The sequence below is a fragment of the Humulus lupulus genome, chromosome X, assembly GCF_963169125.1.
Source record: "Humulus lupulus chromosome X, drHumLupu1.1, whole genome shotgun sequence".
Lineage (NCBI taxonomy): Eukaryota > Viridiplantae > Streptophyta > Magnoliopsida > Rosales > Cannabaceae > Humulus > Humulus lupulus.
In genome coordinates, this window is record NC_084802.1 from 184,029,598 (window position 1) to 184,101,686 (window position 72,089).

Consider the following 72,089-nt stretch of genomic DNA (forward strand, 5'->3'; position numbering starts at 1 on the left):
ATTTTTGTTAATAGCCAAGCCTGAAGAAGTGCTAAACTCAGTAAAAGCCCCTTGCAGAATATGCATAGAATTAGTATTGCCTTTGCAAAAAAGAATAAGATCATCAGCAAAGCAAAGACTAACAAGATTAAGGAATTTACACATAGGATGAAATTTGAAAGATTTATCCTTAGAAGCTTTAAGCAATAGTCAAGTGAGATAATCCACCACAATAACAAAGAGCAAAGGAGAGATTGGATCTCCTTGTCTTAGCCCTTTTCCACCCTTAAATTTCCCTTGAATGCTACCATTCATCACCAATGAATAGGAGGTACCCCTCAAGTACACCAAAATCCATCTTATGAATCTACTAGGAAAATAAAGAGCATTTAATAAATTCTCCAAGAAATCTCAGTCAATAGTATCATATGCTTTACTAAGATCAATCTTCGTCGCACACAGAGGAGAACTGTTTTTCCTATTGTACCCCTTAATCAAGTCTTGAAATATAAGGACATTGTAAGCAAGCGATCTATGCTTTATAAAAGCACCTTGATTAAGATTAATCAGGGAAGGGAGAACTATAGCAAGGCGGCCACAAATCATTGTAGATATGCATTTATATATAGTGTTGCAACAAGCTATAGGTCTGAAATCAGAAGCATTAGTCGGTTGTTCCACCTTAGGTGTAAGTGAAATAATGGAATCATTCAGCGAATGAGGGATTCTACCTGTTTCAAAGATGTAATGTCCCAAAATTCCTAATGCGGCTTAATGGTTGGATAAGCAGGTCGGGAGGGCCATAATTGATATATTATTCCATTAAATGATTATGTGCATGTTTATGTGAATTATATTATAATATGATGTTAAATGCATGCATGTGGGTCCACATTTCATTATAGGGGCATTTTGGTAATTTAGACCGTTGAGGGCGTAATTGTGTATTTTCATGCATGTTGGTGAATCATTGTTGAGGCCACATAATAATAAATAAAAAATAATTTAAAATACAATTCATATTAAAAAAAGAAGTGCAAAACAACCAAATAAAATTTTAATATAAAAAAAACAAATAAGCTAAAAAAATTATAATCAAATTACAAACATACCCTTCCAAATTAATAAAATTTGATTAAGAGTAAAACTACAACTTTTATACAAAAATATGGGAAAATAAACCCATAAAAGTGAATATTCTTAAAAAAAAAGCCATAGATTAACTTTTTTTGAAAAAAAATCATATTTTTGCACATTCTATTAAAAATCTCATATAAAATATAATTTCTTCTATTTTAATATACAATATTTATTTATTAAGTTTATTTTTTTTATTATTATTTTAACAAGGTTAATTAATTTCAAAAAATAAATCATCATAAAAAACCAAATAATGGTGGGAAAATCGGTTAAAAAAAATTGATTATCAAAATTGATATGAAAGTACCAGTTTTAACAGATTCTCATAATTGAGTGTATCAAGTTAGTAATACTCGTAATAGAATGTACCAAAACAAAACTTTGTCAAAATTCAGGGTATTAAAGAAGCAAATTCCCTTAAAAAAAATAGAAAAATTAAGAAAATAAATAGATTAATTTTGAGAAATTTTAGAGGTGAGAAATTTATATTTATATAAATATAAATATAGAAAGATTTAATTGTCCATCAATTTCATATGTCTCAATCTTCTCCTTTATTTATTTTTTATATATTTTTTTTTTGTAGTATATGAAAAAAGAAAAAGAAAAGACTTGCGAGATATAAAATATTAGATTTTCCTTTCTCGATGGTTGACGCTATTAAACCGAAATTATTTGAAATTAAACTGGATTAGGCAATATATAAGGTGCTGCTTTTATTCGAACGTGCGTGATTTTCATGGTTGTGTCGCATCATAATTCAGAAGAATATATATATATATATATAGAGAGAGAGGTGTATACATGGGATCTTCGTCTTCCAATTCGCCGTGCGGGGCTTGTAAGCTCCTGCGGCGGAAGTGCCAGCCGGATTGCGTGTTTGCGCCGTACTTCCCGGCTGACCAACCCCAGAAATTCGCAAACGTCCACAAAGTGTTCGGAGCAAGCAACACCACCAAGCTTCTGAACGAGCTGCAGCCGAGCCAGCGGGAGGACGTCGTCAATTCTCTTGCCTACGAGGCCGACATTCGCCTCCGCGACCCCGTCTACGGCTGCGCCGGAGTCATCACCCTCCTCCAACACCAGCTCCGCCAGCTCCAGATGGACCTCAGTTGCACCATATCCGAGCTCTCCACGTACCAGAAGTACCTTGGAATCACCCAACACGGCCTCATCGTGAGCCCTCATTAGAATCTCATCTCGGGGGCTGCCGCCGCCCAGCAGATGGTCAACTACGCATACGACGCCAGCAGCCTTCAAGGGATGGACGTTTCCGCCACCGCCGGCATTGGGCAGCAATCTAGGGACGGCCAGGGATTGCCGCCGCACCATTGATCTCTCCTAGTATAATAAATCATCATCATTTATAATTAATTATTTGTTAAATAATTTGGAGATGATCATTTAATCTGATTTTATTAATTGATTGATTGATTGCTCTAATTAATTCAGGATTTTCCAAAACAAATATTTACTAACTTGTATACGTACTATTTAGTTTATTAATTTATTAATTAATTAATACGCTATGTAGAAATATATACTTTAATTTTTTTAGAAAATAAATAAATAAGGAATTACAAGATACAACATTTATTTTGTTTTGTTTTCATTTTACATAATTTTGGATAGTTTTTTTAAATATATATATCATTGCTTTTGTTGGTGTCTGTTCTCACTTATGAGTTAACTATTAAGAGTTTGACCTTTCTTTATATGACACTAATATTATCCATTAAAATATTATAGCTACGGACGACTTAATAATATTTTTTAAAATAATCACTTCCATTGTAACACATGACAAGAGTTTGGGAAAATATTTTAGTGCATATATCGCTATTCTATTTAAATATATATATATATATTTGAACAAAGTATATTTACTCAAAATATGTACCAAGTACTTTTTAAAAAAATAAGTCATAATTTAAATAAATATGATTTGTTAAAAAAAATTATCACGTTAATAAATAATATTTGGATATGAATATATTACTATTTATATATATATAAATATAAACAATTATAATCAAAATATATGATAAATAATTGAAATTTTAATTTTTCTATATATAAAAAGTTAGACGAAATAAAAAAAAAAAAAAGAATATGCTTAAGAAGTGACAAATCTAAAAAAACTATAATATACAAATAATTGAAATTAATTTTAAGACAAATAATGAGGAGTAAGTCCAACATTTGTAAATAATATCAAAGTTGTTGAAAAAAAAGACCTAGATTATGGATCTTATATACGTTACTTTTTTTTTTACAACTATTTTACTTATTTTGTTTTCAATTACAAATAATTTTATCTTCCTATATTTTTATTTCTTTTTACTATATCTCATTAACAAGAAGACCTACGTACATATATATGTTTTGTTTTGTGACAAATATTCAAGCAAAATTTATAATGTTATAAAGTGATTTTGGTAGAGTGTTGATGCATTGAAATCATTATATATATAGGACAATTTTTGTATAGGAGCTTTAGGATTTTCAGTATTTCTCGACTCGTGAATAATTTTCGGCGCGACTTTTTTTTTTATGACCGTGTATATTGTAGCTATTTAGAGTATCCTGCAAATTTTCATAAAATTTTGAATAGTTTACAGTATTGAAAATTAGGTTCAAACATGTTGTTTTCCACGCGTATAAAAAAAATTAGTCACGCATGCAATAATATGGTTGAACCTAATTTTCGGTATTGTAAACTATTTAGAATTTTCTGAAAATCGCGCTAATGTTCTAAATTGCTACTAATAGGACTCAAAATGAAGCTCCTATAAAGAAATTCTTCTCTATATATATACATGAATCAACCATTATTGATTGTGTATTATCCATTGCTTTTTTTTTTGGAGTCTAATAATACCATATCTCCCTAAAAAAAAGATATTTCGAGTTTGAATCCTTCTCCCTTATGTCAAGAAAAAAAAATCGAATTATTTTGGTGGTTACCAGTAGTAATCAGCCCCTTACATTAATAAAAAAAAAGTAAGAAAAAAAAAGAATGTCTTATTAGCACCAAAATAAAATATCTTTGATTCATAGATAAGCTGTTTAATTTTTATATTAATTTTCGAGTCAAATTCATTACTTAGTATGATGTATACAAATTCGTTATTAATTGTTTGATAAATAATCGAAATTGTTTCACATAATATAACTGAATTTTAAATTTCATATTGGTAGAATGAAAGAGCTTATCTATGAATTAATATAAAAATTAATATGTGCATATTATTATTATTATTATTATTATTATTATTATCCACAAGTCTCTACCTTCTTCTCTACGTATAGGAATATTAGGAAAAAGGACAGCTTTTGGAAGAAAAGTTTCAGAGAGTTTTCTTATCAACTTTTCTGTATAGTACGTACAAAAGAACAGCTCATATATAGCTGTAAAGAAAACAAACAAAACAGAGAACTGAAATAACCAATAGACCACAAAATGTGGTAACAATAAAACTAAAAAATAAAACCAACCGACTACAGGGCAATACACAACTTAATAAGGTATATAACAACCAACTTTTATGAGTTCTATAATCTAAATATCCATATCGATATCTCCAGAGATACACATAAGTTTTTTCTTTTTCTTTTTCTCATTGTATTTATATTTTTTTCCAGCACGTATGAGACGCAAAAAGTGTATAAATTTAACTGATCAACTAATTTATATTACTGAAGTCGCTGATAAATTTAAACCTCCAACAACATGTAAATATTGTAATGCGAAACTTTTTTTCCCATGAATTTCAAAATTTTTGTTGCTCAAATGGAGAAATATGATTACCATATCCCTGAACAATTATATGCTTTATATACTTCCACAACACCTGATCTTGAATTTCGAAAATATATTTGAACATATAACAATAATTTTGCTTTCACATCCTTTAGTACTAAATATGATAAATCTCTATGCAAAAATGAAAAAGGTATACTCTCATAATGAGCATGAATTTGATTGGATTATAAACAGAAATTCCTCACGCTGATGCAGCACAAGTGCAAATTAATCCACGTTACAATTTTCAGCAGCACATGGACTCCACAGACTCTATCAGTAAATCTAAATACCCCTTGTTTTTTTCTACCATTCTGCTCTATTGGATATATATAACATATACAATAAAGTATGATTAATTTCTTCTTATCAGATCTTGTTGGTGTTGTAACCTGTGTTCATCCCAAAAAACTTACACAAACAAGAAATGAATCAGTGCAACAAGTACAAGAAGCAATACTGATCTATCAATAAAGAGTAAGTAATTTAATTTTGTTTTTCTGATACAAAAATAAGACCACAATAACCCTCTCTTGTTGATAACATATTCCCAGGTTGAAGCCGATAATATTAACTTTTTGGGATCAATTTACCACAAGTGAATGCGCAGCTATTTTAGCATTGCTACAATCTTGGTAAACATCAAATCCTTCAGTTTGCATATATTTATGTCTAACTATATTTATTTACATATTTGTTTTATACAAATATTATTTACGTATATGTAATGAATATTTACTCTTATTATTTGTCTGCCAAAGTAGAATTTAAGATAATAGTTTATTACTAGAGAGACAAAGAGAAATTGGATATGACCAGTCAAAGTACCAAAAAACCAAAATAATAATAATAATAATAATAATAATAAAAAGGGTCTTACCTATCTGCATGGGAATGAGTTTATTATTCTCCAATACATTATTTTTGTTAGCATATTTAGTCAAGTGTATCCTTTATCACTGTGGTGCCTGAAAACACCAAACAAGAAACTGAAACTAAACAAGAACAAAGAAAAATGACAGCCAAAAACAGAGAAATCTTAAATGAAATGCAAGACAACAATTACGTGGTTCAGCACAATGATTGTGCCTACATCCACGGGAGAGAATAGCCAGATGGCTTTTGATCTTTATTAATGAAACTTAAGTACAGATTACACAAGATGAGAGAAACTTAGCTTTGGAACAACAATGGTATCATGCACCTTAAACAAACAGTAGACAGAAAAGTAGAAGAAAGATTTAGAACGTAGGTTCTCTTCACTGAACTTCCTTCTCTCCGAAACTCCTCTGAAATTCTCTTCTGTTCTCTTCAAAACTCTTGCTGTGTAAATCTCTCTGTACCCAGCCAAAAGTTTCAGCCCTCCTTTATAACTAAAGTAATGCTGACTTGGACCAATAGATGATAAACGGTATTAACTACCAAATAAAATAACTTTAAGTGAGCTAAACCCAACAAATTCCACCTGGTTTAGTTCACTTAAAGGGGTCTGATCAAGCAACTAGAAACTGAGCTGACTATTCTCTAAATCCAGTGAATAAGTCTCAGTAAGAGACTTAACAATTTTCAACACATAGTAAGTTTAGACAATGTCTAAACTTCTCTGTAGTGACACTTTTAGTAAAGATATCAGCTGGGTTGTCATGAGTGCTAATTTTCTTGACAAAAACTTGTTTGGACTGAATGATATCTCTAATAAAATGTAGTTTGATATCTATGTGTTTTGACGTCTCATGAAACATAGGATTCTTCATTAGATGTAAGGCACTCTAATTATCACAATGAACTGTGATATCATCTGATTTAAATCCTAGTTCTTCACTTAATCCTCTGAGCCAAATTGCCTCTTTGATTGCTTCTGTAGCTGCCATATATTCAGCCTCAGTAGATGACAGTGCAACAACCTTTTGTAAGTTCGACTTCCAGCTAATACAACTTCCAAGAGCTGTGAAAACATACCCTGTTAGAGACATTCGAGTGTCAATGTTTCCAGCAAAATCTTAGTCAACAAAACCTGTTATTTCTTCATTAAATTGACTTTTATTTCTGAACACCAGACCTGTATTCAATGTTCCCTTAATGTACCTCATAACCCATTTGACAGCATCCCAATGCTCAGCTCCTGGATTGGCAATATATCGGCTAACAACACTCATAGAGTGTGCTAGATCTGGTCTCGTGCAAACCATAGAGTACATTAAGCTACCAACACAACTAGCATAGGGAACCTTGTTCATGTATTCTCTCTCAGCATCTGTATTTGGTGACTGTTTCATTGACAGCTTGAAGTGTTGGGCAATGGGTGTAGAGACAGCTTTGGAATTGATCATTCCAAACTTCTCTAAAACTTTCTGTAAGTACCCCCTTTGAGACAAGGTAATGACATGTGGTTGAGGCCTCTTAATGTCAATACCAAGAATCTTCTTGGCTGTCCCGAGATCCTTCATCTCAAAATTCTGCTTAAGCTTTTCTTTAAGCTTGTTAATTCCTGTTCTTTCCTTTCCAATAATCAAGATATCATCAACATACAGCAACAAGTAAATCTGATTATTGGAGTATATACAAGGATCAAATTTACTCTTCTCATAACCAATCCTAGTCATATACTCATCAAATTTAAGATTCCATTGTCTTGGGGCTTGTCTAAGTCCATAGAGAGATTTCTTAAGTAGGCATACCTTATTTGGGTCTTTACTTTCAAATCCCTCGGGTTGATGCATGTATATTTCTTCATCTAGACTTCCATTTAGGAAAGCTGTTCTAACATCCATTTGGTCCACCTCTAGATTGTACTTTGCAGCCTTTGACATCATTATTCTAATTGAAGCTTGCTTGACCACTGGTGAGAATATCTCATTGAAATCTATGCCTTCTTGCTGTGTGAAACCCTTAGCCACTAATCTTGCTTTGAACCTTGTATTTTCAACTCCTGGAATACCCTCCTTTTTCTTGAAAATCCACTTGCAGCCTACTAGCCTTTTCTTTTCTGGTTTGTCTACTAACACCCAAGTGTTGTTCTTTTGTAAAGATAACATTTCTTCTTGTATGGCTTTAAGCCATTCTGCAGCATCTTTACAGTTAGTAGCTTCATGATATGTTGCTGGTTCTGCATTATCAATCTCTTCCGCAACAGACAAAGCAAAAGCAATAAATTCAGCATAGCCAATTCAATTTGGAGGTCTTGTCTCTCTTCCTTCTCTATCTCGAGCTAGCTGGTATGACCTTAGATCTTGATGTGTGGTGTCCATTTCATCTGTTTTATCTGTACTATCTTCATCAGCTTTATCCCTAAGATGTTGGTCCACCTCAAACTGTACACTGTCAGATTTTTCAGATTGACAAGCTGTCACTTGAGGCTTTGGTTTCATAGCCATTTCATACTCTCTAAATACCACATCTCGACTGATAATACACTTCTTGTGTCCTGGTTCTAAACACCATAGCTTGTAGCCTTTGACACCATCAGGATAGCCTAAGAACATGCACTTAAGTGCTCTTGAATCTAGTTTGTCTTGTTTGATATGCACATAGGCTGTGCAACCAAAAACCTTCAAGTGATCAAACTTTGGTGGCTGTCCTGTCCACAATTCTTGAGGAGTTTTGAAATTATTGGCAACTGAGGGGCATCTGTTAACAAGATAGCAGGCTGTTTTCATGGCTTCTCCCCATAAATGTTTCTCTAAACAGGCACTCTTCATCATACACCTAACCCTCTCAAGTAGTGTCCTGTTCATGCGCTCTGCTAAACCATTCTGTTGAGGTGTTCTTGCCACTGTAAGATGTCTTCTTATCCCTTCTCTGTTGCAGAATTCTTTGAATTCATTTGAGCAATATTCAAGGCCATTATCTGTCCTCAACACTTTGATTCTCTTACCAGTTTGGTTTTCAATCAGTTTCTTCCAATTAACAAAGGTTTCAAAAGCTTGATCCTTACTTTTCAACAAGAAAACCCATACCTTTCTACTGTAGTCATCAATGATGCTCATGAAGTAGCTTGCTCCACCTAAAGTCTGAACTCTTGAAGCACCCCAAAGATCCGAGTGTATGTATGCAAGCTTCTCAGTAGTTGTGTGCTCACCCTTAGCAAATTTGACTCAGCTACTCTTACCATAAACACACTCTTCACAGAACTCAAGTTTGTCTTTCAAACCTCCCTTAAATAGTCCCTGTTTATTGAGCTCGTGCATGCCTCTTTCACTCACATGTCCTAACCTCAAGTGCCATAATCTGGTTGTTTCTTCTGAGTTGTTGCTGATGACAGTAGCAACATTTCCAGTTACAGTTTTCCCATCCAAAAAATACAAGCCATTTGTCAACTTACCTTTCATAACCACCAATGAGCCCTTTGAAATCTTCAAAACTCCATTATCAATTTTAACTGTAAATCCATTATTGTCAAACATACCAATTGATAACAGATTTCTCTTTAAATCTGGGACATATCTCACATTCTGTATTGTTCTTGAAATGCCATCATGCATTTTTACCACTATTGATCCAATTCCTTTGACTTCACAAGCTTTATTGTTCCCAAGCAACACAGTTCCACCATGTTCTTCTATTATGGAGCTGAACAAATCTTTGCTTGGACTCATATGAAATGAGCAACCTGAATCCAAAATCCATTCTCCACCTGAAACAGAGTTAGAAACCACAAGCACATCTGCAGAATCATAACCATCAGTGGCTACACTTGCCTCACCATTATTTATGTTCTTGTGATTACCTTCCCTTTTCAGTTTAGCCTTCAAAGCCAAACATTCATCTCTGAAATGGCCTTCCCTTTTGCAATAATAGCATTGTTTTCCTGTTGCATTGTTTCTTGTCCTTGATTTGGATCTGTGATAACTTTGGCCTCAAGAAGATTTTCTTCCTCTGTACTCTTTCTTTTCTGACCTTCCTCTTACAAATAGCCCTTCTCCACCTGTTTCACTTCTGTCATCTCCTCGTTTCTGTATCTCCTTAGAACTCAAGGCAGACTTGACTTCTGACATAGTCAAGGTGTCTTTGCCATAGAGAATTGTATCCACAAAGTGTTCATACATCTTTGGTAATGAACTTAAGAGAATTATAGCCTGATCTTCTTCATCAAATTTGACCCCAAGATTGTTCAAATCAAGTATAATTCTGTTGAAATCATCCAAATGCTTCCTTAGTTCTTTAGATTCATCCATCCGAAGAGTGTATAATTTCTTCTTGAGATACAATTTGTTTGCTAACGATTTCTTCATGTAGATTGAACTCAGTTTGTTCCATAATCCAATAGCCGTATCTTCATTAGACACTTCCCTCAAAACTTCATCTCCAAAACTCAAAAGGATAGCACTATGAGCCTTTGATTCAGTGTCTTTCTTAACCTTCTCATCTTTTACATCCTTTAGTAAATCTGCATCTATAGCTTCAGATATGCCTTGATGCACTAAGAGTGCTTTCATCTTGATTCTCCACAAGCTGAAGTCATTGGCTCCAGTAAATTTGTCCACCTCGAACTTGGCTGTCCCCGTTTCTTGATAAGTTCTTGAACCCCAAACCAGTTTCTTGAAGCAACTTAATACAACCTGGGCTCTTGATACCAATTGTGGTGCTTGAAAACACCAAACAAGAAACTGAAACTAAACAAGAACAAAGAAAAATGACAGCCAAAAACAGAGAAATCTTAAATGAAATGCAAGACAACAATTACGTGGTTCAGCACAATGATTGTGCCTACATCCACGGGAGAGAATAGCCAGATGGCTTTTGATCTTTATTAATGAAACTTAAGTACAGATTACACAAGATGAGAGAAACTTAGCTTTGGAACAACAATGGTGTCATGCACCTTAAACAAACAGTAGACAGAAAAGTAGAAGAAAGATTTAGAACGTAGGTTCTCTTCACTGAACTTCCTTCTCTCCGAAACTCCTCTGAAATTCTCTTCTGTTCTCTTCAAAACTTTTGCTGTGTAAATCTCTCAATACCCAGCCAAAAGTTTCAGCCTTCCTTTATAACTAAAGTAATGCTGACTTGGACCAATAGATGATAAACGGTATTAACTACCAAATAAAATAACTTTAAGTGAGCTGAACCCAACAATCACTTTCTCTATTTATATATTAGGGTTATCTCAAGTTCCTTTATGATTAATCCCAACATGCCTGAAGTTGCACTGCTACAATCTTGGTAATTTCCAAATACCCATTACTGTGAATCTACTTTCTAAGCAAAAAAAAATTATTCTCTCACTCATTTCATTACTGTTGAACATAAATTACCTTGACCATATTGTTCTGACAAAACCATACTTGCCATACACTATCAACATGCCTCCTCCAAAAGATTTCTCTCTCTACTATAGTTGCTATTATACCCGAAGAGGTATTTTTTTTTATTTATGCGATACACATTTATTCACTTAACTCTCGTCAACAAGATAATTATGTATGTTTGACTATTAATTTCTTCAACATAAAACTTTCTGGATTAAAGGAACTATATCAATACCAAATCCACACCAAAAATTTTGTTACATGTCTTGAAACAAATGCCACAGACCTACTGGAGCAGACTTTCAACAGAAATTTACATGTTTCCGTTGTAAAAAAGAAGCAGAAGGCACACCGAGGTGCATATATTTTGTCTCTACTTATTACTTAGAAATTTAATACATATTATATATTCCTTATGCATGTGGTATATGATATATTCTCCACGTAAATGTTTGGAAAAAATGCTGAAAATTTACAGTTCTCATGGAAAATACATCTCAACTGGTAATAAATATTTCCACAGTTACAAATTTTTTGAAATAACCTTTACGATTTTGTACTTTACGTGCAGGAACAAATTCAAAATATTCTAAGTACCATTTCTTCAAAGAAGGAAGAATATGCAATTTATATTAAATGTACAAAATATGATACACTTCTGAAACTATCAACTACAATGACAGGTGAAGTGACCGGTCAAACTGTTCCACCTACTTCACCAAGTATTAAATGATATTTCAGTAGGGTTTCCTTTCTTATATGCAATTCTCTACTGAAAAAGTAGTGTGAACATCTTGCATGCAATAAATTCAACCTAACATGGAACAAAGTATATGATATAATGATAATTTACCCAACCTATGAGTGGTGGACAAGTGTGTGTAAAGTCTACGAATAGAAAAGATTACTGGGATTTTTTTGTTCTGATTTGGGTTTTGGAGTTTTAACATGTTTTCATAATGAGTAAAATGGTAGTGGTCTCAAATTTGAGGTTGGTTTTTAACATTAAATACAAGAAAATTATTATGTTCATTTAAAAGGGGTCCCTATGGCTTGGTTGGCTCAATCAATGCTCTTCTATTTATTTATTCAGTAAATAGTTAATGTAATTTAAAAAAAAAATTATATTAGTTAATTAATTAATTAATTGAACAGCAATAACTATTTATTAATCTTTTTATTTGGGTAAAGAATATATGAGATCTCTTCTATGAGATCTGATCTATAATAACAGCACCTACATATAATAATAGTATTTTTTTTTTAATTATTATTACAATACAAAATTATATTCTCATTTTTTTTATTATACACTTGCCAGTACATATATTATATAAATATATATACGTATCTGTGTATTTGTACGTAGAAAATGAAATTTGTAATAAGAAAGAGACTTTAGTGACTGTTTTATTTTATTTATAATATACGTAGAAGTTCTACCAACGTACATAGTAGTCTTTTGTGAAAACAAACTACTGTAATAAGTGTGTTAACAACTTAATGTAATAAATGTGTTAGTTTGCCTTTTTTTTATTAATTGCCTTTGTTTTAATTTTTTTTTACACCTGATTAGATTTCTTGACAATAACTATTTATTTATAATTCATTTATTTCTAATGTAGTTGTTATTATTTTCTTAATTAGAGAATGAGCTTTTTTATTTCTTCCAAATTCCTAAACTATTTTTAATTTCTTCAAAATTAATAAACTATTTATGAAGTTATAAATAACTTAATTAAATATTTACAAAATATTAGTTTACAATTAAATTACCTTTTTACGAATTATCAATTTATTAAATAAGGAAAAATTACCCTAAAATCAGCACAAAAAAACAAAATAATAATAACAACTTCAATTTAATAAGTAAAATATAAAGAGAGTAAAACGTATGAAAAAAGGAAACACTGAGCCACTCTCTATTCTCATATAAAATGGATATGATGCCTTGAACCGATACTCCTACTACTGTCATATGCTATGATTTTGTTTCAGAGATAATTGTAAGGAGTAGTCAGTTTTAGATAAAAACCCTTCCTTTCCTTTCCTTTTCACTGTGAGTAGTCAACTCAACTCAGTCTTTAAGTCAAGACTTTCTTCTTCGTTTTCATGTTCACCCTTTTCTTCAGTTTCGAGCAACACTCTTACTCTACTACTCACACACACACAGTTTGTAGAAATGGAGGGTTTCACCGAAGGTTCCACAGTCGAGGTCTGGAGCAAGGAAGATGGGTTTCAGAACGCCTGGTTCTCCGCCGTACGTCATTCTCGAACCACCAACCCATACTCTCACTCCTTCTCTCTCTCCCGTCAAGAAGAAGACGAAGCGTACCAAAAACGACAACTCAAAGGTCGTCATTCGATATCTACACATGCTCGCCGACGACGGCAAGGAGCTTCTTTTGAGAAGATCGACAGATTTTTCGTCAGGCCAACTCCTCCTCCTCCTGACACGGAGCCCGATAAGCCATTTGCGCAAAACGACGTCGTTGATGCCTTCCACCACGATATCTGGTGGACCGGAGTCATCATCAACGTCGAAAACGACAACTATACTGTTCGCTTCGCCATCCCATCTGATCTTCTCTACTGCAACCACTCTCAGCTCCAACCCCACTGGGATTGGGTCGATAAGAAATGGGTACGGTCTGGAAAACAGGTATTGTACTCCTCTCACAGCAAGAATGAATATGTTTCTGGTTTTCGTTCCAGGGTTTTCAAAGGCTTCAACTTTGTATTGAGCAATATATAATCTCTGCTATCTAGACATGCATTTTTCAAAGGCTTCAACTTTGTATTGAGCTATATATAATCTCTGCTATCTAGACATGCATTTTTCAAAGGCTTCAACTTTGTATTGAGCTATATATAATCTCTGCTATCTAGACATGCATTTTTCATAGGCTTCAACTTTGTATTGAGCTATATATAATCTCTGCTATCTAGACATGCATTTTTCAAAGGCTTCAACTTTGTATTGCGCTATATATAATCTCTGCTATCTAGACATGCATTTTTCATAGGCTTCAACTTTGTATTGAGCTATATATAATCTCTGCTATCTAGACATGCATTTTCCTTTAAAAAAAAAGTTTTTTCACTTCTGTATTTTCTGGGTAAAACGACTTGTTTGTGCCATAAGTGTATTTCCAGACTATCTTTTTGTTTCTTTCAACTTGTTCAAGGCTTTGTTTAAGTATATATAATAATGATAATGCTTTTTCTTCTTTGGAAAAAAAATGATTGTTTGCAGGAAATTAAGTATTCGAAATTCAGACCAGGAACAGGAGTAGAAGTGAAACTGAGTACTGAAAATGAGGGGCTCAACTTCTGTTCTGGTGAAGTATAAGACGACAAATAAAGATATGGTATGTCATTGCATTTTAAGTAAATTTTTGTAATGAGTTTATTATACTTAATTTTGAAAAATTATGTCATAGGCCAATGGAGAGATCTATAACCATAAAGAGTTGAGGAAGCATCTTCCCAGCCACAAGTTCCGGACTGGTAGTGACTGAAGTTATTTCACATTTGGTACGTGAAAAAAATTGTGAATACTAATTAGACTCCTTTCATGATTTATGTATGTATATATATATAAATATATATATGTATGGAGATTCTCTAGGTTCTCATAGATGGAGTGTGTTCATTTTTATCTGTTATTTTTTTTTTTTGGTGTAGTATGAGGTTCTCATCATAATCACCTTTTTAACTTTCTCATCAGAGTTCTTTTTCTCTTCGTTATGATTTTCTCCTTCGATTTTCTCTGGTTTTTATCCAGAAGATTAAACTTTAGCACAAAGAGGGGTAGCCAAAAAAGCTTGTTTTTCATCATCGGCCATAATGACCGAAAACTTCTCCTCGTAAACCTTAGCTCCTTTGTCGGAATCTATCTCTCCGGCGCCGGTACCGCTCCCCAAGTCTTTGACATCATCACGTTAGCTGTCATTATCGTCCATTTGGCTCTTAAGTCCCCAGTAAGAGCAAGCCAGTATCAAAAGAGACCATAACGTGTTAATTTATTTTTGGAAGTCAAATTGCTGGAAAAAGATAGTTTTCTTCTCTCTTCATCATATTCAAACATATTTAATTATAAATATCCCAAAACCCAAAAACATAAGAAGTAGAAGAAAATACAACAAAATGAGCCAAAGCCCTAATCAGTTCACTTGATCACGTAATCAAATAGGAGATGAAAAGACATAAATGCCTGAAAGAAAGAAGAAACTTTCTCACTCGTTTTCTCTGATCTCATCAAGCCATTCACTATTTCTTCATGGTATCAGAGCCACAAGGCAGCAGATGACTAAAAATTATGTAAGAGCTATACGTATAGATTTCCATGTTCTAAATGTGGCTTTTCTTAATGGTGATAATTATGTACCAGCGCATGCATAATGACCTGCGTGGGCTGTTTCCCTGCAAAACCAATAGTAATGCATTTTGAAAGATTTATACTTATAAATTACTCAAAAATATTATAGAATTATAAAATTATAGGAAAAATATTATTATAAGACCAATGAAATAAATAAACACATTTATTATGGGATTTACATATTTTCTACTTGGCTTATGTAATTCTCATTATTATGGGTTTCTTTTTTAGAACATATGGGAATAGTTAACCGTTTTATATTTTGTCTTGTGTATATTTATGAATTTGATCTGATTCATAATCATATGCAAGAATCAATGTTGAGGGAGATCCGAGAGATGTGGAAAGAAATAGGCAGGATGAAAAAGTAAGTTTTGTCAACTAATTTTGAAATATCACTTTCTATTTAGATGTCAATGTTTGATATTCTGGTATTAGGGGAACTGAGCTTGGATTCAAGAGATCAGAAGAGAATGTACAATTGGTTGATCAAGGAGGTTATTTTCTTCTACTAAAGGTGAGAAAATGAAAGAAAGAGAAAAAGACTTAAATTTGATGATAGCCATCTTTAAAACGTATTCCTTTAACCAGTATTGCATGTTTTTTTCATGGGCAGGAAACATTTGTTGAGTTGGTGACAAATATTGAGAAAGAGCTCATGGAAATTTATGATAAATTGAGCAAAATAGAGGTACAAAAGGTTAATGTATTTTCTCTCTTATCGTAGACTTTCAAATTGCCCAAGTCACTGTATCATTCTATATGAAATGAAACTGAGACATGTTTAATGCACGTGAATTAGGAAAATCAAGAATGATATAGTAGTGAACCCAAAGAGTTAATGCATCATTTGTAAATGTTCAGGAACAACTAATGAAAACAAAAAATGGAGTAGGTGTGTTGTCGGACTCTGAAAAATGGGAGACCACTATAGAAAAATGAGAAAAAAGCAAGTCAGAAACCAAATCCTGAAAGCACTCTTTGCTCTCTGTATCTTTGCCTGAAGGCACCAGCAGCCATGACAGTAGAGAACAAGGCAGAACAAGGCAGAACAAGGCAGAGACCAAAGAGTGCTTTCAGGATTTGCAAGCCACAAGGTACCTTCCTTTGGCCAAACTCGACTACTTTAAATCAGATTGCAGCTCCTCTTGTGGTCCGTCCGAACTCCACCCTCAGCTTCATCATCCACACTCTCCCCAGTACCCCACTTCTTCCTTGTACCTCAATCTCCATTCAGGCCCCAATTGCCTCCCCCTGTGAAGCCTGTGCCTGTCAAATATGCTCCTTTAAGCTCCATACCCGAAGGCCGTCCTCTTAATACTCCTGATCTCAAGGCTCCTAGTTCCTTTGTCATCAACCTATACGAGGTACCTATGGAAGAGAACAATATTAATGCATTTTGAAAGATTTATACTTATAGATTACTCAAAAATATTATAGAATTAAGATTTATACTTATAGATTACTCAAAAATATTATAGAATTATAAGATTATAGGAAAAATATTATTATAAGACTAATGAAATAAATAAACACAGTTATTATGGGATTTACATATTTTCTACTTGGTTTCTTCAGGAGGCATATACTTACCAAACCCTTTCCTATTAAGTCTACCAAATGGTCCATAACGCTAGTCCTCAGAAGCTGATGTTATCAAACATTATATCTACCAAAAACAATATATGGCAAATAATCATATCATATCGAATCAATAAAATTTATGATTTACCATGGGATGCAGCCACAACAGGGACTACAGTAGAAAATATGAAAGAGCGACCTCTTGATTGTATTAGTTGCTTCCATTTTTTGCTGTTTATATACAAACAAAAGACAAAAGACAAAATTAAAATTTGATATAATTTCTATGCTTGGAAACTGTGTAAGAATTATGCTTCATAAGTATTCTACTTCAATTCCATATGTAAGAAGAATGCTCTACCATTTTTCTAATTAAAACATAACCCTCAAACTATAAATGCACAAACACAAACTGTCCCAAGACAGGTACTATGTGAGTTGTAATTAAGGCAAAAGCTCATTAAACTGATAAGTTAAAAGGAGAAGAATATATTATAATTGCCTGCAAGCTATAAATCCTCCATGGCAAGGCAACCAACAGCTTTGCTCAGAGTGCCAACACAAATATCAATATCTTTCTCACAGTTAAACTCTTCAGCCACTCCACCTCCATTTTTCCCACAAACAAATGTTCCATGAGCCTGAAACAAAAAACTCAAATATAAATATATACACTTATATGTGTATGAATAAACTCAAAAGAAGACAGCCAAAAATGTTGCAGAAATTTGCAAGACATACAACAGTGTCTCTTAAGGTGAGTCATGTTGCAGTGTCTATAGATGAAAACCTCTACACTAGACTGTCGCTGGGCAAGACGAATACCATCATCAATTATTGAAGCATGGTTGAACGCATCAGAAAAAATGGCAACCCTTTCATGCTCCAAAGGCTTTGAGGCAGAGGCCAGGAGAGAGCCAACATTGCCCAACGTTACCATCAAGGCCATATTGATATTAGCAGCAAACCCTACCCCATAATAAAGTTCAAACAAGATCATCATCAGTTTGCAGTTGAAATACCAAATTGAGGAAATGTCAAATATGAAGGAAAAAAAAAGATCATACAAGAAACCATGGATATGATATTGAATCTAATTTGATTTCAACCCAACAATGTATCATGCATCTTTTCTTATTCAACAATAAGAAAAAAGCTGCATTGGTCAGGGGAGGGGGCACAGGCACAGGCACAGGATCATTTCCTTCTGCATCAGCTCAAAGCAGATATGTTTAAAAACAACCAAACACAAGTATCTCTAATGCACCTTATACATACCTCTTTCTTCTTTTTAAGTCTGCCAAGCATGACTCGAGTAGCCGATGGTAATTGGTATATCCACATATTAGAGCAGAACCTCGGGGGCCCATTCCATGTTTCAGCGCTGCCTGATTAATCATTACAAAAAGAATCTATTAGCTTGAGAAAACGCATAACTACGAAGCAAGACTAAACCATTCCTTCCACAAAAGATAAAATCATCAAACCTTTGCAGCAGCAGCTTTTCCAATAGTAGGATGTGAGCTCAACCCCAAGTAATCATTTCCAGAAAATAAAAGTAGCAGCTTCTTGAAACTCTGAGGACGCTCCCCTGTTTTAGGATTAGCTAAAACATCTCTACTATCGTCAGCCTCATCCCCTGGAGACCCCAAAAGCATAAAGGTAAAACATTTAAATTTCGAAATTATTAAGATAATAGAGCTACTATTGTTTGTTATCACGGATTACATGGTTTATCTTAACTTGGGACAGAGTTGAAAGAAGAAATGTGATGGACCCAATTCTGGAAGGTGGCATCTGAAATCTCAATCTCAACGGAGGAACGGTCCCATGTATGCAATTCGTCGAACACCTGGAATTCATCTTGAATGGATGATTTTGAGGAAGCAGTGTTGATGGGGTGTTCTGGTTCATTGCGGAGGTAAATGGGTCTGAGAGAACGGGGAAGTTGCAAAGAGTCGAGCTTTGAAAGAGCCTCTTCAATCCAGTAATCCCATAAGCTCATTGTGGTCGTTTGCAGAGAGAGAGAAGAGAGTTGAGTAGTTGGACTTGGACTTGGACTTGGACTTGGAGGTAGATGAAACTAATCAAAACTCGTAGTTTAGTAGTTGAGCCTCAAAGGTTTAAGGCAAAGCATTAAAATTTTATTTCGAGGCTGCATATTCAACCATTTTATTCCAAATTTAATTGAAATATTGTGAATACTTTTGTCAAAAATAATTTTAATGCATAATAATAATACTCTTTTTTATTTACTTAAAATAGTTTATATATTTTATAAAAATTCTTTCAAACAATTTTTTTAAATAAATAATAAAAATATCTACTTTACTTTTTAAAATAAATTTTTACTATAAAATGTGTTAAATGAATTATTTAATTGAAAAAAGTAACTCCTTAAAATTCTATTTTACATTATTAAAAACAATTAATTTATTTGTACATGTTTTTTTAGCAACGATATCTTCGTGGATAAATATCATAAAATGGTTACAACCTAAAAAGTCTAAATATCTAGAAAAAAATGAGAGATATTTTCTAACTAAACAAGTTGTCTTTACATCCTAAGAGCATGCGCAGCTAACCATGAAACTAGGAAATGACGAATCATGAATTAGGACACTTCTAGAAATCTGGATAACAAACTTGTTATAACATCTAACAAAGACCCAAGGTCAATGTAAAATGTAACTCACTTAGGAAAAGTAGTAGACACAACTTCTAAACAATATGTACCCACAAAATCCAACAGAAAGATCTAGCCAAAGAATCCAATCCAACGCCATCATTAGTGATGCACATGGGGTAGAGAATTGGCAGGGAGTGCTTCCTTATCTCCATTTATAATTTTTATCATCGTCCTCGCCCCATCCCCGCTTATTCCCCGTTGGGAATGTAGTGGGGAATTCCCTATTGGGGCGGGGAATCCCTAAGGGAACCCATTTATTTAAAAAATTAATTTTAAATTGAAATTTTAATATAAAAATAGTAAATTATATGTAAATTAAAATATTGCACAATAATTATGATTTAAAATACAAAACATGATCCCAAATAAAATTAAAAATATTTAAAAAATTACTAATATAATACAATAATGCATAAAGAAAGATATAAAATGCATATAAAATATTATAAAAATATATAATAATTTAAATGGTGCCCGTTGGGGCGGGGAGTGCCATCCTTGCCCCATTTGACATTCAGTGATTGAAAATTATCACTGTCCGTGCCCCGTTCCTATTTAGAAGGGGATTTCCCGCCCCATTAGGGTCGGGGCCCTGGGGAAAATGTGAATCCCTAGTCACCGTCCCCGCCCATTTCCCATTTAGACGGGGATTTCCAGCCCCATAAATTTGCATCCCTAGCCACCATCTACTCCACATATTTTGCTTGTATAAACTGATAAACAACCTACAAAATAAAATATCATAAATGGAGGAGCAAACGAGCACTATTCGACGGTAACAAGGAACTCAGGCCACCACCGAAAGATTACTCTGGTGATGATGTGTTGAAGCAATTAGAGAATGTGCAGATTAGACATCCTGGGAAACACAAAGAATTCGGTGGTGTGAAACGCAAAAGGGCTCCGATTGAACTTAATTGGTCGAAGAAGAGCATATTTTTCGAGCTTGATTATTGGAATGAATTATTGCTGAGGCATAACTTGGACGTAATGCACATTGAGAAGAATGTTTGCGACAGTGTCTTGGGAACTTTGTTGAACTTAGAGGGAAAATCTAAAGACACTGACAAGGCAAGACTTGATCTAGCAGACATGAAAATTAGGGAAAAACTCCACCTCCGTAAAGAGGGAAACAAGTGGAAGAAACCTCACGCCAGTTACACCCTCAGTGTCCCGGAGCGTCAAATTTTCTGTGAATTTGTGAAGTCAGTTGAATTCCTGGACGGTTTTGCTGCAAACCTTTCGAAGAATGTCAATGTCAATGATGGCAAGATAACTGGGCTGAAATCACACGATTGCCACGTGTTGTTTCAGCAGTTGTTGCCCGCCGCAATTAGGTCATTTTTGGTTCCTGAAATTCGGAAGCCAATTATTGAGTTGTGCGGTTTTTTCAAAAAACTTTGTTCACGGACTTTGAATGTGAAAGACCTTGAGAAGATGGAGACCGACATTATCACCATTTTATGCAAGTTGGAAATGATATTTCCTCCAGTATTTTTCGACATTATGGTGCATTTGGTTTTACATCTTCCAAAAGAGGCAATTCTTGGCGGTCCCGTGCACTTTAGGTGGATGTATCCCATTGAACGTTCGATAGCGGTTTATAAACAGTATGTAAGAAATCGTGCACGTCCAGAAGGTTCAATCGCAGAAGCTTACGTGGTCAACGAGGCCTTGACCTTTTGCTCAATGTACCTCCGGGGGTTGAGACTCGATTCAATCCACCTGAGAGGGATGAGGATCGCGTTGAATCCCAACTAAATCGGGAATATTCCATTTATAAGGCTGTTGGTCGTCCATTTGGTAAGAAATCAAGTATGCTCCTCAATCCGTAGTTAAAGCAAAATGTTGAGTGGTATATCTTGAACAATTGTGCCGAAATTAAGGAGTACCTTAGGTGTGTTTTCTAGTCTTTTTTCAATAAATTTGTTTGGTTTATATACCGAGTAAAGGCCAAAATCATAACATTGTTGTCCGTTTGTAGTGAGCATATTGATGAATTAAGAAGACGGGGGGGCTCGAATCTTGAAGTTCAACAAGAAGTTGATTTTCCTCAGTGGTTCAAAGAAAGAGTATGTATATTGGTCAATTCCTTTCCGAAACCCCACTTAATCAATCCAAAACTAACTTTCAATGTTAATGTTGATAGGTGAACGATTTGCATGAGTCAACACCTACTGAAGTGAATAATGAATTGTATGCTCTCGCAAACAAATCAAGCGGCACCGTGTTCTCATATCCAGGGATGATAGTGAATGGTGTGAAATTTGTGACTCGTGGTCGTGATATGAAGCTTAAAACACAAAATTGCGGTGTAATGGTGCCAAGTGAGGAAGGAGTGAACTACTATGGAGTTATGGAAGAAGTAATTGAATTGTCCTACTTGATGGGTTACAGTGTTGTCCTATTCAAGTGTAGATGGTTCAATACAAGTAGAATTAAAGTGGAATCCAATTTTACGAGCGTATATGTGAAGGAAGAATGTTATAAAGATGATCCTTTCGTTCTCGCATCTCAAGCGAAGTTGGTGTATTATCTTCGAGATGTGAAAAATGGGGATGATTGGAGGCTCGTTAATGAATACATTCCGAGGAATGTATGGGATTTCTCAAATTCCGATGTTGATGATACTGAGACCACAAATGATATACCAATATTGCAAGAAGTTAATTCTTCTTCATTTCAGTTGTGGGTAGAACTTCCAATTTTTGATAATCTTCAGTATGATCGGGTTGATGTCCATGTCATTGAAGTGTACAACGTCGATGATTTGGTTGGTGAAGGTTTAGATGAATTTGTTGTCGATGAATCCTGTTTGGTCTTAAAACTCCATTTGCAATTGTTGACCCTCGATTTGACCAACGATACGGAGTCAAATATACGACAAAAGATAGAACGACAATTGAAAAAGATAATCTAATGAAAAGGAAGAAAACACCAAGGAATTATAGTGGTTCGGCCCCAAAGAATGGTAATGACCTACGCCCACTTAGTGCAATTGTTATTATTGAATCTCAAAGTTGTGATCAAAGAAATAGGGTTCTTGAGTTTCACAAACCTTGAATGTATTACAATAAGACGATGTACAATTCACTATATCTATTTTTTCTCTCAATATTTTTCAAAAAGACTCAGGAATCAAAAGTCAAAAGTCCATTCCTTGAGCTATTTCATGCATATTTATAGGTTCAAGGAGGGTTACACATGCCAACGTGCCCTATCTTTCCTTAATAATCGCGTATCAAGATCATAATGAAGAAATATTCAATGCAATTATTATAAGATTACAATTTAAGAAGGAAATAAATCAAGTTATACGACCAGCCTGGTCGTATTAGAAATTAACCCTGACGAAGTGATGTGCCTCTGGTCGATAGCCGAACAGTACTTTCGCCACGTGTCAACCAAGTGTGAGAAATTCTCGCCACGTTATCAGCAACCGTTTTTGGGTAAACACTCATGTTCTCGGAGAAATATAATATAATCATCCAAAATAGCACTTCTCCTTTCTCTCGTGGATCTCCTTAATGACACTAGTTCTTGAGGTTGTTGAGTTTGTTCTTCTGTAACAATTTCTTCATTTGGAATAGGAATTTGTTCAACATTGTCTTGTTGAGGTTCTGGATTCACTTCTTGATGAATGATAGGTGTAGGAACCTTAATATTGTCAAAAGTGATAGTAGAAATTGGGTTTGAATTCAATTCCTCCTCAAAAGCAATGTCTCTTACCTTATTTCTCCCCCTAAACTCAACATCCTCAAAAAAATATTGCAGTTCTCGTCTAAAAAATATTTCTAATTGTGGGATCATAAACTTATAGCCCCTAGATCACTCAGAATAACCAATAAAGTAGTTGCTCACTGTTTTGGAGTCCAATTTCTTTTCATGTGGCTTATAAAGCCTTGCTTCAGCTGGACATCCCCAAATGTGAATGTGTTTTAGACTAGGCTTTCGACCTGTCCAAAGCTCATAAGGTGTTTTTGCAACTGCTTTAGTTGGTACTCTATTCAGAATGTAAGTTGCTGTCTTTAAAGCTTCTCCCCAAAGGGACTCAGGTAAGGTAGAATGAGCAATCATACTCCTTACCATATCCTTAAGAGTCATATTTCATCTTTCAGCAACACCATTCATGCTAGGTGAGCCTGTCATGGTGTATTGTGGGACAATACCACATTCCTCTAGGAATTTAGCAAACAATCCTAGACGTTGTTCGCCTGAGCCATCATATCTACCATAGTACTCACCACCACGATCGGATCTGACGTTTTTAATCCTTTTGTTGAGTTGATTCTCAACTTCAACTTTATAAGCTTTGAACACGTCCACATATTGATATTTTTCATGAATGAGATATAGATACCCATAACGTGAGTAATCGTCTATGAATGATATAAAATATTGTTGACCATTCCTAGAAGACGTAGGGAATGTCCCACAAATATTTGTATAAATCAATTCTAAGACATTTGAAGCTCTGTTGGCACCTAATTTCTTGGTTTTGGTCTGTTTTCCCTTGATGCATTCTACACAAACATTAAAGTTTGTGAAGTCAAGAGACTCTAAAATGTCATCAGACACATGTCGCTTAATTCTACATTTTGAGATGTGACTTAAGCGTTTATGCCATAATGACGCTGAATTTGCTTTATTTAATTTGCGTTTAGTACCACGTGATTCCACATGTAAGGTTTCATTATAGGAGACAATTATTTCTAATAAATAAAGGTTGTCATAAGCATTCAAATAACCAGTTCCAACAACATTTGAATTTAAAGACAAACTAAATTGATTGTTTCCAAAAGAACAACAATATCCAAATTTGTTCAACAAAGAAACAGAAACTAAATTCCGTCTAAAAGACGGTACATCAAAAGTGTCTTTCAAATCCAAATAAAAACTAGTTCCTAACAACAACCTAAAATGCCCAATTGCTTCCACTTCCACCGATTTTCCATCGCCCATGAATATGCGTCTTTCACCATCACTTGGCTTTCGGTAGCTCAGGCAACCCTGCATAGAAACACTTATGTGAGTAGTGGCACCAGAATCTATCCACCAAGTATTTCTAGGTACAGAAGCTAAATTAACCTTAGAACATACCAAAGTAAGAATCATACCTTTTTTTACATGCCATGCATGATACTTGGTACAATTTTTCTTCACATGTCCAGGCTTGTTACAAAAGAAACAACCATTTGAATCCTTCTGTTGTTTCTTTTGGGTTGGACCCTTAGCAGCTTCATTCTCAGATTTCCTTTTCTTGCCCTTATCTTTAGAGGCACAGGCCAAATGAGCACTTTCAGTTTTATCTTGCTTCAACCTTTCTTCCGGTTATCCCCATTTCCTAACGTGGGCCCGGGACGGTGGTCTAGGCCCATGGTCTGGGAGTTCAAATGTGGACCCGGCCCAAGCCCACTTGGTACAGGAATATCCAAGGGGCACGGCCCTAGTGCGATTCTGGGGCCCGGACGGTGATCCAGGACAGTTGTCCGGGAGACGTACAGACAGCTCGGATCCCCGTTGAAGTATACGTAAAACGGTCCTGGAGCCTGGTAAACAGTCCGGGGCATTGGTAAACGGAGAGGGACAAATGTAAACGAACCCGGATTAAGTCCTCCCTGTTTGGCAAGGAAAAGCATCCATGATCCTGAAGCCGCCCCACGACGCGTGGGGGTTGTCCCCACTTTTCACCTGCGGAAAAGGCCACATCGGGATTGCACGCCGCTGTTTCAGACCTGCACTGACAAGTACTCTGACTGGTTTGGTCCCCTGAATCAGCCTCATAACTCGAAGTGTCCAGACCAAAAGCACCGTTTTGTCGGGCGAAACATAGTTCTTGGGCCGCCCTATTGGGCCTTAATTAGTCTTGAATTTATGTATGTTTTATCTATTATATTGGGCTTCCACGAAATAAGCCAAAATGTTTCATATTTTTTATGGGCACGGGTCATACCCGGCCCAGACCCAATGTTCCTATGAGCCTATAAATGCAGGCGATAGAACACTGGAAAAGGGACCTCTCTTCGACTGATATACAGTTACTCTGTCAAAAAATAGAGAGAAACTCCATTGTAAAAGACTTTCCAAGCTCTAATACAACTGACTCGTGGACTAAGGCTTATTAACGCCCCAACCACGTAAAAATCCTGTATTAATCTTCTACATTCCGTATCATTATTCTTAGCTAATATTCATTAGTGTGGTTTCCGAAAATCTCGGTAAACACTTCCTCTTGCACATAGTGAGAAATGAGCTCATTTAGAGTCCATTTCTCCCTTTGACAGTTATAAAATTTTTTGAATTGGTAGGAAGCAATATCAAAACCATAAGAACAAGCAAATCCTCAGAAAGCTCAATCTTAAGTGCCTTAAGTTTTGAAGCAATTTGGTACATTTCCATAATGTACTCCCTAACATTTCCTAGAACCTTATACTTCATGGACATCAAGGAAGCCAGAAGTGAAGTCATTTCAGCCTTATCATTTCTAGCGAAACGTTTTTCAATTGCATCGAGGAAATCCTTGGCCTTAGTGATCTCTTCAGATTATGTGCCTCTGAAGGCTTCTGGAATGCATTGTTGCATGATCATTAGACTCATGCGATTAGAACGATCCCGTCTCTCAAACTCCATCTTTTCATCAGGAGTGATTTCTGCAGTAAGAGGTGAAGGTTGTTCTTGCCTTAAGGCATAGTCTAATTCCATGCAACCAAGGTTTACAAGTAATTTCCCTTTCCAATTCTTGAAATTTGTCCCATTAAGCATGGGAATAGAGTTAGTGTGGCAGGAGTAGATGAATTAACTGAATATATAACAAAATAACAAAACAAGCTCACATAAGAATCCATATAAAACAATAAATTCAAATAATGATTAATCCCATCTCAAGATACCAAATATAACATAAATACCAAGTCTTTGGACAATAATATTAACTATAAGTGATAGTCTTGTTGTAGCGATCAAACATTGACAATAAGTTATGTCAAACAATATGCAATCTTTGGACTAACATATTGCTCATACAAAATACCATATAATTGTCACACATTTATCACCACAAGTATGCATGAAATTCGGGCAAATACTAACTCACCTTTAGGTCCGTTAATAAATACATGAATTACATACATACAATTATCTTAATATTTTAATTAAATTAATCTATTTAAAATAGTAGATACCCTTAAGAAAATCTGAAACCAAATTTAAATTTTAAGAGAGAATATATAAGTCTAATATAAGGTAATCAAAAGAAACAGATCAATATCATATATATATATATATATATATATGATGGCGCCTAAATTATAAGAGACGAGATTATGGTCATACTTTGTGTGATCAATTAAGAACATACATAATTCTCATCTCCTTGTTAATATTTTATTTATTTTAAATGCCTCCATCATATATATATATTATACTGATATTGATAGTGGAAGTATAGTTCATTTACTTAGACAACCACATTTATGATCAATTCAAACACATATATATATATATATATAAAAGAAGATTTTTTAAATATATATATATATATATCATATTACCGTCGCATCAATCTTTTAAACCTTCCTATATATAATAATCATATATATATTCGTAACAACCTTCCTTACAACATCAAAATGTTTGTTTTAAACACATATATACATATTACCGTCACATCATATATATATATAACAATCACATAAATAATTAATCATTATCTCCATGCAATTGTATCATATGTATATCACTTTCGTTATATCGCATATGCTAAAATATATTGTTCATCAGAAACCAAAAAAAAAAAACATGATCATAACAATACTATAGTAAATCCTCAAGAATTAATTTAGGATGGCTCAGGTACCACTTGTATGAATACTTTAATCTGGATTTAGCCCTAATTAATTCATGAGAAATCAAACAATGAATAACAAAGATTAGTGGAAGCGTACCAAAATCTATTGGATCGATTGTACAAAGGTTATGATCTTCCGAATTTGCAGTCCAATCTTTTGGGAATCTTAGTCTCTTGATGATGGGGATTCAAGAGTGAAATGGTACGTACTACAAATTGGGGACCATTACCTGTTTATTAATAACTGCCAAAATAGTAACTAATATTTATTTACTATTTCTAATTTGGCCCCTCATCAAATTAGAAATTGTCCTTATGGTATCCACATATTAAAATCATGACAATCATGCCCTTAAGTCATAAACTTTAATAAATCACATAAATTTGACTCATTTATATGATGACCCAACACACAATTAATATATATACAATTGTGGTCCCAAATAAATTAATTCCTAACAGAAATCTCCAGCAAATGAAGCCCCCTTGATCAAAAACATGTGTGAGAGATGAACTACCTGGTAATATACAACTGCTAACAAAAAGACCAAATAAACACTCATTGCATTACGATGTTTTCATTTTTAAACAGTTATAATAAGTGCCCTATAATAATAGGTAGTATATTTTGTTATATAAACATAACGTATATAATACTTGAATAAACTGACAAACCAAACTTTATATCTACTAATTAAAGATACATAAATATTATAATTATAAACAACACAATATAAATAACTATAATATAAATAGCGATATTATAATTATAAATAACACAATATATAAAACAATGATAATTAATTTAGACAATAATTATAATGAACAATAATAACAACAAAATAAAATCTGAGGCCTGTGTAGCACACAGTTTCCTTAAAACAGATTCGCCGCCTCCAAGAGGTTTCGACGTCTATCTCCCAAGATATAACGGAGAACGACAAGTAACTCAATTACTTCGTCGAGCCAAATATGCCCGAACTCTATCACACTTCAAAAGATCTAAGAACTCTAAAGAGTAAAAAGGAAAAAATATACTGAAAATATATATATTAATCTTCAAAGGAAGACATATACATATATTAGTATTAGTTGTTATTGTAACTAAGACCACTTAGGTCTTATTTATAGATTTTCCCTAAGGCAAAAATCTATTCACAAGCAATGTGGGATAAACCACAAAAGTAAGATTTAATTCACTTTCCTATAGTTGATTAGTCAACCTTTTTCTAACAATCCCCCATATGAATGAAAACTGACACAAGAATAACCAACAGATGGTTTAGACCCTGGTGATAGAGTTCAACGTTTGAAACCTGCATAGGATAGGTAGGTGTTACCCTTTGAACCTTCACTTGTGTAAGTACATTTACTTTACTGGCTGATCAGTAGACGCAGTGTCTTTGAATTGTTCTGCCGTTTGTGTAAACGATGATATACCACACACAGGAATCTCTCCTAACATACTTTAGTTCTCACTTTTATGTTCGTTTTGGCCCTGAACATTTCTCTAGTTCTGCGAGAGATATTCTAGGAATTGAGCCCTTATTCAATCCCTATAGAAGCGGCCCATCTTCTCTCTCACATAAGTGATTTTCTTAATTAAGAGTAACCCGTATTACTCTGCTCGACATTTCGACGCATAAGAAATCATTAAAAGCATAGCTTAACATTTTCCTTACGGTTATAACTATTTCATCATAGGAATGGACAATGAGGATAACCCCCACAGTGATCCACCATAATATTTACAGTTTTAGTTGTCCCTTTGAACCTAGATCTTGGGATTTCCAATCAACTAGGTTGGGTGTCTACTGTATTGATCTTTCATTCATGGGCTTTAGTCTCATTCCCCTTGATGATTTTTCAACCAACTCTCTATTTAACCCTTTGGTTAGCGGATCCGCAATATTATCCTTTGACTTCACATAGTCAATAGAGATAACTCCAGTTGAGAGTAGTTGTCTAATGGTATTGTGTCTACAACGTATATGTCTAGACTTACCATTATACATATTATTATGTGCCCTACCAATTGCAGATTGACTATCACAATGTATGCAAATAGCTGGCACTGGTTTAGGCCATTTTGGAATATCTTCTAAAAATTGACGAAGCCATTCAGCTTCTTCGCCACACTTGTCTAAGGCAATAAACTCATATTCCATCATGGATCTAGCTATTATCGTTTAATTAGAAGATTTCCATGATACAGCTGCACCACCGAGTGTGAACACATATCCACTCGTAGATTTTGAATCTTTCATATCAGTTATCCAATTAGCATCACAATACCCTTCAAGTACTGCTAGATATTTAGTATAGTGCAGCCCATAGCTACGAGTATATCGCAAGTACCTAAGTACACTTGTTATTCCTTTCCAGTGGTCAGACCCTGGATTACTCGTGTATATACTCAAGTTACTAATTGTGTATGCTATATCAGGTCTTGTACAACTCATTAAGTACATTAGACTTCCAATAATTATAGAGTACTCTACCTGAGAGACACTCTCCCATTTGTTCTTGAACAAATGTAGACTCGAATCTATAGGGGTTCTAGATTGTAATGACCCACTACTCTAGACTTTTGGACCATTAACGAAACTATACATACAAATCCTTAATAAAACTTACATTTGCGAAAATACCATAACTTTATTGGAAACTTGTAGAAATAAGAGTTACTTTCATAAAATAAGTAGAATATGGGATCCCATTGTCTTTAAAACAAAACATAATTTAAAGTGAAAAGGAATTACATAGAAAGTACGGAAAATACATGCAAAACCATAAAAAGGTAGAACAAGACTACATCCTCGAAAATCGAACTCTTGACTCCTTGACTCCATTCACCGCCGATACACATTCCCTAAGCATCCACAAATCTTACCGCCACTATAGCTACTTTCTTGCACATATAAACAAAAAGGAATGAGCCTAATGCCCAGCAAGGAAAAATCTAACACATAGTTCATATACATAAATTTCATAAGAATCATAAAAAACATAACATAACACTTTATCATACACATACTATAATGGCCATTATTACTTGGGGTCCCATAGACTAAACAAGTCATATGCCCATGAGATTAGTGGGGTCCTACTAGCTAAGTAGGTCATATGCCCATAATCTATTTGGGGTCTTGCTAGTCATATGGGTCATATGCCCAAGCCTACAAACATACACATTTCATAACATATTTTATAACATATTTCATAGCATAGAACATAAGATAACATAAGCATATAACATATAGATTCTATCCTATTTTCCTTACCAAAGTTACTGGGATAAGAGGACAGCGTTGGGACTTTTGGAACACTCCTAAAACCATATATAACAAGGTGAGTAGTTTGAAGAAAATGAAAAGAATGGAAGGAATGGAATGACTAAACCTTTGAGAAACATACTTACCAAAAACTTATGTGCAAGTTCTTAGATTTTCTAACCAAAATAAGAATGAGGTTAGAAGACTGAGTAGAAGACTATGAGAAAGAAAAATAACATAAAACCAATGAACTAGAGTGTGGAAATACCTTGAATACTTATAAGACCAATCTAAACCTCAACCGAAATACTATGAAACCTTACTTCCCCAAGTGTTTGATAAGCTTATAATGATCAAGCTTATGATTCCCCAACCCAGGTGTTTACACTCTCACACTCACTTAGCACTTGCAACCTCTGAACTTAGAGCAAAAGATGAATAATGGCTGGGTACTAGGTCCTATTTATAGAGTTTAGGAATGAAAGGATCTAAATTTTACTTGAATAAAAATAATAGCTTTTTAGGTGAAAATAATTTGAATAATCGTTCAGCAGAGGCTGAAGACTCGTTCAAAAAGGTGTTGGACTTATCAAGAGGTTGAATGGCTGAAAGGAAAAAGAATTCAAAAACTTTTGAAATATACTGAAGGAGGCGATATATCGCCTGGGCCAGTATGCCCGAGGCTGTCGTGCATCGTCTCGTGTTTTCCATATCTACGTGCTGCGATATATCGGCACACGCTGATTAATTAAACACGAAATTACACATTTTTAGCTAAGTTTGAATGGAGTAAACAGCCTTGACTAAGCTCTCAACGTATTCAAAGCTGCTGACTGACCTTATAGCATTCAAACTTTTACCCTTATTAAATTTAATCCTCAAAATACTTAATCCTTAATCACCCATTCATAACATGTGCTTAAAATCCTATTGGTTCTTATCTAAACCTTATAGTATAAAAAATATTATCCTTAATATCAGTCATATTAATCAAACCTTAGGTTAAACTTAATATTCTTAAATTATAGTTAAACTTAGAAAATCTACAAGTACTACTATGAGTGTCCAAATAATTCCCGGTCTGAACCAAAAATCCACAGTTACAAAGATAATACTATACATACTATAATACTACTATCTAATTAGCTAAGTAAAGTTCTTGGACTCTACATAGATACACCATAATCTTCTTTGTTGAACTTCTCAAGAATTTTGTCCACATAATGTGACTGACTTAGAATGATCTTATCAGATGTCCTTGAGATTTGAATCCAAAAAATGACATCTGCTAGACCCATATCTTTCATGTCAAATTTCGAGTTCAACATACTCTTGATAGATTTGATCATCTTATCACTGCTTCCAACAATGAGCATGTCATCTACGTAAAGACACAAAATGACATAGTCATTATCTGTTTCTTTAACATAAATACATTTATCGCATTCATTGATTTTGAAGCCATTTGCCAACATAGTTTGGTCAAATTTCTCATGCCATTGTTTTGGTGCTTGCTTTAAACCATATAAAGATTTCACCAATTTACATACTTTTCTTTCTTGACTTGGGGAGGAAAACCCATCGGGTTGTTCCATATAAATTTCTTCATTTAAATCCCCATTTAGAAAAGCAGTTTTCACATCCATTTGATGTACTTCAAGATTGCGTAACGCAGCAATATCAAGTATCATCCTAATGGAATGTATTCTCGTCACAGGAGAATAAGTGTCAAAGTATTCAAGGCCTTCACGTTGCTTATAACCTTTAATTACAAGTCGTGCCTTATACTTATCAATTGAACCTTCAGCTTTCATTTTCCTCTTGAAAATCCATTTGGCCCCTAAAGGCTTACATCCTGGAGGAAGATCTACTAACTCCCATGTGTGATTTTGAAGTATGGATTCAATTTCACTATTAATAGCTTCTTTCCATAAAGAGCCTTCGGTGGAGTTCACAGCTTCATCAAAGCTTTGAGGTTCACCTTCTAGCAAATAGGTCAGAAAATCTGGACCAAAAGACTTTTCTGTTCTAATTCTTTTGCTACGTCTAGGTTCATTCTCACACTCTTGATTTTAATGTTGACTATTTTCAGCAATAGTCTCATGTGTTCGTTTTAACAAACTTGAATCATCTTTTGATCTATATGGAAATACGTGTTCAAAGAACGACGCATTTCTGGATTCCATTATCGTGTTTTTGTATATGTCTGATATTTTAGACTCATACACTAGAAACCGATACGCGCTACTATTATGTGCATAACCAATGAAAATGCAATTAATAGTTTTTGGACCTATTTTTACCATTTTTGGTAAAGGCACAACCACTTTGGCAAGACACACCCACACTCTTAAGTATTTGAAGGAAGGTTTCGTTCCTTTCCATAACTCATAAGGGGTCTTATCTTCTTTCTTTTTGGGTATCTTATTTAAAAGATAATTAGCTGATAAGATAGCTTCTCCCCACATTAACTGAGGCAATCCAGAACTAATCAACATCACATTCATCATCTCTTTCAATGTACGATTTTTCTGTTCAGCAACACCATTTTGTTGAGGTGAATAAGGTGCAGTGGTTTCATGGATGATTCCATGTTTAGCACAGAATTCAAAAAATGGTGATTCATACTCACCACCTCGATCACTTCTCAACGCCTTAATCTTTTTGTTAAGTTGATTCTCAACTTCGGTCTTATAGAGAACAAATTTCTCTATAGCCTCGTCTTTGCTTTTTAGCAAATACACATAGCAATATTTCGTGCTATCATAAAAAAAGTAATAAAATACTTATTGCCTCCCCTTGTTTGAACAAATTTTAAATCACATACATCGCTATGTATTAAATTTAGGGGTTCATTATTCCTTTCAATCGTTTTGAAGGATGACCTTGTTAGTTTTGCCTCAACACAAGTTTCACATTTATGATTTGAATCAATATGAAATCTTGGTATTTGATTCAAGTTAATTAATCTCCGTAGAGTGTCATAATTAACATGTCCTAGTCTACCATGCCAAACATTAGTTGACTCAAGCAAATAAGTAGAATAGTTATTAACTTTATTGATATTTGGTTTAACAACCATAACATTGAGTTTAAACAACCCACTAGTTACATAACCCCTTCCCACATACATTCCACTTTTGAACAGAACAACTTTGTCTGACTCAAATACAATTAGGAATCCATGTTTGTTCAGCAGTGAAAACACTAGGTTTTTCCGGATCTCTGGTACATATAGTACGTTGTTCAGAGTCAGCTCATTTCCAGAAGTTATTTTTAGGATCACACTTCCTTGAACCACAATTTTAGATGTGGTGGAATTTCCCATGAAAAGCTTCTCGCCATTATCTACTTGTTCAAAAGATTTGAACAGACTCTTGTCTGAGCATACATGCCGAGTGGCACCAATATCATTCCACCACTCCATTGGGTTGGAATTGACTAGGTTTATCTCATACACCATGGTTGATAGATTTATTAGATCAAACTTAAAGAAAATTCTTAGGTTAGCCTGGAAGGGTCAGAAACCCAACCATTCATGGTCTAGCCTCTCGTAGAATATTTCTATTGAGTATTTATCCAGTCCCAAATATCTCTACTAGATAATTTCCAAAGAATACTAGGAGGGTCTAGCCCCTGCCTCAGCAGTCTAGTTTCTTTGAAAATATTCAGTTCTCATAACTTCTCTAGTGAGATTTAAGTTCAAAACGAACTTTTCGCAATAATAATATCTTTCAATATATAGCTATAGAAATATTAGTGATAGATATAGAAATATCACTAATAGATATATTAAACATTCAAATATTATATTTAAACAATAATCTATTTTAAGATTGTTATATAAACATAACGTATATAATACTTGAATAAACTGATAAACCAAACTTTATATCTACTAATTAAAGATACATAAATATTATAATTATAAATAACTATAATATATATAGCGATATTATAATTATAAATAACACAATATAAATAATTATAATAGAAATAACAATTATAATTAATTTAGACAATAATTATAATGAACAATAATAACAACAAAATAAAATTTGAGGCCTGTATAGCACACAATTCCTTAAAGCAGATTCGCCACCTCCAAGAGGTTTCGACGTTTATCTCCCAGGATACAACGGAGAACGACGTCTATCTCCCAGGATACATCGGAGAACGACAAGTAACTCAATTACTTCTCCGAGCCTCCAAGAGGTTTCGACGTCTATCTCCTAGGATACAACGGAGAACGACAAGTAACTCAATTACTTCTCCGAACCAAATATGCCCGAACTCTATCACACTGCAAAAGATCTCTAAAGAGTAAAAAGGAAAAAATATACTGAATATATATATTAATCTTCAAAAGAAGACATATAAATATAGTAGTATTAGGTGTTATTGTAACTAAGACCACTTAGGTCTTATTTATAGATTTTCCCTAAGGCAAAAATCTATTCACAAGCAATGTGGGACAAATCACAAAAGTAAGATTTCATTCACTTTCCTATTGTTGATTAGTCAACCTTTTTCTAACATATTATATATATATATTATAGATACTAGCTAGTGGTTCAACTCGATCGGGACAGGAGCACTTGAAAAAAGCAGAAAAACTCTCCTAGACATAGGTGCAAATATTTATGGGCTTTGTCCAACCAAACTAGATGAGAAAAGGATCTTTCAATGTCTCTTGATGAGTACATATTTAATCGATCAACTCCACATCAAAGATATTACGGAACCTCGCCTTTACTTGATCGATTCCGTCGAGCAAATTCATCACACTTAAGACTTCCTCTACATATTCCTCATCACACTTAAGACTCAAGACTTGTTCGTCTTCATCATCCTTGTCCACCAAATCATCATGAGACTTCCTCCGCTGCTTGACACTCTCCTTGACACTTACTACTGCTTCTGACTCTGAAAACCAGAAAACTCTCTTCATAGCTGAGACGTGATGCACTATGTTGTGCTTCAAATTCCAAGACTCTTCAACTCCATAAGAAGACATGATCCAAAGTTCTATTGACTTGCTGTCATTAGAATGAGTAAGGATAGATAATTGATTTTCTATCACTGCCAGAGTTGCATGGGGCAATAGTGGCCGTGGAGAACGCATAAAATTCAACTCCTCCTCCTCAATATCAAATGTAATGATGGTATTTGGTAACCCTCTGTGGTGAGTTGCTCTTGGATGACCCGAAGTGGGTAAATTCAAAATCCAATTCAAGTTGTTCTTGCAAAAAACAGGACGTTGATCACAGTGGAAGCTCCCAAATCTATCCAAAATTGTTTCGGGCGGCACAACAATAGTGAACTGGTCCAAAGAAACTATCCACCTGTTCTCGTTGAACCGGAACACTCCAGTACACATCGAGATGTGATTATTAGTAAGTCTAGTTGTGCTCTTTGACAGTCGGACAACTTTGTAGTTGTTCTTGCAGCTTCCAAATCCCATGTGAAATTGTAACTCTAGTGGTGGTTGGGGAAGCTCTCTCAACTTGTTTAAGGAAGGATTCCAGAGACAAACAAGTTTTAAGTCATCCGAAAGAGTGGCATTTACGCATAAAATGCCATGATAGCTACCACTGATCATGCAACTCCCACGAAGAAACTTATCAGTCACCTCCTGATTTTTTAAATGTTCTTCAACAAAGCTAGGTTCTCGTAGTTCTTTATTCCACTCTTTATTGACTATTCTCCATCTAATCAGATCTCTTATCAGTGGCACTTTTGAAATAATTTTCAGAATAAGGTCCATAATAAATCTAGCCATGGCTAAGATTCTTTCTTTCTTTTTTAGATAAAAAGACACCATAATCACTATTAGACTAACAATTTCAGAAAGAGGAATCATAATAACTAAAAATACCATCTGTGACTGTGAAGAAACACTGAGAATGAGAGTATTCAGAGATGATTTCATTACAAGTGGTACCATTACAAAAGGGTAGAACTGATACAAGGGTTACATTTTGACTATAATTACAAGATTTCAAACTAATATTAATTCAAAATATGTGACTATGAAGAAACAATAAGAACGAGAGTATTTAGAGATGATTTCATTACATGTTTAATCATTACAAAAGGATACAACTGATGCAAGGGTTACATTCTGACTATATTTACAAGATTTCAAACTAATATTAATTCAAAATACCTTATGGCTGATGGCAAGGAAGAGGAAGAGGCACGGAGGAGACTCAGAAGTGGAGTGGCCATCGACAGAGGCTGGTTGAGAAGACGCCGGAATCAAGAGTTGGGAGAAAAAGAAGTTGTGGTTAGAGAAGACGAAGTGCGCTGTATTTTTTGGAATTGAAAAATCAGAATAAGAAGTTAGGAGAAGATCGGAGCGTTGTGTTTTTTGGATTTGAAAAATCATTCTTTTATATGTTTCCTTTTTATTACCGTTACGTTAGCCTAAGAGCGTTGTGTTAGAAGAGTTGACTTTAAGACTTTTTTTTAATATTATTTTAATTTACTTTCTTTTATTTTTATTAAAAGTTAAAGAAACAGTCCAAATAAACCCACGATGATATTCCTTTGTTTTGATTTAAGTTGATGGTGATATTATACACGATGATTCAAGACTGAAATGTCTTTTCTTTTTCTTCTTCTTCTTCCTCTTCTTCTAATATTTCCTTTTTTTTTTTAGTATTTTTCGATAAGAATATCTGAAAACTGTTCACGGGTCGAGAACACTGAAGAGCCTCACCTCACCGATAAAGCTTAAAGTGAAGTCCCTGTAAGAGTATTTTCACTAATTACTTTACTATATAGCATAAATAATAAGCTTATTTAAAAAGTATTACAAAAGGTCAAATGAATGAAAAACATGTGCTGAATTTTATATACCAAAAAAGTAATACTAATACATCCCGACAGTGAAAGGAAAGATGGTATCCTCTGCTTCGTGCTCACTTGTAATGACCCACTAATCTAGACTTTTGGACCATTAACAAAACTATACATAAGACTTACATTTTTGCGGAAATACCATAATTTTATTGAGTAACTTGTAAAAATAAGAGTTACTTACAAAATAGAATACTAAGAAGGATATGGGATCCCATTGTCTTTAAAAACAAAACATGATTTGAAATAAAAAGACATTACATAGATAGTGCGGAAAATACATGTAAAAAGACATAAAACAAAAACTACATCCTCGAATCGAATAACGCTCGGCCCCTTGACTCCATTCACCATCGATACACATTTTCTAAGCGTCCACGAATCTTACCGCCTCTAAAGCTATTTTCCTGCACATAAAACAAAAAGAAATGAGCCTAATGCCCAGCAAGGAAAATCTAACACATAGTCATAAACATAAATTTCATAATAAACGTAAAGACATATCATAACACTTAATACATACACTTATTACTTGGGGTCCCATAGACTAAACAAGCTTATGCCCATGAGATTAGTGGGGTCCTACTAGCTAAGTAGGTCATATGCCCATAATCTATTTGGGGTCTTATTAATCAAATAGGGCATATGCCCAAGCCTACAAACATACACATTTCATAACATATTTCATAACATAACACATAAGATAACATAATCATAAACATATAGATTCTATCCTATTTTCCTTACCATAGTTACCGGGATATGTGGACTGAGTTGGGACTCTTTGGAACACTCCTAAAACCATATGAGAAAGAGTGAGTTTTATGAAGAAGAAGAAATGAAAATGAATGGGAAGACTAACCCATTGAGAAACATGCTTACCGAAACTTATGTGCTTAAGAACATGGATTTCCTAACCAAAATAAGAATGAGGTTAGGAAACTGAGTAGAAGGCTATGAGAAAGAAAATAACATAAAACAATGAGCTAGAGTTTTGGGTTTACCTCAAAGACTTGCAAGATCAATCTACACCACAACCGAAATACTAAAGAACCTTACTTCCCAAAGTGTTTGATAAGCTTATGATATTTAAGCTTATGATTTTCCCACCCAAGTGTTTAACTCTCACACTCTCCTAGCACTTGCAGCTTCTGAACTTAGAGTAAAAGGTGAATAATAGCTGGGTACTAGGTCCTATTTATAGAGTTTGGGAATGAAAGTATCTTGATTTTACTTGAATAAAAATAATGGCTATTTAGGTGAAAATAATTTGAATAATCGTTCAGCAGAGGCTGAAGACTCGTTCAAAAGATGCTGGACTTATGAAGGAGTTTGAATGGCTGAAAGGAAAAGAATTCAAAAATGTTTGAAAACATGCTGGAGGAGGCGATATATCGCCCCCTGTAGGTGATATATCGCCTGGACCACTGTTCCGAGGCGACCGTGCATCGATTCGTGTTTTCCGTATCTACGTGCTGCGACATATCGCCCCCTATAGCTGCGATATATCGGCACACGCTGAATATTTAAACATGAAATTACACATTTTTAGCTAAGTTTGAATGGAGTAAACAACCTTGACTAAGCCCTCAACGTATTCAAAGCTGCTGACTGACCCTATAACATTCAAACTTTACTCCTTATTAAATTTAATCCTCAAAAATACTTAATCCTTAATCACCATTCACAACATGTGCTTAAAATCCTATTGGTTGATATCTAAACCTTATAGTATAATAAATATAACCCTTAATATCAGTCATATTAATCAACCTTAGGTTAAAATTAATATTCTTAAACTATAGATTAAACTTAGAAAATCTATAAGTACTACTATGAGTGTCCAAATAATTCCCGGTCTGAACCAAAAATCCACAGTTACAAAGATAATACTAAACATACTATAATACTACTAAATAATTAGCTAAGTAAAGTTCTTGGACTCTACATCACTTCGCTCGAATCCTTCTCATTCTCAAATACGCTATCTCTCTCTCTCTCTGCTTACATTTTTCAGACGTGGGTATGATCTTGAACTCGGTCTGGACAAGACATTTTAGCTGTTTCATTTCAGATTGAATGTGATTTTTACTTTTATATTAGATTGAAATTTTTTTTCTTCTCTCAATTTCATCTTATTAAGTCAAATTTTAATGGCTACAGTTTCCTCTCAATTTGATCAGTTCTCTGTCGAACGTTGGCCTCATGATTAGGGCAATAGCAAGTCAGATAGGAGTGTGACCTGGGTTGTCGAATGTTGGAAGATTGCGCTTTGTTAGATGAGACATGGAAGGAAATGGTGTAGAAAAGTAAGTTCAGTCAAAATGCATGGAAAGAAGAAGAAGTACAGATACATTCCCAAGCCCATGTATGCAAATCCTCATCTTTTCTATAAGAGTGGTCATCAGGTAATAATTGTTCAAAACAAAAATTTTAAATATTGTATTTAACTTTGTCTTTATCTCTGTTTCCTAATAATGTATTTCTGGTTTGATTTTCATACAGTAGCTTATCTAGAAGGAGACAAGTACTTTGAAGCAAAGCAACCAAAAATGTTTGGGAACTGCCAAATGAGTTCAGCTCTGGATCCTTGGGGGTACTTTTTTCACAACCTTTCTAGATCTGAAGTAATCGAATTGTAGTTATCCAGTTATTTATTGATTTTATTTTGATAACAACAGGTTAGCCCATATCTATAATATGGTTGCTGTGACTTCAAGCCAGACCCAAGTACTGCTTGTTGGGCCAGCTTTTAACTGGGGTTGGATAGAATCACTATGACACTACCAAGGTCAGTTTTGCTTCCTTTTCTTTTAGGAGATTTCTGGCATGTTTTAAATATATGACTTTTATTGCTTATTATGTTTAGATGTGTTCAGTTTTCAATTAAAATTCATGTAAAACATGGCAGATTGATATTATTGTCTTCTTCACTTATAATTACATTAGTTTTTTTTTGTATATTCTGTTGGTTATTAGAACATTCTCCTGATTGTTGGAAGATTGTGCTTTGTTAGATGAGACCATGGAAGGAAATGGTGCAGAGGAGTAAGTTCATTCAAGTGGTTTGGAGAGAAAAAGTAAAGATACATTCCCAAACCCAGGTATGCAGATCCTGATCTTTTCTATGAGAGTGGTCATCAGGTAATAATTGTTCAAAACAAAAATGCAAAATATCGTATTTAATTGCTGTCTTTATCTCTTTATGTTCTAATACTGTATTCCTGGTTTGATTATCTTGCAGTAGCTTATCTGGAAGGAGACAAGTACTTTAGAGAAAAGCAACCAAAAATGTTTGGGAACTGCCAAATGAGTTAAGCTGCATATATATCAATTATACAATTAATAAAAATAATAAATGACATTGTCCCAACTTCGTGGGTGGGAACAGTGTACTATTTTCCCAACATCAGTGAACCACCACCGAACTTTAAAGCCCAAGAAGCAAGGAGTATGGTGGTGGTGGTGGTTCAACATGTGGTGGCTCGAGGTGGCCGGAATATGCTCGAAAAGTTTGGGAGAAACCCATGAACGACCGAACTTCAAGTGCCCTGTTGAGGGCCTTAAGCCGCGCGTGAGGTCTCCAACTTTGGGCATCAAGGGTTTCGGGGGACGGCGCTTCTAATGGTCCGGTGCGTGGCGGTGGCCAGAGACGGGACGGCGGCCGTTCAGCCATGGCAGTGACGACGCAAGGTGAGAGAGGGAAAGAGAGAAGGAATTTCAAGTGCCCCGTTGAGGGCTTTAGGCCGCGCATGAGGTCTCCAACTTCGGGGGTCGGGGGTTTCGGAGGAAGGCACTTCCAATGGTCCAGTGCGTGGTGGTGGTCGGAGACGGAACGGCGGCCATTCGGCCATGGCAGTGAAAACGCAAGGTGAGAGAGGGAGAGAGAGAGAAGGAACTTCGGGAGAGAGAAAGGGAACCGAGGAGAGAGAGAGAAAAATGGGCTGAGTTTTTTTTTTTAATAAATAATAATAAAACTTTTGTTAAAAAAAATTGGAGGGAATTTGAAAATTTTTAAAATCAAACTTTTAGGATACACATAAGTTTTGCGAGTCCTAAAAACATTATTTTAGGACTCGCGAGTCCAGGAGGTGTTTGTTTAAAAAAAACTCAAACTTTTAGGACACACATAGTTTTTAGGACTCGCAGGACTCGCGAGTCCTAAAATGTCTGCGAGTCCTAAAAAGTCCGCAAGTCCTAAAAAGTCCAGGAGGCTTTTTTAGGACTCGCATTTAGGTGAGTGTCCTAAAAATGTGTCAATTGTTTAAATGCTTTATCAGGTTCTATTCTTTCTTAATAATTGTCATAAGTGAAATTCAAACTTTTCATACAGAAGCGTGACACTCGATGTGAGTATATATATATATATTATAAAACAAGTAAATATCATGACCATACTCGAATCGAATGAATCAGAAAATCTAGAAAGTTCTAATAATAATGTCAAAATGATTAATAGATATGGTCATAAAATGTTTATATTGATTGGTCTTAACGTAATTGGTGTTGTCGACTACAGGAGCTCGATTACTTTCAATCCCATACGCACTAGCCTCAGGAGGATTGCTAAGCTTGATACTTCCCTTTGTTATAGCTAGTGCGACATTTTACTCAGGCATACTTATAAAGAGGAGTTTGGAGCTAGATTCCATAAACATTACAACTTATTCTGATATAGGTTATCGTGCTTTTGGGAACAAGGGAAGAACAATGGCTACCATTCTTTTGTACTCAGAGCAGTACTTAGTGGCAACTGGTTTTCTAATCCTTGGTCGTGATAACCTAAATAACATATTTCCTCGTGTTAAACTTGACAGTAACGCCCTAGATAGCCAAGACCGTTACACTGTGTGTTTACAAATGTGCAAGACTTGCTAACCAAGTCATTTAGTTAGAAACGTGTTACAGAAACTACAGTTGAACTAGGGTTAAAAGATTTTGGTCTCAAAAGCTTCATTTCTTATAATCAAACATTTTAACATGGGATCCCAAAAGTAGTAGCGTTAAAAGACACTTTACAAAATTTCAAGATAAAAGTACAGTTACTAGCCACTTTAAGGCAAAGCAGACAAATAGGCTTTCTCGTCCTGTACCACTCCCCAGCCGTGGCGGCGGATCAGCTGACTATGTACATTCAGCCCCAAAGCTCTTCATCTCAGGACTGGTCCACTTTTCCCTTGCCTTTACCTGCACCACGTAGCATCCGTGAGCCAAGACCCAGCAAGAAACCAAAGAACAGAGCATAATCATTAAGCTTTTTTTTTTCTTATTACAATATAAATAATAAAATATGATTGAAATAATTTTTTCTTGAGTAGAACTAGAAAATTTGGAGAATATTCAATAAATTATGTAAAATAGATATTTATTCACAAAATAAAGAAAAATTATCAAAAAAACCACTCTATATCTAATTCCCTATTTTACTTTTTTTTTTTTTTTTACATATTACAACAGTATCAAACTTTTTTTTGTTTTGTTTTTTTAATAAATAATAATAAAACTTTTGTTAAAAAAAATTGGAGGGAATTTGAAAATTTTTAAAATCAAACTTTTAGGATACACATAGTTTTTGCGAGTCCTAAAACCATTATTTTAGGACTCGCGAGTCCAGGAGGTGCTTGTTTAAAAAAAACTCAAACTTTTAGGACACACATAGTTTTTAGGACTCGCAGGACTCGCGAGTCCTAAAATGTCCAGGAGGCTTTTTTTAGGACTCGCATTTAGGTGAGTGTCCTAAAAATGTGATAACTCTACAAAATATAGTTATTTTACCACTTTTTAAGTGCTAATTGTTGCTTAATTCTTGAGTTTTTAATTGATTTATTAAGTTTTTAAGTAATTTTAAATTTATTAGGTTTATTTTGATTTTATATATTTTTATATGTTTTTATAGATATTTTATTATAATATGTTGTAATTTAATTATATGAAATTTGTATTATTAAGTTAGAAGTTAAAAGTGTAATTCTTTTGAACTTAAATGCTATATTAAATTAAGTTATAATCAATATTTTCAAATAATTAATATGATTTATTTATAATTGAAAATATTTGATTGTTATTTAATTTATTTTCATCTTGTAGGAATTATGTTGTATGCTTGAAAAAGAAGGAAAAGAAAGAAAAAGATGGCATTTTTGAAGAGATTAGCAAGGAAGTTGGGCATTTTTCAAATCCTAGCCCAGCTGTCACTCAGGCCCACGCCTGCCTCAAGCCCACCATAAGCGCACACCACCATCAATGCCAACACTCAGCCATCCACGCCTGCCAATTTTCTTGCCTTCTCCAAGCCAAGCATCAATACTTCTCAACATTACCAATTGATGCCTCCACGTTGACTCCACCACATGGGCTTACCTTCACCAGCCAAAAGCCCATTCGACCAACCAAAGCTCCCAACGCCGCCTGCCCCATCTGCCAGCAGCAAGGCCGCCCAAATCTGACCCAGCCCCCTCTTGAGCCCATCAAGTTGTACAATGTCCCCTATGTCTAAAATGCAACTTTTTTACCCATTTTTCTACACACTTTTTACCCCAAAATCATCATCACTCCTATAATTTACCCCTATTTACCATATTATTATTAATTTAATCAATTTACTTAATTTAAATTGATTATTTTAATAATCTCATTTTGGCTATAAATAAAGGTTTTGAAGACCATTTTTGGGGGCTTTTACCATCTTTTTCTCTCATTTTCTCTCTACCATTCTCTCTTCCATTTGGGTTTTTCAAGAGCATTTTGCAAGTATGTATGTCATTTATTTTGTAATTTCTACTCTAGTTATGTGCTTCTAATCTTTTTCATAAGATTATTAAGATCATGATGAAGCAACTTGTAACTAGGTAATATTTATGTTGTATGTTGATTTCCCTTATAATGCAACAAAGTCTATGGATTTTTCTTCTTTATATATTTCTTTCATCTTAAATATCTTGTATTTTAGATTGTTAGAACATATTTACACTTTGTTCTTCATTAGTGCATAAACATAATATTCTTTGTGTAAGATGTGTCATTAAATTGTACACATCCATGCTTAGAACAAAAATATTATGTTTTGTCTTATAAATAATGTTCATTGATTTATTTGTTATTTCATTAGATTGATTTACACTAAATGCTTTGAAATTATACTTTTGAAAAGTGAAGAAAAATCCTATCTTTTTATAAGAAATTTGTGTTTAAAATTATAAATCTTTTTGGAAAATAATAGTTTAAATTATTTTAATTATCACTAAAACTTGGGAATCAATATACTAATAAATATTATTAAACTTACATTTTGTGGATTCTAGTATCTTAATAATCTTTTCTTTTAACACTTATTGTCAAAATCATTATTGGTTTATTTTCATTCTCTTAAATAGCTTTATTTTTCAATATTTTATTTTATGTTCATAATATTAAAACTCATCAATCTTTGGAACTAGGTTAGAATTTATTACTTTTGATTTAAAATAGTTTTCTTTTTTTGATTTTAGACAACTCCTTTGGGTTCGACCTCGTGCTTACACGAAAACTATTCTATAAATACGATTCGTGCGCTTGCGAGTATAAATATTTAAACATACCCGTTTTGGGTCCATCAAAATGTGTCAATTGTTTAAATGCTTTATCAGGTTCTATTCTTTCTTAATAATTATCACAAGTGAAATTCAAACTTTTCATACAGAAGCGTGACACTCGATGTGATTATAAATATATATATTATAAAAAAAAGTAAATATCACGACCATACTCGAATCGAATGAATCAGAAAATCTAGAAAGATCTAATAGTAATGTCAAAATGATTGATGCGTGTCGTATTGCGTACCAAATTTAACAAATATTTTATTTACTCTAAAACCAATTATTTAGTATAACGGCAAATAGAGGTCGAACCCAAGGGAACTATATTCAGTTTATTATTCACAAAAGCTTAACAAAGTTAAATTGGAAAGGGGGGTTTTGGAAAGTAAAAGTAAAAGCAAGAATTAAGAAAACAATTGATAGCAAGAAGAGATTAACAACGATTTCAAAGATGGTTAAGAATTATTCTCCACCTCAGACAATCATGCATGAATATCAATAATGAATATTATTCCGATTCCCAATTAAACTATTAACCCTGTAGATAACGCTTAAGCAGTCAATTATCCCAATCTCCCTATCACAATCAATTACGGCTAAGCGCTCAATAATCAATTCTTTTTACCAAACAACAAACCTATTAAGCATACGATTCATTCAATTTAGGAAAAGCATTAACAACAGTGGAGATAGGTTAATCTAGGCAATAAATCAATGAAGCATTTAATTCATTTAACCTAGGTTCTATTCTTCATCACAATCAACAACACTTTTGACCACATCATTGATTGCAATTTATCACAAATACTTAGAACCCTAAACTATTAGGTGAATAGAAATTCTAAGATGATAATGAAATAATGTAAACCCTAATTAGTTGTACACCCTAACAAGGAATCACAAAATTCATACAATAGGCATAGAAAAATAGAATCAATTTAATATTAGGGAAATCAAGAAATAATATTCACATCTGAAATCAAACAATCATGTCTGGGTTTTGAATAACCCCTAACCTAAAAGAAACTTAGCCAACAATCATGATGAAAAACATAACCAGAATCAAAGAATAGAAGAGTTTAGAGAAGAAGAAAACTATTGAAAAAGTTGAATGCGATCCTCCTTCTTCTCCTTCGCTCTCTCTGTGTTTCTCTCTCTAAAATCGTGTATCTAAAACTTAATTCACGAATATGACCTAATCCCCCTTTTATTTCCCGTCCAAAAATTGAGAAAAATCGAATTTAATTCTGAATTCAAACGCGTGCCGCGGCAGCCATATTTCCTTGCCGCGACACGAGGCTTCAGGTATGCGATATGGGCTTTTCGTGCCGCGGTATGCAACTTTCCTTGCCGCGGCACGAGACTCTCTGTTTCTCTTGTAGCGGCAGGGACTTTTCCCTGTAGCGGCAAGGACCTTTCTGATTTCCCTCGTAGCGGCAGGGACTTTTCCCTGTAGCGGCAAGCTCTCAGATTTCTGTACTTTTGTTCTTTTCTCGATTTTTCTTCACTTTAACACTTTACTCCAATGGTTAGAATCCTACAAAATCATCATTCAACCAAAAATCATCAAAAATATACAATTATCCTTAAAAATAATGATTTAGATTAAATGAAACAAATTAACAAAACGATTCTAACTATCCCCAAACACACTACTTATGAACACAAAATCTGATAAGTAGAAAGGTAAACTTTATGCAAAAATATACTTATCAAATTCCCCCACACTTGAACTTTGCTAGTCCCTTAGCAAACCCACTAAACTCTAAACAAAACTAAAAACTAACACAAAGGCGGTCTCACTGAATACGATGATTGTCTCAGAGAATTACACTAAAATATTATGCTATAGTGACTTTGAATTTCATAACCATCAGATTTTCAACTCCCAAGTTGATGAACCACTTGAAATTTGTCTTAAACCACGAGTTATAACAGTCATACTTACCAGTTCACTTGAATTAAGATGAATTTATACATGTCGTTTTATTCAAATTTTTTAAGCAAACTAGCCCCTCATCAGAAAATGAATATATATATAAAGGGCAACCACTCCATAGACACTAACCAATTACTCTCCACTAATATAAACACACAGAATCAAGAATCAAAAGGTCTTTATCAGCTTATAATGGATGGCTAGGGTACAGGGTAGATGAGAAAGATACATTTTAGGCTCATATCGCACCATAGCATACCTAATATATACTTTTTCTATTTCTACTTTGGATCTTCTTCAACAATTCCCTCATAAACTTCATACATTGTTGATCTCTCTATTTTCCCCCACACTTATTTTCATGCAAGAAAACAAATTTCTTTTCTTTTTCTCTTTTTGCTTTTAACATATTTCGTGGGGATAAATAGGAGATCTTTACACTTATAACCACATCATATACAGAAACTCTTACTATACTTCTTTTTTTTTCTTTTTTTTTTTTTTCTCTCTTCTCTTTTTTTTTTCCAGATAATCTCTCATCCCATAGTAGAAATTTAACTAGCTAAGCCATGGTGCAATGGGTTATCAACACAGATAAAGAAAAAGAAAGAAGTTTAGGGTTAAGTAATGAGTTTTCATTGAGAAAAAAAAAAAATATGGTCAATAAGGCTCAAAACAGGGAACTAAGGATACATTATTGATAAGGTAGGCTTGAAAGGCTCAAACGATCCAAAGAAATTGCCTTTATCATTTTCCTAATTCTGTGCACTTATGATTTCGCCTCAAGCAATTAACTAGTGTGTTCTAGAGTGGCGGGGGCTAAGTTGTATATATCTATATTTCTTTCTTATTTTGTTTTTTTTTTCGACAGGCATAAATTATTCCTAAAACAAGTAAATAAGTAAATCTACTGTAATAAATCGCTATTTAAATCACAAATTCAAGTAGCCATCAGAACAGAAGTCAATCACACGAATCATAATCTATCCATCATCTTCTAGCATTCAAGTTTAGTGTCACTCATAAACTCATCATCGACCATTGCATTCAATAAGACCAGCCCAAGACACAAGACAAAACAACACACACACAAACACTTATAAACAAAGACAATTAACCAGACAAACAATTTGTTACCCGTCCCCCACACTTAAATTGAACATTGTCCTCAATGGAGATAAGTACAAATTGAGACAAGAACAGTAAATAAAAGAAAAATAAGAAAAGAAAATAAAAGAAAAATAAGAAAATACGAAAAAAGAAAACTCCCTCATCAGTTGCGACTAAAAGTGTCATCCTCATCATAGTTGAACTCCTCTGTGCCAGCTGCTTCATCAGCATCTCCATATTCCTGAGTGTTACTCGGCTGTACTGGAACAGCTGGAGGATAAGGTGGCAACCAATTTGGGGCCGGTGGGAATGCAGACATATCCGCCCCTAGATGGGTTTGCTGTATCCTGAAGCATAGGTCTTGATAAGCAGCAATCTCCATCATCCGTTGGTTGTGGGCCACCATTTCATCATGATATGCTCGCATGTCAATGCGAGCTCGGTAAAGTTCTGTCTCCATGGCGGCAACCCGATCAGTAAGTGACCTGGATCGGCCTGTGTGAGGCTGCACAGGTACATTGGGAACATTATCGGGTTGTGCGGATGATGTGGCGGTGGGCTTGTCAAATCTCTGAATAGTATTTCTGTCAATAATGTGCATTGGGTTTAAGACCTCTTCATTATCATTCCAGCGCACACCGGCTTTCTTGCATAGGTCTGTGATTAATGAAGGATGGTAGAACCCGTACTGTGTGCTAGCCATACTCTTCAGAATAGAGGCGTGAATGATCTTGCCAACGTCAATAGACTTGTTGGTGACAATAGCAAACAACAAGTTCCCATACGCCACGTCCACTGTCCCAAAGTGTTTTGTGGGGAACAATTTTGCCCCAACAAAACGGTGCCACGCCTTGAGTTCATAGTCCATATACTTGGACTCCAGTTTGTGTGACAAGGCATTCTCTGTCGTCCTCCACCGCGCCCCACTAATGCCAATGGCTTGGATAATGGCATTAGGATCCAGATTTGATTCAGAAGCATTAAATTCGTCATTGGGAATGTCTGGCAAGCCATAGTAACGGTTAATGGCAGAGGCAGAATAGGTAACGGGAACACCCCTAACCATTACCTGTAAATTCTTGCGATCGATTGCATTAGCATAGAACTCACGAACAATCGATACAACCGCGGGCTGTGGTTGGGCACACAGTCTTTGCCAACCCCTCTGCTCGATGATACTCATCAACCTTGGATAAGGATGATGCATGTCTAGATCAAAGCCCCGTTCTGCCACCCATGCCTTCTTCTTATCAATGGCATCCTTGTAGCTTTCAAACGCTTCTTTTGAAGTGAATTTCTTTGCATCACACTTGACTTTGGCTGTGGTAGACGGGCCTGCATGGTCAGTGCGTGATCTCTTGCTCGAAATTATATCACAGGCAATAATTGAGGATTAACGCCTTCAAAGTGGTAATGATTAATAATTAATGGCACAGCACAGAGTAGAAGATGTAACACGCTCAAATCTGACTATTCAACTCACTGTGGCATTTCATCGAGCATGTAGAGTGCACTTTTTAAACTTCAGAGATCACAAGTTTATGGCTTGATCAACTACCCCCAATATGTAGATTGAATCAGAATAGAAGCACAATCACCACAGAAATCATTATCACAAACGAGATCCACAACACCCGTCTACTCTAATAATGGGTTTGAATGATGCCAAGTCTCAAACAAAGGAGGGCAAATGAAAATATTACCTTGAATCCAGTTAAAAGCTATGAGAATGTGCTTGATTACACCTTGATCCCTTGCAAAGACTTCCAAATGAGTAGGAATTGAAGAGAAGAAGAATGGGTGGCAAATGATGTGGTTTGAAGGAATGGGCATGGGTATAATGAATGAGGATGGTGAGGGAGAATGGGAAAATGATGAGGGTATTTAAGGAATGGGAGAATGGGAGAATGATGAGAGTGTTTAGGATTGAAAATGGTGTTTAGGGCTTAAGAGAAGAAGAAGAAGAAGAATAGAGAAGGGGAGAATCGGTTTGTATTTAGGAGAAGGGTGAAGGAATGGTGAAAAGGGAAAGAAAATAGGGATTTAGGCAGTTACTGGGCTCGTGCCGCGGCAGGGGGTTTTACGTGCCGCGGCACAAAAGGCTCGGATTTGGGGGTGCTGCACGTGCCGCGGCAAGCACTTTTCTGTGCCGCGGCAGACTTCTCTCGGCCTGGGGTGTGCATAGCATGCCGCGGCAGGCAATTTTTTGTGCCGCGACACAGTGGTCTCGGGTTCGGGCCTTCGTATCGTGCCGCGGCAAGGCTTTTATGTGCCGCGGCATGGTGCCTTTTTCTGCATTTTCTTCTTCTTTTTTTTTTTTTTCACGTTTTTCACGGTTTAAAGAGAGACTCAGAGTACAAAAAAAATTGAAAAAACTAAATGTTCAACTTAAAAAATAAAAATAAAAATAACTAAAACTGAAAACAATAAAGATGGCTACGTTTAACGTCGCTAGCTCGACTCAGAACTTCAATCTTCATCAACATAAACTGGGTCTTCAAGGTACATCACATGAACTTGCTCCTCCTCGGCCATTGACTCATAATAAGGCTTCAGTCTCTGGCCATTCACCTTGAAAGACTTCCCCGTGCTTGGGCTTACAACTTCGACCGCTCCATGAGGAAAAACCTTGGTAACAATGAAAGGACCTAACCAGCGAGACTTCAACTTCCCAAGAAAGAGTTTAAGGCGAGAGTGATACATGAGGACTTTCTGACCTTCCACAAAGCTCTTCCGAAGAATATGTTTGTCATGAAAAACTTTGGTTTTCTCCTTATAGATTTTCGCGCTCTCATATGCTTCATTGCGTATTTCTTCTAACTCATGCAATTGAAGCATTCTTTGTTGTCCTACAGCAACCGTGTCCAAGTTACACTTCTTTACAGCCCACCACGCCTTATGCTCTAGCTCCACCGGTAGATGGCAAGGTTTACCATACACCAACCGATAAGGTGACATACCGATAGGTGTTTTATATGCCGTTCGATACGCCCACAAGGCATCATCAAGCCTTGTACTCCAATCTTTCCGGTTTGAATTTACAGTTTTCTCAAGGATCAATTTGATTTCACGATTAGAAACCTCCGCTTGCCCGTTGGCTTGTGGATGATAAGCAGCTGTCACCTTGTGAGTTACACTATAGCGTCGAAACAATGCTTCTATACTCTTGTTGCAAAAATGAGTGCCTCGATCACTAAGTATAGCCTTAGGTGTACCAAAACGCACAAAAATGTTAGAGCGAATGAAATCCACTACTGTTTTTGAATTGTCCGTTCTAGTTGCAATCGCTTCCACCCATTTAGACACATAGTCTACCGCCAATAAAATATATTCATAGCCGAAAGAGGATGGGAATGGTCCCATGAAATCCATACCCCAAACATCAAAGATCTCAAGAATTAAAATGGGAGTTTGGGGCATTTGATCCTTGGCCGTTATGTTACCCACTCGTTGACAACGATCACATGCCTTACAATAAGCATAAGCATCTTTGAAAATTGTGGGCCAATAGAAACCGCTGTCAAATATCTTACGAGCTGTCCTCTTAGGTCCAAAGTGTCCACCACAAGCATAAGCATGACAAAAAGCAAGGATGGAACGAAATTCAGATTCCGGTACACACCTACGAATGATTTGATCAGTACAATACTTCCAAAGATAAGGTTCATCCCCTATATAGTGGCGAGCATCATGCTTAATCTTGTTCCGTTGTGCTTGTGTGAGATCACTTGGTAACTCCTTTGAAGCAAGGTAATTTACAATGTCGGCATACCAAGGAATAACTTCTTGCATGGCAAGGAGTTGCTCATCTGGAAACCGCTCATGCAATGGTAAGAACTCCTCCTCCCGAATCAACCGACTCAAGTGATCAGCCACTAGATTTTCCGAGCTGCTTTTATCTTTTATCTCCAAGTCAAACTCTTGTAACAATAAAATCCACCAAATAAGTCTTGGTTTTGCCTCCTTCTTTGCTAGCAAGTATTTAAGAGCAGCATGGTCGGTGTATATGATTACTTTCGTCCCAATCAAATAAGAACGAAACTTCTCCAAAGCAAAGATAACCGCCAATAGTTCCTTCTCAGTGGTAGAGTAATTTAACTGTGCATCATTTAGAGTTCTAGAAGCATAGTAAATCACATGAGGAAGCTTACCAACCCGCTGCCCTAGGACTGCACCCACTGCATAATCACTAGCGTCACACATAAGCTCAAAAGGCAACTCCCAATTCGGTGGCTGGATAATAGGAGCTGTAGTCAAAGATTCTTTCAATATATTGAAGGCCAGTAGACACTTCTCATCAAACTCAAACTTAACATCTTTTTGGAGGAGCTTGCACAGTGGCGTAGAGATTTTAGAGAAGTCCTTTATAAATCTTCGATAGAAACCCGCATGACCAAGAAACGACCGTATTTCCTTGACACTAGATGGAGGTGGTAAAGACCGAATGAGATCAACTTTGGCCTTGTCCACTTCAATTCCTTTTTCCGAGATAACATGTCCCAAAACAATCCCCTGCTGTACCATAAAATGGCATTTCTCCCAATTCAAAACTAGATTGGTCTCAATGCAGCGTTTGAGAACCAAAGTAAGATTATGCAGGCATTTATCAAATGAATCGCTATATACACTGAAATCATCCATGAACACCTCAATAATGCTCTCAATGTAATCTGAAAAGATACTAACCATACATCTCTGAAATGTAGCAGGAGCGTTGCATAAACCGAATGGCATTCTCCGAAAAGCAAATGTGCCAAAGGGACATGTGAAGGTCGTCTTCTCCTGGTCTTCTGGGGCTATGACAATCTGATTATACCTCGAATAACCATCTAAGAAACAGTAATAGGGGTGGCCAGCCAATCTTTCGAGCATCTGATCAATGAATGGTAGGGGGAAGTGATCCTTCCGAGTTGTCGAATTTAGCTTGCGGTAATCAATACACACCCGCCACCCTGTTTGAACTCGAGTTGGGACCAGCTCATTCTCATTATTCTTCACCACAGTAATGCCAGACTTCTTGGGTACCACTTGAACTGGACTCACCCATTTACTGTCAGAGATTGGGTAAATCACACCCACACTAAGGAGCTTCAGAATCTCCTTCTTCACAACTTCCATCATTGGTGGGTTTAATCTCCGTTGCGCCTCCCGTGTTGGTTTAAACCCTTCTTCAAGTAAGATTCGGTGCATGCACATGGAAGGGCTAATCCCCTTAATATCCGCTATAGACCAACCAATGGCTGTTTTATACTCTCGGAGTACTCTCATTAATTTTTCTTCTTGACCTTGGTTAAGATTTCTTGCAATTATAACAGGAAGTGTCTCGTTCTTCCCCAAGTAAACATATTTGAGATGCTCCGGGAGAGGCTTCAATTCAAGTGTAGGAGCTTCAATAATTGATGGCTGCAATTTCTCATTAGAAATCGGCAAATTAAGAAATGCAACCTTCTTAAAAGTCTTGTCAAAACCACTACTGAGTGTGATTATGACATCCATGATCTCATGAGACAAATCTTCATCGGTCAACACAAGATGCTCTCTCAACACAACCTCCAAATCATCTTCACTATGCAAATCTAAAACTCGTTGAGAAAGACTATCCAACACATCAATAGAGTAAACAGCGTGCACATCACTTGGATATCTCATAGCCTCAAAAATATTAAATCGAATAGTTTCCCCATCAAATTCCATGGTCAACGTACCGTCATGCACATCAATTTTAGTTCTCGCAGTTTTCATGAATGGTCTCCCCAACAAAATTGGAGTGGAGCATGGAATAGATTCATCTTCCATATCGAGAACATAAAAATCAGCCGGAAACACCAATTCATTTACTTGAACCAGGACATCCTCCACAACACCCCGAGGATAGGCATTGGATCGATCCGCCAACTGAATAATCACCCCCGTTTCTTCAAGTGGACCAAGATTCAAGGAAGCATAAATAGAAAATGGCATGACATTAATTGAGGCACCCAAATCCAGCATACATCGTTCAATCCTCTTATTCCCAATAGTGCACGGTATGGTAAAAGTACCAGGATCCTTACACTTTGGTGGAAGCTTCTTTTGAATCACTGCCGACACATTCTCCCCCACACTTACTTTTTCATCACCCTTCAATTTCCGCTTATTTGTACACAACTCCTTTAAAAACTTTGCATACCGCGGTACTTGCTTGATTGCATCAAGCAAAGGAATGTTCACCTCAACCTTTCTGAATGTTTCTAGAATTTCCTTTTCACTTTCCTCTTTCTTGGATTTTCGCAATCTACTAGGGAATGGTGGAGGGGTGATATGTGAGGTCACGGTGGGTTTAGGTAAAGATGCTGTGATAGGTGGGTCATTGTCATTTGTGGGTGGTGGTGGTGTGTTTGGTACAGGAGGTGGTGATGGTACTTTAGGTGGGTCATAAGAGGTGCCACTTCTCAAGGTTACTGCACTAGCATTCTCTCTAGGGTTCTTTTCAGCCTGAGAAAGGAGTTTGCCAGTGTTCTGCGTCTCACCCCTGCTCAAGGATGTTGCAATCTGCCCCATGGTGTTCTCTAAATTCTTCAATGAAGCCTGGGTCTGCTGCTGGAACTGTATAGTATTACTTGCAAGAGCCTTGATCAAATCTTCAATAGAGGACCCTTGACTCTGAGTAGGAGCAGGTGGTGGTGGTCGATGAGCATAATTCTGTGGAGGTCTCGGTTGATAGGTAAACCCTGGTGGCATATTGGGCCCTGGTTGCGCAGCTTGTTGATTACCATAACGAAGGTTAGGATGATCACGCCACCCTTCATTATAAGTGTTTGAATATGGGTTGTACCTCAGTCTAGGTTGACCTGGAAATCCTCCAATGGCATTGGCTTCTTCAGTTGACACTTCAAAAAGGGTAGGACAAGCATCAGTTGAATGCCCTACTAACTGACAAATTCCACATGGCCGCACCTGTTGGCCTAGAGCTAGTTGTTGTACTACGGCAGTTAATTGAGCCAATTGTTGACCCAGCTGATTAGCATTAGGGGTGCTCACTTCATTAGCTGATTTAGGCGGTGGAACAGGATCTTGACGAATGCCAAACTGTTGTGAGTTAGCAGCCATATTAGAAATCAAGCTCCTGGCTGCAGTAGGAGTCTTATCAACTAGTGCACCCCCACTGGCTGCATCAATCATACTCCTGTCCAACGGCAGTAATCCCTCATAGAAATATTGAATTAATAGTTGCTCACTGATCTGATGGTGAGGACAACTAGCACACAACCGCTTAAAGCGCTCCCAGTAATCATAGAGTGATTCTCCCACAGCCTGCCTGATGCCACAAATTTCTTTCCTTATACTCCCCACTTTAGACGCTGGAAAATACCGCTCCAAAAACAAGGTCTTCATAGTGTTCCAGGTCTCCACAGTACCAGGGGGGAGATAATACAACCACTCCTTTGCTGAATCCTTTAGAGAGAAAGGAAAAGCTCGGAGTTTTATTTGTTCTTCTGTCACTGAGGCTGGGTTCATACTGGAGCATACAATATGGAATTCCTTGAGATGATTATTCGGATCCTCACCAGGCAGCTCATGGAATGATGGCAATAGATGAATGAGGCCCGACTTAAGCTCAAAATTCACATCAAGAGGTGCATATTGAATGCATAGCGGTTATTGATCAATATCTGGTGCAGCCAACTCTTTCAACGTCCTATTTTGTGCCATATCTCTGTAAGATGTAATAGAATCGTCTGAATCTGAGTCGTGAGATGGTAAGGGCACTTTCACAGGATCCACTTGATGAGCAAGACGTTGAAAGAGTGGATTATCAGTAATAGTCCGCGAAGTCCGAGAAGAAGATGAAGTAGCAAGATACTGTTTGATTGCCTCCAACCTATTCTGAGTGTCTTCGCCAGACATATAACTCTGAGATGCCAAGAGAAATCAAGTTAGTAAGCATAAACCAATATGAATAATAAAAAGAATTAAATAGTTCCCCGGCAACGGCGCCAAAAATTTGATGCGTGTCGTATTGCGTACCAAATTTAACAAATATTTTATTTACTCTAAAACCAATTATTTAGTATAACGGAAAATAGAGGTCGAACCCAAGGGAACTATATTCAGTTTATTATTCACAAAAGCTTAACAAAGTTAAATTGGAAAGGGGGGTTTTGGAAAGTAAAAGTAAAAGCAAGAATTAAGAAAACAATTGATAGCAAGAAGAGATTAACAACAATTTCAAAGATGGTTAAGAATTATTCTCCACCTCAGACAATCATGCATGAATATCAATAATGAATATTATTCCGATTCCCAATTAAACTATTAACCCTTGTTATCCAATAAATTAGCATTTGTGACGTGGCAAATAATCTCTTGACACGTGGCTGACACCTGGAGCGTCTGCTAGAGTATCGACCAGGAGACACGCCAGAAACAGGACAGACCTGTTTTTACCACGACCAGACTGGTCGGTGGTTCTGCTGGCAAAGCAACATTTATGGAAAGATCTTATGTATCCCGAATTTATTTCATGCAATCTTCTGAATATCCCATGATTCAGGGGATAATATCTGTAACAATATTGGGCAACCCTCCATGAGCCTATAAAAAGTAGGAGATGGCTCATGGGAAGGGACCTTTTGGAGCCCGGAAATCATAGAAATATAGAAATTATCTGTGAAAACTAGTATTGTTTATGAGGAGTGTTGAAACTCATTGAGCCCAAGCTCTCTGATCACACTTTTGTTCCCATATCAATATCATTCTAAGTGGACGTAGGTCATTACCAGATTCTGGGGCCGAACCACTATAAATTACTGTGTTTTCTTTACTTTTGTCATTACGTTATTATCTATACATATTCGTCTATATCATTCATATTTTGACTCCGTGTCAGTTGGCTAAATCGAGGGTCAACATTCTGGTGCTTTCATTGAGAGGGCGACTCATCATTGTTGATAAAACTAATGGCGAAAGCAGGGAAGAAAGCTGCTCAGACCGCCGCCGCTGCACCGTCGAATCCGCCGCCTCCTCCTCCCCCTGCAAGCATGGCGGAAGATGAGCCGCAACTAGATTTTGAAGAGGAGGAAATGGACGATGCGACTTTGAGGAGCACCTTGGGCACGTTGCAGGAAGAGATGGCTAGTCTGAGAGCCAATCAAGAGACTGCCGCAGAAGCTATGGCAAGGCAGCAGCAGGAACTTGATCGTAAGAGGGCGGAGTTAAGCGAGAGACAAGCGGAGGTGGATCGCCGCCAGACTGAGGCCATGGCAGCCCTTGAAGCGGCCTTGCTGTTGGCCAGAAATCAAGCCGCGCCTGCCTCGCAGCCTAATCAACCTGAAACTGGGCCACCCCAGGGAGGTCCCAATCCTAGCCCACCGGTCCATCCTTCAAGTCCGCAAAGGCCTGAACAGCCCCAGATGCCCCATGACGACGTCCCACTGGACCCCGAGGCAGATCCACCATCCCACGCTGCTCGAGGTAATCCCCCGCAGCAAAGGCAGAATAGGGCCGAGCGACAGCCTCGTAGTCCTAGACGCCGCGAGAATGATGGGCCACACCAAGCGAACAGGGGTCACTACCCTCCTGGTAACAAGAGAGACTCGGAGTTAGGCTCTGCGGTCCGTGGATCCCAACAGCATGATAATGCGCGGGGACATCGCGACCAGCGCAGGCCACCCCCTAACGCTCGGGGTGTTTCTGCCAGAGACGGGAATAGAGGGAACAACCAGTCTTACCATAGCCAGTCAAAGTTCAAAGATGGCCACGGCTACAACGAGGCTGACTCAGGCAAGAACAATGCTGATGGGAGGAACGGAAATAAAGGCAAGAGCAGGAGCCAAATACCTCAAGATGATCAGCCAAATAGACAAGATGCTGGGGGGCAACCCCGGCAAAATAATGTCTTCAACCGGCTCGGAGATAGCGAGCAACGGAGAAGAGAGGAAGATCTAAGAGACATACTCAATGATCGTCGAGAGAAGCATGGTGAGAACATCCCCCCAGCAGCAGAGACCGTAGCTATTCCTACTGCCTTGCAAGCCCAGATAGACGCACTAAATCAGGCTGTGCAACAATTGGTCGGAGGAAGAACCTCTTATATTGACCACGATAGAAGAAAAGGCACTCCATTTATCCAAAGAATAGCCAACGCAGAGACTCCCAGCAAGTTCAAGATGCCCACGCTCCCGAACTTTGATGGATACGGAGATCCCGTCTCGCATGTGAATAAGTTTGAAATCCATATGGACATTCAGAAGGTGTCCGAAGACGCTCGGTGCAGGATCTTTCCTGCAACACTTTCTGAAGCCGCGCAGGAATGGTTCTTTAAGTTCCCACCTGCAAGCATAGTTTCCTGGGAAATGTTCGTAAGGGAGTTCTACGGACAGTTCTACGCAGGTCGTGTCCACCCGACCGAAGCAAACCAACTGGTTGAGATCCGCCAGCAAGATGGAGAATCACTAAAAGATTACATCCAGCGCTTTATGCGAGCGGCAGCCGGAGCAAAGACAGTCGGGGACGAAGGAAAAATGATGGCTATAACCGCGGGAGTGAGGCGCCGTTCGCCCCTATGGAAAAGTCTTCGTAAGGATGGGGTCAGAACCACCCAGGAATTCTTAGACCGAGCTGATCGGTATATCAAACTCGAAGAAGCCATTGCCGATGATGGAAAATCCTCGAACAAGGGCAAGAAGGCTGCCGAACCCGCCAAAGCCGCCAATGGCACCAAACCAAATGGCAACGGCAAGGGCAACGGAAACGGCAACGGTAATGGCAAGAATGGTGGGAAACGGCAACACAATGAGCCTTCCACCTCCGACAATAAACGAGCCAAGGGTAATCGTTATGAACCTAGGTTCACTAACTACACTGCCCTCGTTGAGTCTCGAGGAGAGGTTTACCAGGCCACAAGCTCTAGTGTGCCCTACAAGAAGCCTGGGCCCATTCGAAAAGACATTTCGAAAAGAGACACTACCAAATTCTGTCGTTACCATAACGACTATGGACATGACACTAATGAATGCAACCAGCTAAAAGATGAAATCGAGTTCCTCATTAGACAAGGACACTTGAGAAGATACGTACGGGCCTCGGGAACTTCCCAACGAGAAGCTCCAGGTGGCAACGAGCAGACGTCCACACGCCAACGCTCGCCGCCATTACAGCCTGCCCCCGTAGCCGGAACACTTTTAACCATCTGTGGAGGCCCACACCTCGCTGGAAATAGCGGAAAGGCTAGAGAACGATATGCTCGAACTCTGCGCCACGACCAGGACATCGAGATGATGACTGTGGAGGACCGAGCGCCGAAAAAGGCCCGCTCAGAGGAGTGCGGGATAACCTTCTCTGAGGGCGATGTCCAACACGTCCGGTTCCCACATTCCGATCCGCTGGTCGTGGATATCCAAATGGCCAATATGATGGTAAAAAGAGTACTGGTCGATACAGGGAGTTCAGTGAACATCCTGTATAAATCAACGCTGGAGCGCATGAAGCTGTCCGTGAAGGACTTGGAGCCCTGCAATCAAACCATATACGGCTTCTCTGGAGAAGGACTCGCACCAGCCGGAATGATCAAACTCCCAGTAACAACGGGTACAGCGCCTGCCTCAAGGACATTACTCGCCACTTTTGTAGTGGTCGATTGTCCTTCAGCGTATAACGCCGTTATTGGAAGACCCATACTGGTTGAACTAAGGGCAATCATCTCCATGTGGCATCTAGCCATGAAATTCCCAACGGACGCAGGAGTAGGATGCGTTTTGGGAAACCAAAGGGAGGCCAGGGAGTGCTCTAACGCCTCGATAACAAAGGCAAAAAGTGGAGCATCGAGGAGCGCTACTCCAGAACGATTACAGATGACGGGAGACAAACAAACCCAATCAGGTGGAAAAGTCACCAAATAGGGTGTTGCCCAAAGTGAGGATATAGATTTGGATCCTCGCTTTGGGGATTTTGAAGAAAATGTTGGACCCGTCGAGGACCTGGAGGAGGTCCATCTCGATGAAAAAGACCCGACTCGAATCGTAAGGATTGGGAAGAATTTAGAACCTACCGCGAAACAGGCGCTGGTGGAATTCTTGCAAGAGAACCAGGGAGTTTTCGCCTGGTCACATAAAGACATGGTCGGAATAGACCCTGCGGTGATCAGCCATGTCCTGAACATAAACAAAGTCTTTCCACCGGTGCAACAAAAAAGAAGGCTGCTCGATAAAGACAGATCAAGAGCCTTGAAAGAAGAAGTCGAAAGACTTAAAGAAAATGGGTTCATCAGGGTGGCGTTTTATCCATCATGGGTCTCCAATCCGGTGTTGGTCCCCAAGCCTAACGGCAAATGGCGGACCTGTGTGGATTTTACAGACCTCAATAAGGCCTGCCCAAAAGACTGCTTCCCACTCCCGAGGATCGACCAGCTAGTCGATGCAACCGCTGGGCATGAGACCCTTTCGTTCATGGATGCGTATTCAGGCTACAATCAGATCAGCATGCATCCCCCTGATGAGGATCATACCAGCTTTCGGACCGATACGGGCTTATATTGCTACAAAGTAATGCCCTTTGGACTGAAAAACGCAGGTGCAACTTACCAACGATTGGTCAACCACATGTTCAAGGAGCTGATCGGAGTAAGCATGGAAGTATATGTGGATGACATGCTGGTAAAGTCCAAGAAGGCTGAAGGACATGTGAAGGATTTGCAAAGGTGCTTTGATGTGTTAAACAAGTACCATATGAAGTTGAATCCCCTCAAATGTTCCTTTGGAGTCGGGTCAGGAAAGTTTTTGGGATTTATAGTGAATTCAAGGGGAATCGAGGCCAACCCCGACAAGATAAAAGCCCTGATCGATATGAAGTCGCCAGAAAAGATCAAGGATGTCCAAAGCCTGACCGGAAGGATAGCTGCCCTTAGTAGATTCATCTCAAAATCAACTGACAAGTGCGTTCCATTCTTCAATCTACTTAGGGGAAATAAAAAGTTTGAATGGACGGAAGACTGCGAGCAAGCATTCCAGACAATAAAGGCTCATATGTCGCAACCTCCTATCCTATCAAAACCAATGGAAGGAGAGACTTTGTATATTTATCTGGCGATTACCGAAGTTGCTGCTAGTGCGGTACTGATACGGGAAGAAGAAGGCGTGCAGAAAGCTGTTTACTACGTCAGCAAAAGGCTGATCGGTGCAGAATTAAAATACCCACCGATCGAAAGATTAGCATATTGCCTAATTCTAGCTTCCCGAAAGTTGCGACCGTACTTCCAAGCCCATCCTATCACGGTTTTGACCGACCAGCCCCTACGGCAGGTCCTCCAAAAGCCTGAGGCAGCTGGACGACTGTTAAAATGGGCGGTCGAATTGGGACAGTTCGACGTGACTTATTCACCGCGAGCAGCAATAAAAGGGCAAGCCTTAGCCGATTTTATTGCGGAGTTCACCGAACTCCCCAGCAACGAGTTGTGCGAGAAACCTGAGGCGCCCATGCCTCAAGACAAGACTCCTTCGTGGAAACTATTCACAGATGGATCATCTAATGAATCTCACGCTGGAGCGGGAGTGATATTGATATCGCCCGAAGGGCATCGATTTCACTGCGCAATCAGGTTTGATTTCGCAGCGTCAAACAATGAAGCGGAATACGAAGCACTCCTCGCTGGACTGAAAATGGCCAGGGAGATGAACATAAAAGCGCTCGATATTTTCAGCGACTCTCAGCTGGTCGTGAATCAAGTCCTGGGAGAATATCAAGCGCGAGGGCTAAAAATGATGGCCTACCTTAATAAAACAAAAGATTTGCTAGCACAGTTTACAAAATACACCCTCCAGCAAATTCCGCGAGACCAAAATTCGAATGCAGACGCCTTGGCCAAACTTGCAAGTGCCAAAGATGCTGACACCTTGAACATAGTCCCAGTAGAGAGATTAAGTGAACCAAGCATTGATGCAGCCGAAGCCAGCATGGAAATTCGAGTAGAAGATACATGGATGGCACCTTACCTGGAGTATCTGACAAATGGGACATTGCCAGTAGATAGAAACAAAGCCAGAACTCTGCAAAGACAAGCTGCTAGGTACATACTGCTCGACGGTGTTATGTACCAAAGAGGATATTCAATGCAACTGCTCAGGTGCATTACATCAGAAAAAGCTAAGGAACTCATGAAAGAGGTGCATGAAGGCTTCTGCGGAGATCACGCTGGGGGACAGAGTTTGGCGAAAAAAATTCTTCGACAGGGCTATTTTTGGCCAACGATGAACGAGGATTCAATGGAGTACGTGCGAAGGTGTGATAAATGTCAGAGGTTCTCCAAAATCCCACGAGCAGCTCCAAACGAGCTAAAGCAGATGCAAAGTCCGTGGCCTTTCGCAATATGGGGAATAGATTTAATTGGATCACTACCGACAGGAAAAGGAGGAGTAAAGTACGCAGTTGTGGCAGTCGATTACTTTACAAAATGGGTCGAAGCTGAACCACTCGCAACCATAACGACCAAGAAAGTTCTCGACTTTGTCATCAAGAACATTGTGTGCCGGTATGGTTTGCCCAGAAAGATAGTTTCAGACAACGGAACCCAATTTGACAGCGACCTGTTCACCGATTTCTGCGAAAGGCATGGGGTAATCAAGAGCTTTTCTTCAGTCGCACACCCCCAAGCGAATGGGCAAGTCGAAGCTGTAAACAAAACCCTCAAGGACACCCTGAAGAAAAGACTTGAGGAAGCGAAAGGAGCATGGCCAGAACAACTACCGGAAGTCCTCTGGTCATATAGAACATCTCATCGAACAGCCACAGGGCGTACCCCATTTTCCTTAGCCTATGGGTATGAGGCCATGATACCCGTCGAGATAGATCCCCCCTCACATCGGCGTTTAACGTATGATCAAGAGAAAAACAGCCAGCTAATACTGGAGTCCTTAGACTCAATTGATGAGATACGAGAAAAGTCTCAACTCCGAGTTGCTGCTTATCAACAAAAAGTCGCCCGGTACTTTAACTCCAAAGTTAAAGAAAGAAGATTCAACGTCGGAGACTTGGTGTTACGATGAGTCTTCTGGAATACCCGCGACCCCACTGCCGGCGTGCTTGGACCTAACTGGGAAGGACCTTACCAGATTGAAGAAGTCCTTCACCCAGGCACCTACAAACTTGCACGCTTAAACGGAGATCTCGTTCCACGTTACTGGAATGGAGAACACCTGCGCAAGTATTATCAATAAACAGCCCTTCTTAAAGGACTGGCTTGTTCAAATTTTCCCATTAATTTTTACAAGTTTTGCAAAGAGGGTTAGCCACGGTGTATGGCTAACTGCTCGTATATGTAAGATTCTGTTTCAGAATCATTCGTAAAGACATGATTAGTCCATTTTTAATACGAAATTATAAGGGACTGTGCTCAGCCAGTCGTTCTTGCCAAACTTTGTGAATTTACATTTACAAGTATTTGTTCATTACGTGTGTTGTTTTGCTGTATTACAAGTATCATTTTTCCGCGCGAACAGGAATGTTCGGACAGGCCATGGTCAAGGCAAGTGACCAAGGACCTAAGAGCTCCTCGATCACTTGGGGGGCATATAAGGCACATCGATAGCAAAGCATACTCTCAAGGTATGTAAACACATGAACAAAATGAGTGAAAGCATGCTTCAAGTACTTAAAGTATTTTTTCAAAATATATGATGCCAAAAGTACTATGCTAAGTTCGGTCATACGGACAAACGTTATAATAAGTAAAAATATTATAACACCAAGAGTCAAGCTTTTACACCGCAAGCATTGCTGCTTGGATGTAATTGTTCAAACAAAAAGATTTACTGCCCGTGCAGCAAAGTTTAAAAAGAAATTATTGTCTTTACATTGCGACCCGTGGGTCGCGTGTTTAAAAAGAAAGAAGAACAGCTAAATAAATTAAGAGGCATGGGGGACAGGAGGATCCTGGGCAACAACCTGGTCAGTCTCTTCCTCGATGGTTTCTTCGTCCAAACCAACGACGCTTGGGGTTGCAGGAGTCGCAGCTCTCGCCTCCTCTTCAGCCAGTTGAGCAGCGCAACGAGCCAACTTCGCAACTCTGACCTCCTCTGAAAGGTAGCTAAAGTCAGCACCCTGATTGTGTTTCCAAAAGTTATAGAAACATCGGAGTGTCGCCCTCTTATACTTTTCCAGATTCTTGGAGTTGTCAAGCTCCGACTGCTGCACCTTGCCCTCGAGAGTGGCAATAGTCTCGTCCTTAGACTTGACTACCCCCTCCAGATGCTTGATCTCGCGGAGATGAGTTTTATTGTACGACCGGTACTCTTCCCTCAGCTTAACCGCTGCATCTTTAGCAGCTTCAGCCGCGGACAGTTTGGTCACCGCTGCATCCCGCTCTCGGACCACCGTCCCCAACTCCTTAGCATGTTTGGCTTCAGCAGCCGAAAGCTCCTCAGCCGCCTTCACCTGATGTTTCTCGAGAACCTTAGCCTCAATCTGCTCAAAGTAGGCCTGGGCTCGGGTACGAGCAATAATGGCAGAAAGTAAGGCCTGTAAACGAAAGAAAAAGAAGTCAAGACTCATCGCGAGAACTGAAAAAAACAAAGACTCGAGAAACAAAGAAATACTTACGCTGGAGATCTCGTTCAGAGTCCTGTTCAGGATCTGATCGACTGGTAGCTCTACAGCTTGGATCATGGCAGCCCCAACACGCTCACCTCTGCCAATCCGTTCAATTCGATCCTTAGCGGATCGAATGGTATGGCTCACGAGCCTGGCCTCATGAGCCTCTTCGCGAGAAAGATGCTCCCTAGCAGGCGCAGGTGGAGGATTGGACCGAGCAGGGGTGTTTTGCTGTTCAGAAGGAGCTGGAGGAGGGGTAGGAGTTCGCCCAGTTGGCGCAGGACTTTGCCCGGTTGGAGTGCCCTGAGGAAGGTCTTCTGGTCGACTCTTCTTGGCTGAAGGGCCTCGACTGGTTTCACCAGTTCGTTTCTTTGACCTCCGTTGAAGTTGAGGGACTTCCTCTTCCTCTTCGGCCTGGTACATGTCAAAGATATTGGGAGTCGACATATCTGCATGAAAATAAACACAAGAGGTTAATAAGGGAAGAAAAAGGTGGAAAAAAGTAATACAACAGAAAGAAGATAATAAAGTGAATACCCGAGCTACAACTACTGGTCGCTATACTATTGACTCTATTAATCATATACTCATTTTCTGGCATGAAGAAGTTTGGCCCTAGATTTGGAGCATATGTAAAGTTGCCATCCCCGTCAAACATGTGACAGGGGATTGGCAGACCATTTAAAAGCGAAATAACGTTACCATTGTCATCAGAAGACTCTTCCAAGTCAACAACTGGTTCTTTGGCCTTTTCTTTCCCCTTGCCTTGGGGAGCAGAAGGCCTTTCTGCAGAAGGGCTGCCCGTGGGTTCCCTGATCGTAACTCCTGTTGGCCTCCTCCTTGGAGAGGGCACATGAAATTGCTGCTCGGGAACCCCCCCAGCAGTGGGTTCGTCCGTTTCGGACCCTCTATTGTCATGGCGAGGAGCCAGAAGGCCAGACGACCTCAAATTCTTTTCTTGTGTCAAGGTCTTGACACATTTGGTAGCGGCAGACATCTTGGCCAGAGTGTCAGACCTCGACACCATATCTGGTGTTGGGGTCGGGCGCAACCAGGGGCCTGAAAAGCAAGTCGAGTTTGAGAAATGACGAAAGGAAATACTCTATGATAAAGTATCGACCAAGGCAAAGACAAAATTGTACCTCCTCTCGCGAAAGCCAAGTTGTTGCTGGATATATCCGGAGTAAAGAAGTACTCCCTTTTGTAATGTCCCACGTTTGATATGTGGGTGGTGCCACTCAAAAACGTCCGGCCAGTTTCCTGATGGCAGAAGTGAAAAAGGCCCGTCCCGTTGTGTTGAGGATTGGACTTAAGGTCAAAGAGGTAAATAACCTCATGAGGTGAAGGTTCTGGCCATTTGTTAAGTTTGTACAGGACATAGAGTGCAGCCAACATCCTATATCCATTAGGGGTTATTTGAAAGGGAGCGACGCCGAAATAATTGGCCACCCCCACAAAGAAAGGATGAAGAGGGAGATAAGCCCCCGCTTCAATGTGATACCGGGACCAGGCGCTGTTTGCCCCTCCTGGACGGTTAGCCCTCTGCTCCGCAGTAGGACGTGTAATGGTTGCCCCCGTTAGGGGATATTTTCTGAAGCAGTTCGCGACCATCCGAGGGGTCATCGAACTGGCTGGAGGAGTGTACCACTCGACATCAGGCGGATTGCGATGACGAGGACGAGCCCTAGTTTGGATATTGGGGTCAGGAGTAAGATTCTCTCGACCACTGGTCGAGGGAGCCCCCGCCTGCGAATCAGGTTGGGCAGAAGGAGAAGGGTTACTTTCAGATTCGGGCCTTTTCTTGCCAGAGGATTTTGAACGGGCCATTGAAGGAGAAGGGTGCGGTCTGGAAGAGGCTCGTGAGAAGGGTATCTGGTGGATGCGATCGGCTAGTTGTTCTTCTCCCTCGAGCAGTTGGGCAAGGAGGTCGTCGTCGATGGGTCTCTCACCTCCCCACAAATCTGGCATTAAAATCTGCAAACAGAAGAATGGGGAGGCGAGGTCAGAGGAATCTAGGAGATTCTTAAAGTAGCGCTGGTCGAAGTATAAAAGCTAAGCCTTTATATAACAGCATTCTAACTAAGTCTCTCTGCGCAAACAGTTTAAAAAACGGACCAAAAGGGTGAAAGTGAAAAGTTTTCCTGAAAAGCTTTTTCGACTCCCCTCGCAACGGGAAGAAATTATTTCCAACTGGATTAAAAAATCGAAATGCTACTTCGATCCTACGTCCTAAAAAGTGCTAATCCTGGGTTTTAAACCTACTCATAAGCCTACGTTGCCTACAAAGACATCTTATCTACAGGCGTTCAAAGAAAAAAGAAAAAAAAAAAAAAACCAGAAACCAAGAGATTCGAACAGTACACCATTTAAGAGCATGCACCACAAAAGGTTAGAAGCATGGAGTTTCAGAGTAACTTACCAAGGAAAGTGGTCGTGAAGATGGAAGTGAAAGTTTCGGGAGTCAATGAGCCCACCGTCTGAGCACAAAGGAAGGTTCGCCGGAGAAAGTAAAGCTCTGGTTTTTTAGGGTTTTCGACAGAGAGGTGGCGTGCGTAAAAAGGAAAGAAGTGGTTCAAGTAACCTTATATAAGTTTGTCTTTGGTATTCAAAAGGCGTGATCATTAGTTTTCCATTTTCGAAGTATGGGGAAGCGTAATGGCCGTCAAAATTGTTTCTGGGAAACTGAAAAGCCTTGATTAGACAGGAGTGGTTTGCTTTTTTCAAGAACGCACGAAGGGCTCTGACACGTCAGGAGGGGTTACCGAAGGGTCGTTCGTTCAAAGTTTATTTACTGTTCGTGGTAAATAAACTTTGGGGGGCAAATGTTATCCAATAAATTAGCATTTGTGACGTGGCAAATAATCTCTTGACACGTGGCTGACACCTGGAGCGTCTGCTAGAGTATCGACCAGGAGACACGCCAGAAGCAGGACAGACCTGTTTTTACCACGACCAGACTGGTCGGTGGTTCCGCTTGCAAAGCAACATTTATGGAAAGATCTTATGTATCCCGAATTTATTTCATGCAATCTTCTGAATATCCCATGATTCAGGGGATAATATCTGTAACAATATTGGGCAACCCTCCATGAGCCTATAAAAAGCAGGAGATGGCTCATGGGAAGGGACTTTTGGAGCCCGGAAATCATAGAAATATAGAAATTATCTGTGAAAACTAGGATTGTTTATGAGGAATGTTGAAACTCATTGAGCCCAAGCTGTCTGATCACACTTTTGTTCCCATATCAATATCATTCTAAGTGGACGTAGGTCATTACCAGATTCTGGGGCCGAACCACTATAAATTACTGTGTTTTCTTTACTTTTGTCATTACGTTATTATCTATACATATTCGTCTATATCATTCATATTTTGACTCCGTGTCAGTTGGCTAAATCGAGGGTCAACAACCCTGTAGATAACGCTTAAGCAGTCAATTATCCCAATCTCCCTATCACAATCAATTACGGCTAAGCGCTCAATAATCAATTCTTTTTACCAAACAACAAACCTATTAAGCATACGATTCATTCAATTTAGGAAAAGCATTAACAACAGTGGAGATAGGTTAATCTAGGCAATAAATCAATGAAGCATTTAATTCATTTAACCTAGGTTCTATTCTTCATCACAATCAACAACACTTTTGACCACATCATTGATTGCAATTTATCACAAATACTTAGAACCCTAAACTATTAGGTGAATAGAAATTCTAAGATGATAATGAAATAATGTAAACCCTAATTAGTTGTACACCCTAACAAGGAATCACAAAATTCATACAATAGGCATAGAAAAATAGAATCAATTTAATATTAGGGAAATCAAGAAATAATATTCACATCTGAAATCAAACAATCATGTCTGGGTTTTGAATAACCCCTAACCTAAAAGAAACTTAGCCAACAATCATGATGAAAAACATAACCAGAATCAAAGAATAGAAGAGTTTAGAGAAGAAGAAAACTATTGAAAAAGTTGAATGCGATCCTCCTTCTTCTCCTCCGCTCTCTCTGTGTTTCTCTCTCTAAAATCGTGTATCTAAAACTTAATTCACGAATATGACCTAATCCCCCTTTTATTTCCCGTCCAAAAATTGAGAAAAATCGAATTTAATTCTGAATTCAAACGCGTGCCGCGGCAGCCATATTTCCTTGCCGCGGCACGAGGCTTCAGGTATGCGATATGGGCTTTTCGTGCCGCGGTATGCAACTTTCCTTGCCGCGGCACGAGACTCTCTGTTTCTCTTGTAGCGGCAGGGACTTTTCCCTGTAGCGGCAAGGACCTTTCTGATTTCCCTCGTAGCAGCAGGGACTTTTCCCTGTAGCGGCAAGCTCTCAGATTTATGTACTTTTGTTCTTTTCTCGATTTTTCTTCACTTTAACACTTTACTCCAATGGTTAGAATCCTACAAAATCATCATTCAACCAAAAATCATCAAAAATATACAATTATCCTTAAAAATAATGATTTAGATTAAATGAAACAAATTAACAAAACGATTCTAACTATCCCCAAACACACTACTTATGAACACAAAATCTGATAAGTAGAAAGGTAAACTTTATGCAAAAATATACTTATCAATGATTAATAGATATGGTCATAAAATGTTTATATTGATTGATCTTAACGTAATTGGTGTTGTCGACTACAGGAGCTGGATTACTTTCAATCTCATACGCACTAGCCTCAGGAGGATGGCTAAGCTTGATACTTCTCTTTGTTATAGCTAGTGCGACATTTTACTCAGGCATACTTATAATGTAGAGTCCAAGAACTTTACTTAGCTAATTATTTAGTAGTATTATAGTATGTAAAGTATTATCTTTGTAACTGTGGATTTTTGGTTCAGACCGGGAATTATTTGGACACTCATAGTAGTACTTATAGATTTTCTAAGTTTAACCTATAGTTTAAGAATATTAATGTTAACCTAAGGTTTGATTATATGACTGATATTAAGGATAATATTTATTATACTATAAGGTTTAGATAAGGACCAATAGGATTTTAAGCACATGTTATGAATGGGTGATTAAGGATTAAGTATTTTGAGGATTTAATTTAATAAGGAGTAAAGTTTGAATGCTATAAGGTCAGTCAGCAGCTTTGAATACGTTGAGGGCTTAGTCAAGGCTGTTTACTCCATTCAAACTTAGCTAAAAATGTATAATTTCGTGTTTAATTAATGAGCGTGTGCCGATATATCGCAGCTATAGGGGGCGATATATCGCAGCACGTAGATACGGAAAACACGAGACGATGCACGACAGCCTCGGGCATACTGGCCCAGGCGATATATCGCCTATAAGGGGCGATATATCGCCTCCTTCAGTGTATTTTCAAAAGTTTTTTAATTCTTTTCCTTTCAGCTATTCAAACTCTTGATAAGTCCAGCATCTTTTTGAACGAGTCTTCAGCATCTGCTGAACGATTATTCAAATTATTTTCACCTAAAAAACTATTATTTTTATTCAAGTAAAATCAAGATCCTTTCATTCCTAAACTCTATAAATAGGACCTAGTACTCAGCCATTATTCATCTTTTGCTCTAAGTTCAGAGGCTGCAAGTGCTAAGTGAGTGTGAGAGTGTAAACACCTGGGTTGGGGAAATCATAAGCTTAAACATCATAAGCTTATCAAACACTTTGGGAAGTAAGGTTCTATAGTATTTCGGTTGTGGTGTAGATTGGTCTTACAAGTCTTTGAGGTAAACCAAAACTCTAGTTCATTGGTTTTATGTTATTTTCTTTCTCATAGCCTTCTACTCAGCTTCTAACATCATTCTTATTTTGGTTAGGAAATCTAAGAACTCGCTCATAAGTTTTGGTAAGTATGTTTCTCAAAGGTTTAGTCATTCCATTTCTTCCATTCCTTTTCATCTCTTTTTCTTCATTAGACTCACTATTTTTCATAATGATTATTAGGAGTGTTCCAAAGTCCCAACACTGTCCATATATCCCGGTAAATTTGGTAAGGAAAATAGGATAGAATCTATATGTTTTATGCTTATGTTATCTTATGTTTTATGTTATGAAATATGTTATGATAAGTGTTATGATATGTATGTTTGTAGGCTTGGGCATATGACCCATTTGACTAACAAGACCCCAAATAGATTATGGGCATATGACCTACTTAGCTAGTAGGACCCCACTAATCTCATGGGCATATGACTTGTTTAGTCTATGGGACCCCAAGTAATAATGGCCATTATAGTACGTGTATGTATTAAGTGTTATGTTATGTCTTTATGTTTATTATGAAATTTATGTTTATGACTATGTGTTAGATTTTCCTTGCTGGGCATTAGGCTCATTCCTTTTTGTTTTATGTGCAGGAAAATAGCTTTAGAGGCGGTAAGGTTCGTGGATGCTTGGGATTGTGTATCGATGGTGAATGGAGTCAAGGAGTCGAGAGTTCGATTTCTTGAGGATGTAGTCTTGTTTTACTTTTTATGGTTTTTACATGTATTTTCCGCACTTCTTATGTAATTCCTTTCATTTTAAATCATGTTTTGTTTTTAAAGACGATGAGATCCCATATCCTTCTTGATATTTTGTAAGTAACTCTTATTTTTACAAGTTACTTAATAAAATTATGGTATTTTCGCAAATGTAAGTTCTATTAAGGTTTTGTATGTATAGTTTCGTTAATGGTCCAAAAGTCTAGAGTAGTGGATCATTACATATAAAGAGGAGTTTGGAGCTAGATTCCATAAACATTACAACTTATTCTGAAATAGGCTATCGTGCTTTTGGGAACAAGGGAAGAACAATGGTTGCCATTCTCTTGTACTCAGATGAGTACTTAGTGGCAACTGGCTTTCTAATCCTTGGTGGTGATAACCTAAATAACCTATTTCCTCGTGTTAAACTTGACTGTAACGCTCTAGATAGCCAAGACCGTTACACTGTGTGTTTACAAATGTGCAAGACTTGCTAACCAAGTCATTTAGTTAGAAACGTGTTACAGAAACTACAGTTGAACTAGGGTTAAAAGATTTTGATCTCAAAAGCTTCATTTCTTATAATCAAACATTTTAACATGGGATCCCAAAAGTAGTAGCGTTAAAAGAGACT

General features: G+C 37.4%; 5 protein-coding genes, 2 long non-coding RNA genes and 1 pseudogene across 12 annotated transcripts; 4 read left to right on the top strand and 4 right to left on the bottom strand.

The window, feature by feature from the left end:
• Positions 1 to 1,771: 1,771 nt before the first annotated feature.
• LOC133803713 (protein ASYMMETRIC LEAVES 2-like) lies at positions 1,772 to 2,498 on the top strand (annotated as a pseudogene).
• Positions 2,499 to 13,123: 10,625 nt separating this feature from the next.
• On the top strand, positions 13,124 to 14,898 carry LOC133804156 (DUF724 domain-containing protein 1-like). The gene is made up of 3 exons (XM_062242319.1): positions 13,124 to 13,834; positions 14,429 to 14,543; positions 14,616 to 14,898. The coding sequence occupies exons 1-2, from the start codon at positions 13,355 to 13,357 to the stop codon at positions 14,522 to 14,524; spliced, it is 576 nt and encodes a 191-aa protein (XP_062098303.1). The 5' UTR covers positions 13,124 to 13,354; the 3' UTR covers positions 14,525 to 14,543; positions 14,616 to 14,898.
• Positions 14,899 to 15,603: 705 nt separating this feature from the next.
• LOC133804158 (uncharacterized) lies at positions 15,604 to 16,527 on the top strand. 2 transcript variants are annotated; one of them, XM_062242326.1, is made up of 4 exons: positions 15,604 to 15,923; positions 15,995 to 16,073; positions 16,173 to 16,247; positions 16,421 to 16,527. In XM_062242326.1, the coding sequence occupies exons 1-4, from the start codon at positions 15,793 to 15,795 to the stop codon at positions 16,496 to 16,498; spliced, it is 363 nt and encodes a 120-aa protein (XP_062098310.1). In that variant the 5' UTR covers positions 15,604 to 15,792; the 3' UTR covers positions 16,499 to 16,527. The 2 variants fall into 2 exon arrangements, with proteins under 2 accessions (XP_062098310.1, XP_062098311.1); XM_062242327.1 differs by having other exon boundaries at positions 16,359 to 16,442.
• On the bottom strand, positions 16,355 to 17,636 carry LOC133804159 (uncharacterized). Its single transcript, XR_009878328.1, has 2 exons — positions 17,289 to 17,636; positions 16,355 to 16,927 (listed from the first exon to the last, which is right to left on the bottom strand). It is a non-coding gene; the product is annotated as an uncharacterized LOC133804159 (long non-coding RNA).
• On the top strand, positions 16,803 to 17,290 carry LOC133804160 (uncharacterized). Its single transcript, XR_009878329.1, has 2 exons — positions 16,803 to 16,923; positions 17,135 to 17,290. It is a non-coding gene; the product is annotated as an uncharacterized LOC133804160 (long non-coding RNA).
• A 6-nt stretch (positions 17,637 to 17,642) lies between the features above and the next one.
• Positions 17,643 to 19,303, bottom strand: LOC133804157 (8-amino-7-oxononanoate synthase-like). 5 transcript variants are annotated; one of them, XM_062242321.1, is made up of 5 exons: positions 18,884 to 19,303; positions 18,628 to 18,779; positions 18,419 to 18,528; positions 17,966 to 18,109; positions 17,643 to 17,781 (listed from the first exon to the last, which is right to left on the bottom strand). In XM_062242321.1, exons 1-4 carry the CDS (start codon positions 19,143 to 19,145, stop codon positions 18,097 to 18,099), a joined length of 537 nt encoding a protein of 178 aa, XP_062098305.1. In that variant the 5' UTR covers positions 19,146 to 19,303; the 3' UTR covers positions 17,643 to 17,781; positions 17,966 to 18,096. The 5 variants fall into 5 exon arrangements, with proteins under 5 accessions (XP_062098305.1, XP_062098306.1, XP_062098304.1 ...); XM_062242322.1 differs by having other exon boundaries at positions 17,931 to 18,109; XM_062242320.1 differs by having other exon boundaries at positions 17,882 to 18,109.
• A 16,355-nt stretch (positions 19,304 to 35,658) lies between these two features.
• Positions 35,659 to 36,732, bottom strand: LOC133806489 (F-box protein At3g07870-like). Its single transcript, XM_062244584.1, has one exon. The coding sequence runs from the start codon at positions 36,730 to 36,732 to the stop codon at positions 35,659 to 35,661; it is 1,074 nt and encodes a 357-aa protein (XP_062100568.1).
• Positions 36,733 to 54,343: 17,611 nt separating this feature from the next.
• LOC133806490 (uncharacterized) lies at positions 54,344 to 55,937 on the bottom strand. Its single transcript, XM_062244585.1, has 2 exons — positions 54,549 to 55,937; positions 54,344 to 54,355 (listed from the first exon to the last, which is right to left on the bottom strand). Exons 1-2 carry the CDS (start codon positions 55,935 to 55,937, stop codon positions 54,344 to 54,346), a joined length of 1,401 nt encoding a protein of 466 aa, XP_062100569.1.
• Positions 55,938 to 72,089: the final 16,152 nt, after the last annotated feature.

Excerpts from the sequence above, each read along its gene's own strand:
- LOC133804156 (XM_062242319.1), top strand. The coding sequence starts at position 13,355 with ATGGAGGGTTTCACCGAAGGTTCCACAGTCGAGGTCTGGAGCAAGGAA. Across the intron at positions 13,835-14,428 it reads GGGTACGGTCTGGAAAACAG|GAAATTAAGTATTCGAAATT; the intron begins GTATTGTACTCC and ends GATTGTTTGCAG.
- LOC133804158 (XM_062242326.1), top strand. The coding sequence starts at position 15,793 with ATGGGAATAGTTAACCGTTTTATATTTTGTCTTGTGTATATTTATGAA. Across the intron at positions 16,074-16,172 it reads GTTATTTTCTTCTACTAAAG|GAAACATTTGTTGAGTTGGT; the intron begins GTGAGAAAATGA and ends TTTCATGGGCAG. Across the intron at positions 16,248-16,420 it reads ATAAATTGAGCAAAATAGAG|GAACAACTAATGAAAACAAA; the intron begins GTACAAAAGGTT and ends GTAAATGTTCAG.
- LOC133804157 (XM_062242321.1), bottom strand. The coding sequence starts at position 19,145 with ATGAGCTTATGGGATTACTGGATTGAAGAGGCTCTTTCAAAGCTCGAC. Across the intron at positions 18,780-18,883 it reads TTCTTTCAACTCTGTCCCAA|GGGATGAGGCTGACGATAGT; the intron begins GTTAAGATAAAC and ends TGGGGTCTCCAG. Across the intron at positions 18,529-18,627 it reads GAAAAGCTGCTGCTGCAAAG|GCAGCGCTGAAACATGGAAT; the intron begins GTTTGATGATTT and ends ATGATTAATCAG.
- LOC133806489 (XM_062244584.1), bottom strand. The coding sequence starts at position 36,732 with ATGGCTAGATTTATTATGGACCTTATTCTGAAAATTATTTCAAAAGTG.
- LOC133806490 (XM_062244585.1), bottom strand. The coding sequence starts at position 55,937 with ATGAACCCAGCCTCAGTGACAGAAGAACAAATAAAACTCCGAGCTTTT.